The following is a 72,089-nucleotide window of genomic DNA, read 5'->3' as shown; positions in this document are numbered from 1 at the left end:
AAAAAAGAATTCTTCAGCGTTTCATGGAATACATGTAACACAATTACAGCTTTTTCCGACTATGTATATATCGATGGTTAAATCAATAATTGATTGGTTAGGACTATCCCACCTGTCATTACACAGAGCTTCAAATTCCCCTCCAAAATGTCGGGACTACATCGTGCAACGTTACGCGCAATAAATGTACACATGGTTTTGAACTCGTTTGTTTTAAATAGCGATAGCTATTATCAATGTGTATGTCGTGTTTAGTAATAAAAACAAGCGGATAAGTAATAGTTATCCCACAAGGACGCGGCGTGTCAGTGTACGATCACCTCGATTGCCGGAGGCCAGACGGTGATCTAACACTGACACACGAAGTCCGAATGGGATAACTATTTTACATCCACGCTGTTTTAGATTAGACGAAAAACCATTTACAATTCATTATAATATACTTTATACATTACTATATGATGTATACCCTTTATGACCCCCGAACACAATGAGTAGATATAAACAATGTCAACTCCCCCCCCCCACTTGCAAATCGCCCACTTGCAAATCGGCCTACAATATATCGCCATTTAATAAAATAATCGCCCCACTCTTGTTTACCAACTCGCCCCACTTTTGAAAAAGAGTAAAATCAAATTGAACAATAAGTCTGACAACTCACTTATTAACGAAAATGGTTTAAACCCCACTGAATAAACGTCTGCCAACTCGCCCCACTTATGAAAAGATCTTGCTTCCTTTAAGTATGTTAAATTACTGTTAGTTCGTATCCAGTCGTCCTGGTGTATTGGTATCTGTCATGGCTTGATATGCTAAAGGTCTTGAGTTCGAATCCCAGCATATACACTGGATTTATTCTACGTGAATTTTGATAGATAGTCTTTTCAGTATAATTAATTATAAGTTTTATAGTGGATTTGACTTTCCCGCCAAAATGTTACAGAACAAAGGAAAGCATGCATAACAAAGAAACTGAAACGGGCGATCTGGTAGGGGTCATCCGACTCAGATCACCCTGTTAGAACAAAGGAGCTGGGATGTTAGAAAAGAAAAGGGTAGTAAACAAAGCATATATTTCAACTTTCATTTCCTATGGCTTCGAGAGATATGAAGATGTGCTCACCCTCGATGAATCATATTTCCCTCGGACAAAACCCTCGTGAAATATGAATATTCTTGGGTGAACAAATCTTCATATCTTCCTCATGCACGGAAAACAAGTATACACTATCCTATCGGATTTTTCCTTAACAAAATATTCGAAAATAACTATCAGAGTTTATTTACATCTGTAAAATGAAGAAATAATTCATAGGGGCTTGAATATATCGTGATTTTACCATGGGTTGTCCCTTTATGCCAAATATTTTACCCTGAGCGACAGCGATTTTACCACTAGTGGTCCGTTTATGCCAAATATTTTATCCTGAGCGATAGATAAAATCACGATATATTCAAGCCCCAATGAATTATTTCGATTCTAATAGGAAATATACGGCAATTATTTTGGATTGAAGCGCTCTAGGTGCAGGCAAATATTTGCCGTTCCCATAAATAAACGCACTATTAAATTGACGTAAAAGAACGGAGAAAACTGAATTAGTGACATGATTGAACTATTAACAATAACGTATTTAGATAGTTTTTATGAATTTAAATGATAATTTACTTATGTCTTATATGTATAACATAAGGCTCCGTATTGAAGACCGTACCTTGACCTATAATGGTTTACTTTTATAAACTGTTATTTGGATGGAGAGTTGTCTCATTGGCACTTCCTATATCTAATTATAACACATTTAAGCATCGTTTATTGACGTTTCCTTGTTGTGGTGATAATCGTTTGCATAAGCGTGCATTTTCCCGAAAAATGCTTATATTCTCAAGACTATGACGTTGGGAAGCCCATTCATAAAAAACAACATATGACGGGGGAGTACGACCGGAACAGCCGAGGCAATATATTCATATTTTACCACGGTTGTGTACTTAAATCGTTTGACGGACGTCATGTTAGAATAATAAATATTTAAGCCCTACTCCTTTACGAAATATTTTATATATATAGTTACGATTTACTAGGTTTTCTATTGCAGTGAAATAAATATCGATAGATTGAAAATTTTATTTATTGAAACTGAACATTTTTGTAAAACAGTTGTCTTTTTGGGAGCTGACCTACTCTATACCTCGTTATTAAAGGTTTCCCATGTATATCATTATATTCAGCTATATCCAAAAGTCCAAATGTCACACAATAACCTTGTTAACTTATTTATCATATAGATGAGAATGGCGCAATTTATGAACAAATCAATTGTGTCGTAGACCCTAGCATATACGCATTGTCTCTCAACTAAGACATTTAAATGTCAAGAAAATTAAGTCATATTTGTTCTGGAAAAAGTTCTAACGATGAAGCTGTCAAAACAAATAAATATTTGAAAGTTCAACATTAAAAATTTGAAAGTTAGTAATTTGTTATTTTAAAGAATTCTGTATTAATATTCTGTGATTTCGTTTGAATATGTAACATTATTTTAATACAGAACTTCTGTGTAATATTTTTTTCGTACAGAACTCATAAAGACACGATTGGTATGGTTGAAGTTGGTGGTGGATCAATGCAAATAGCTTTCATTCCCGAAAGACCAATTTACGCAGGAAAACAAGCTGTGATCATAGGTGGACGGGAATACGATGTATATGCACACAGCTTCCTCTCATATGGCGCCAAATCTATTGGCATGAGGATTGAGGAGTATCTAGTAAGACAGAACATGCAAGCTGTCGTGCTGACGAATCCATGTATGCTCAAAGGTATACAAAACAAAACTATATACATTTCACAATTCTTTACGCAATTTCTTGATGTATAAAATAAAGTTGTATTTCTAGTATTAATAATCTGTTTGGTTATTGAATACAGAATAAAAAACATTAATGCAGTCAAAAACAATATATATTTTTTTAAAGTTAACTCTTGAAGATTTTGTTACAAATAATACTTGTGGATAAAAAATAAACAAAAAGAGATTTTTTTTTTAATTTCGTATTTATTAATAAAAATATGATAAAGAATTCAATAACCACTAAAAGAATAAATCTTTTCGTCTAATGATGTAATAACGTTTCTGTCATAAGAATGAAATCAATGCTTCCTACTCGGAAACTTAAAAACAGGCGTGTTGATCGGTCTACTTCTTTCCGAGGGAATGTTAGATTAACTTGGAAGAAAGTTGGTTCACTCCCTATACATATTACTAATTTGCACTATTCAGATATAATGAATCTCTGACTAATTGTCTTTTTGAATATTTTTGAAACGCTGGACAAATATACCCAAAGAACCTGTTCTGCTGTTGTAAAAGTAAGAGTTGATTCAAACATTATACTTTGAATGAGCAGAATGATTGATATGTAAACTTGGTATTTATTTGAAAGTCATTCAAAAAGGTTGCCAGTGAATGAATGCTTAAGAAAACTGATTAAACATATATTTATCAAACGATTATTCACATTAAGATTAACAGAAGGTCCGGACTATGCAATTTATTTATTTATAGGCGATTCACACAACGTTACTTCGGAAGGCAAGACTGTCACCATACACGGGGCCAGTAATGCAACCGAATGTGTTCGTATCATAGACACATATTTACCAAAGATCCCAGAATTTCTTTGTTCTCCCAAACCATGTACAATTGGATCTGTCTATGGACCACCAGTTCACAGGGAAAACTTCTTAGCACTTGGCTCAATATACCTCACAGCAGACGAACTTGGACTTCTCAATGATAACGACTTGATGAGACCAGTAGATATGTACCTGATGGCAACAAATTACTGTAGATTGGTAAATAGTTTCGTACAGATTAGGATTAGTGTATTTTTATTCACAAATTTCAGTATTTGCTATTATATTTTTATTTCGGTTCTATTCAGCTTTAATGATGAGTGTAAAGAGGAAACTCATTCTTATTTTCTACCAAAATTTTCCAGTGTTAACATTCAGATCCTTGAATTTCTGTACATAATAGTTCGACTGTTCAATGCATGCTTATTCTAACAGTGCTCTTCTTCTTTGATTCTGACTTTGTTAAAAAAAAAAATCCTTTCCGAATTGCCCGTTTGTACATTTTGAAATTCTTAAGAAACTTAGGTTTCGTTCCTCTCAGGCAAATTTTACGTTGGATTTATTTTGCCAATCTTTTTTTTGGTTGTTTTATAGTTTTTATTATGTTCTATATGGCAAGTGCTCTCTACGTTCTATGTAATATGGTCTTCGTACATATAGGTTTTGAAGGTTTATGTCTTTTGCACGTTCCTTTCCATTATAAATTTAGGAATGTCCCTTTGGTACCTTTCGCCCTTCTTTTTAGTTGTATACCGCCTTTCGTATTTCATTTTTTTCTAACGTTTGTGTTCTTTCATTTCGTATTTCAACATTAGACACTTGTATCAATTTTTCTAGCCAAGTTTAATGGTGTGTCTGTCAAATTTATGTTTTCGGTGACCTAAATTTAAAACAAAATAAGTTTTGTTTACTTTAAGGAGTTCCGCTGAAATCTGTTTCAATATCTGTATTTTTTGAAATTATAAAAATAATTAAAAACAGTTATTATTATCACCATGTTCAAAGTGAATTGAATACTTTTCATGATATTGTTGATTTGGTTTCTAAACTCATTTAATTTTCTACACCAAAAGGCCACAAGATAAAATAGAATTGGAGAATGAATGGTAATCGAGATTGTTTGTACAACTGAATTTTAAAACATGTCTAAGCATAAGTAAGGACAACGTCTGTACCTGATACATATTTTAGTCTTTTTTGTCTTTGGAAGTAGGTTTTTGAGGCAATATTCAATTGCCTCTAATTTATATTCATGTGGTATGGTGGTTAACATCAATAGATACCTTAATAGTATGACTTCAGTTTTACATCGAGTATTGTGCATTTTTACCTCTTAGACTTGAAAACCACAATAAAACTATTTTATTAAATATCATCTATATTATCTAATGTTTTTATATGTCGTAGAGGAATAATTTTGCTGGAATAATATATTCTTCTAGTGTGTAATTGCATTATCTTTATAAAGCATACGTTTTTGTATATTTAAATCACGTTATTTACTTGATAGATCTGAAAACACGTTATATCGGTTGAACAGAATCAAGATGTGATTGACGTGTTAAAGTTTATACGTTATAAAACAATTTTTTGAATGTCATAGTATTTGCAATGATCATTTGTATTCGTTTTCTTGCAAATGTCGTCAAACTTAATTATGACATTTTCCTTCGTAACACAATTGAATCATGAATCTAAAACATGAAGGGGCAAATATTAGAATCATCTCTTTCAATATTTGTATGCCTTGCAAATGTTTGCAATAAGTGATTCAAATTAACCTTAATTCATTTCACTTAATTAGTTCTGAAAGTGCTTTTTGAAAATTCATTGATTTGAAATTGCACTGAATGAGGATACTGGATGTTTACTTTAACCTTGTTTTGTTCTCTAATGATTAAACTCTAAAAGTCAATTTCAGATATTCAAAAGGTACCAGCATGGTATATTAAGACTCCAACTATATAATTCCGCATTATCTCTGTTGAGTATTTGATTGAAATTGTGTTATTTTTGTGCCGAGCAGCAAGATATTTATTGATGATGTGTTTGTTTTGCCATCTGATTTTATAACCGATTACAGAAAAATCTTGTTAACATAATTCAATTTTATTTATTTTTTTGAGAGAGAGGATTTGTGCTCACATTTATTGTCATGACTAAAAAAAAGGTAAACAACCTTTCATAATGCGAGAACTAAAAATAAATAAAAGAGCAGTTCGTCGGTTAATACACACACCTCCTACACAAAATGGCATTTGATAATAAATTGATCATGCAGCAGGGAGTTAGCATGGTATCTTGGGAAATGCACATATATAACGAATATGTATTTATCATTGGAAGGCGAAGGCAAAATATAGAACAGATATAGCATGACGGATATTTACGAACAATACTAGTCCAGAGATTATAACGTTATCTTAGCAGCTAATCGAAAGAAATTCCTTCTCAATACAGGTCCTTTTGGCTAAATATGAACGAAACACATTAGAAAAAAGAAAATATATGAAACTACGCTAGCTATGAATAAAGTCAACAGTAGTATACCGCTGTTCGAAATTCATAAATCGATTGAGAAAAAAAATCCAGATAACAAACTAAAACTGAGGGAAACGCATCAAATATAAGAGGAGAACTACGACACAACAGAAACACAACTTGAAAATGAAGCACACACAGAAACGAACTACATGTATAATATAACAATGGCCATTTTCCTGAATTGGTACAGGACATTTTAAGAAAAAAAATGAACCCATTAAAGTCAAGCATACTGTACTTATATGATTTGCAATTAAAACGGAAACTATGAATGACGCAACTTTAATCAACTTCTGAATAAGACAATAACCAAGGAGTAAACAAAGACTCAAAAAACCAAACATTTACATCAACAGTTATAAATAATAAATAAGAAACAACACGAACTCCACTAAAACCGGGAGTGAAATCAGGTGCTCTGGAAGGGTAAGCATTTCCTGCACCGTATACGGCACCCGGATATTGTGAATAAAATGTTCATACTTCGTGAAAATATTACGTTACAAGTAATAATGCTATCGAGCATCGATCAAATCAAAAGGAAACAGCAACACCGCGATACAATTAACACAATTCCATCTAGATGTATTTGCATTCTATTTTATTTCTTTTCCCTTGCATTTATGCAATATAAGATATCCATAGGTTCTTTTCTTGAACAATTTATTTATGAAGCCAAGACCACTACTTTTAAAAACTATTACATTAATAACGAAGAAAGATGTACCGATTATCAGGTTATCTGCATGTTGATATCGTAAAATATCAGCTGCGAGACATAATATGAAGCTTTTTGTCGAGTGAGCGTAGCGAACGAGATCAAAAAGCCTTCATATAATGTCAAGCAGCTGATATTTTACAATATCAATATGCAGATAATCTGATTATCGATTTATCGGGCTATATTTGCGTGTTTCAGAAGTGTTTTCTTTGTTTCACCAACACACAAAAGATGACTTGATAAGTTCGGGTCAAAGTTATTAACGTCGATTCAAACATTATGACGTCGCTGATATGTCCGGGTCAAAGTTATTAAGGCAGGGTCAACGTATTTGACGTCACAAAGACATGATACGGAATAATATTAAAAGCTGAACAGAGTGATATAGACAGTGGGACGTCTTTTAATAAGTATTGACTTATAACATCAACAGTTGTATGTGTTGCTTTAGTGATAAGTTCTATCGATGTTAAAAGTTTAACAGTGCATTTATCATTATTTTTATATTTACAATATTGGTTCTCTTTACAGACTCTAGATGAAGCTGCAGCCAAATTTAACATTCCTTCAAGATGGGCTTCGTTTGATTGTCAGAATGGCCTATACATTCCTAAACTACTGAAAGCTTTGGGCTTTAACATGGAAACAGAAAACATATTTGCGAAGAGGAAGCTGGACGGTGTTAAAATAGGTATGTAAATAACCATGTTGAAAAAAACAATAATAACACATGTTTATTTCAGTTGAGCTTTAACTAGAACAACATTGAGTGTTTTGTATGTAAAACTAACAAAATCAGACTGTCAACTCCAAACAAAACATGTGCATGGTTAGTGGCCCCGTGAAATTTGGTAACAAATATTGACCAATTTAGTTTAGGGGAAATTATAGTTGAGGCTTAATGCAAGAGTCCTCAGAGTTATAATTCAATTCTGATGGAATGTCGTAACGTATTTAAAATATCATCAGTACTACTATACAATTAATCTCACTCACGGACCTTACTCCAGAACAGAAATGGTCCAGTGTATATAATAATTTACATGCAAATCAATTTTAATATTATCAACAATTGTTTTAACGTCAGTCTGCTTGATCTTACATCGGACGAGGCAATATAATTCCTTTATAAATATGACAGTTATGAACCACTCGTTTGATGTGTTTTAGCTTTTGATTTTGCCATTTGATTAGGGACTTTAAGCCTCGGTCACACCTTACCGGATAGCACGAACGGGCGACTAACGGATGAAAATAAAAGTTGTCCGTTGACAAAATTGTTATCCGTTGGGAGTCCGTTGATGTACTGACCGAATAAAACGGACGTGTAACGAATGCATAACGGACACACACCGGATATGCAACGTACGAGAAACGGAAACGTACCGGACAAAACGGATGTCGAACGTACATCCAACGGACGAGTACCGCATAAAACGGACACCTAACGGAAGCGTACCGGATAAAACGGACGAACAAGATATACGGACAAATTAAAGGTTTCAATAATAATGCATGTAAATCGCATAAATATTCAAATGTTTCTGTGTAACTGGTTTTGGTTTGTTCTTCAAAATGCCACCAAAGGGCAGTGTCTGGCCTGAATAAGAGCTGCTTGATTGTGAAGAAGTGCCCTTACTCTATAAGATTGATTATGAATAATAAGAATTCATGAATCTTAAGAAATCTGACATACCAATAATTGGCATTTCTGACGCAAAATTTTCAATTACCATTTATTCGTTTCAAATCCGTTCATCATCCGTTTTATCCGTTATACGTCCGGTAGAAGTCCGTTTCACATTCGTTCAACATCCGTTTTATGCGTTAAACGTCCGGTAGAAGTCCGTTGGTGAATTTATCCTCCAGACCTTCAACGGATGTATAACGGATACAAAATGGAAACGAAACGGACGAGTACCGTACAAAACGGACGCCGAACGGACGTTCAACGGACATTTTATCCGTTGGACGTCCGTTCAAAGTTTTGAACATGTTCAAAAGTTTCCACCGGACAGAACGCACGTCGACGGATAAAACGTACGCTTAACGGACATGCAATGGATATGGACGGACGTCTAACGGATAAGAACGGACGTCTAACGGACATGAACGGATTGAAAAAAAGTTATCCGTTAGGCTATCCGGTAAGGTGTGACCGAGGCTTTAGGTTTTGAATTTTGCTCTGAGTTCAGTATGTTTGTGATTTGACTTTTTTCATAACAAGCATTTCTAAACCCTTTATATAATAGTCAGTGTTTGACTATAAAATCATATCAATACTGTCTGATAAAGACATTTGTAACTAAAATGAGTTTCTCTGTTAATGAATATTGTATAAGTTTGGATATACACTTGCACGCTAGTAATTAGTATTAACCCCATGCTCAATTAGTTCCTTTCTATAGATAAGTCAGTTATCAATATTTATTTTGATGTAATGATCCTTAAACTATTGAAGTATACTTGATGAGTAAACTTTTGTGTCAAAATAAATCGTAAATAGACCGACGTTTTGTTCAACATACACGAAAGGAAGGCGGCTTAATTAGGGATAATTAATCAGTCTTTGTTGTACGTTAATCACGTTATGTTTGAGTTTCAGAAATGTATTAAAACTGAAAACTTTTCTAATTTATATTGATGAGTACCTACATTGTGTCCAAAGCAACCACTAATGAGTATCATAGATGTAGTAAAACAAAGGACATCAATTAAAATTGAATTATCTAGCGTAAACCGCAGCTAGAATTTCTGTGTACTCGCTAATGAACATTAAATATACAACTTGTCATACATCAGTGCTATATCTGATCTTTTAGAGTTACAGCTGCGGATATAGTACGACTCTATTTTTGGCTTCGGTTATAAGTATTTTAATTCACTTAACGAAACATTAAACATAGATTAGGCAGTTAAAGGTGAATCTAGCAAATTAAAAAAAAAAGATCGTTAGCAAATTATTTAGGATCCCAACAGAAGGAATACTTTCATTATAATGATAAAAAGGACGCAAGAATGGTATTTAAAACAATTATAAGTTATGTTGTTTAAGAATTTGTATGTATGTCACTTCAATATAGTAGTTGATTTCATACAAATTAGTGTTAGTTTGTTTGATTTTAACTCTTTAAAGATTGAAACTTTGACATTCGTATGTTGACACATTTAAAAGCCAAAACACACAGCCATTGCACCTTGATTAAATTATATTTACATTTGCTTTATTTTAAAATTCTAAAATGAAAATTGTCAAATCATGTCTGATTTTAAAACATCATGATTTATATTAATATACGGATATTTTAAGGTCTACTTCAATTTGGCAGCAACCCTCGTTTTCAATACCACGAATAATATTAAGTCGATATGATATAATGCAACTAATGAAAGGCATGTGGTGCGGTTCAACAAGCTTTTGTTTTAATTTCAAACAGCTGCTGTATTTTCTCGATAAAGGGAAGTACAACCTAATCAGTACAGAAACAGATTCACTTCAATATGGATACCAAGATTTAATATATAACGAAGTAGACTTATTATAATGAACAATATTGTATCATACCCTATAAGAGTAGACATACTATTAAAGTCAAAATGCATCAAAGACCAGACCTAATCTTATCAATTTGTCAATCAAAATTATGTAACATTTAAAGTATTGAAAAACATGAAACAATTTGTCGATCTTAACAGCAAAAAATATGTCTCATACCAACATTGTAAGAAATTAAATACAAATATGTACTTCCCTATCAAGCAAATATCCCGATTTGTGTTTTGGTTCTTACGTTGAATTGGGTATTTTTAGATACCATACTACATTTGAAGCTGTTCCTCTTAATCTTCATTCTATTGTTTTTTATTGTATTTTTACAGGCTGGAGTATCGGTGCAATTCTCTACGAGGAGGAGAAGAGTTACTACACCTTCAATGTTGATGCCAAACTATTATTCAATTAAATTGCATTGTATTGTACCATACACTGCAATGGAAGGAAATTGTTGAATATTTTCTGTTTTATAAATCGCAGTTATGTACAGTTCTAATATTCAAAATCAACGAACTAATGCTCTGAACAGATATATATATATTGACAGATCTTGGTAATTGAAGAACGATATAAGACAAATATAACGTCACTAATGTACAGTCAACCAGAACATAATTGAGTAAAAGGACCACGAAATTTATGACGCAATGTATATTTTGTAAATAAAGCAATGTTTCTTTTGCTATTATATCACTATAACAACATTAATATAAAAACATCGAAAAATTATGGTATAATAGTTTTGTAAATGTTGTAGCAACGCTTCAGTTGACCTTCATTATCTTAAAGTGAACACAACTAACATTATGATGGTCTGGTACACAGGAAAAATTGACAATAAAGAAATGCCTTTTCATTGCAAGGACCTTTCTTGTGTTCAGAATGATCTTATCTGTAGAAAATTGTTCACATACTTCTTGTTTGATTTGCTTTATTGTCAATGGTAAATCTATATCAGGCAACCTTAAAATATACTATGAAAATCTAAAAACGTCAAGAGTTAGTTTACATGACTGTTAGAAAGTAATTGACGAAAAACCAACCAAACGGTAGTGCACTTCTTTTTTTTTTTTGCTACGGTTATTTGAAAAAAAAATGTAAAGTAAAATCACAAAAATACTAAACTTATTCCTTTTTCATGAGTTTCACATTTTACCTCAATTTTCCCATTTATGTGCTTTTCTCATGAAAAAAAGTCATAGTTACACAAGAAAAAACTTTTTTGATACTTTCACTTAAGATGAGATGTACAATCTTAACAAATTTAACTTAAAAAAAACCTAGTTAAACAGATAATACGTTTACGTGTGAAGTTGATCATGAAGTCAATGAATAAAGGATTTTATTATATTCAAAATCAAAAGCATATTATTTCAACTAAAAATGGAAATTACACGATACAGTCTGAAAGCATTTTGAAAAGACAAAAATTGATATGGGATTTACACGGGTTTTTCGTTAATCATTTCTTTGAATCCATCATCTATTTTCACAACCATTTGGCCCATGTAACTGACCGGATCGGTTATGAAATTTTCCTCAAAAACTACTTTATATTGTAAGTACACAATTTTTAAACATTTATTTGTACTGTATTCCTGTCATGTATTGTTGTCACTTTAGTGTTATATTTAACATTGCCCTAAAAGCGGGAGGTCTGGCTAGCCAGCTGACTAGGTTCAACCCACCATTTTTTTCTTAAAATGTTCTGTGCCAAATCAGGAATATAGCAATTGTAATCTTATAGTTCGTTTCTGTGTGTGTTGCATTATCGTTTTTTTTTTGTTGCTGCTGCATTTCAGTGTCTTGTTTTGTTGTTTTTCCTCTTATGGTTGATGTGTTTTCCTCGGTTTTAGATTTGTAACCCGCACTTGTTTTCTGTCAATTGATTTTTCGAAGAGCGGTATATTACTGTTGCCTTTATTTAGTTTCATTAGAATATTTTCGATTTCATTGATTTTTCCACTCACATCACATGTTTTGGAAAAGAGAGGCGAAAGATTTCAGAGGGACATCCAAACTCATAGATTACAATAAACTGACAACGCAATCGCTAAAAAAGAAAAAAACAAACACAAAAACAAAACCAATAGTACACAAGACACAACATGTGACATCCGTCGTGTTGCTCATGTTATTACAAACCCGGATAATAGTTGAAAATAAAGAGATTTCAATGAGACTAAAACATCAGAAGAATAAATCCTTCAAAAATTTTACCTGATACGATGAAATACTGTTTTTATATTATATTTGTCTACCTTTTTTAAACGCCCGTCAAAATTTTGACGGGACGTATTATGGTATACAAATGTCTGGCGTTCGTCTGTCTGTCCGTACGTCTGTCCATCTGTCCGGCGGAAACATGTCGCACCGTAACTTGAGAACGACTTGTGCAAATTTCATGAAACTTAATATAGTTGTTTTTATGATGGTAAAACGATCTGTATACTTTTTGGTGAAAATAAGATAAAAAAATTTTGAGTTACGGGACTTTGTAACTAAAACAGGGGTGTGTTTTTTCACATGTCGCGCCGTATCTCTAAAACAATGTATGATTATTGCTTAAAACTTTACACACTTCTTAGTTATATTAATCTTAAGATCTGTATACTTATTGGTAAGGCCACACCAATTTAATTTCTTGTTCTACGGATTGTTGGACTCCAAAAATTGGCGCGCGATTTGAAAATTTTAATAAAAAAATATTTAATTTGCAAATTTTTGACTTGTACTTTGACATTTCTTTAATTTATGAAGTATTTTTTCCCTGTTCTCCAAGAAAAAAATTGAATAATTAAATCTGGTCTATGTATGTGTGATGACATTGAGACAAATTGAATTCTCCATCCAAGTCATTATCAGGTTGGGGGCAACCCCTTAATGTTATAAATATCCCTTTTATGAGGGGTCAAAATAAGTTATAATATATTTTTTTTTGTAAAAAACACTTTTTAGTACAAAAGGGCTCATATTTTCCCAAAGAACTATATATTTATCTTGTTTTTAATGGTCAACACATGTCCAAGGATTTTGTAATATTCCTGGAATTTAACCATGTTAACACATTTACTTTAACAGTATAATATTATTCAAAATAAGTGGACCCTTCTTTCAGAACAGTTGTTTAAAATATGATGTCTTTCTCCTCTTTTTGAGTAAAAAAATCTTAGTTTTGAAAAGGTTTTGTATAGTAGCATTATACAAATCCTTGGTATTTTTATTTTATTTTCTACAACATTAAAATGACCCCTTGTCTGAAAAGGGGGGGAGGGTGTTTCCATCCTAATAATAACACAGGTAAAGTACGGCCTTTTACACAATTCGAACAGGAAAACCAACTGTCTAATTTATGTATTCAGACGCCTGAAACGGGAAAATACCAATGAACCACATCAACAAACGATAACTGCTGAACGACAGGCCCCTGATTCAATCAGGACAGTGCATAAACATTTAGCGGCTATGGATAGTTGTGTTTCGCTAGAATACAATATAATTACAGTTGAAGGCAAATCCTTCAGAAGTTTTTTGTACTTAATTCTAACAACGAACATTTTTTTTTGATAGGGAATATAAGTAAGGGGGATAGAAACCAATGTTTTGTTCTGTACAGAGAACTCCCACTTGGGATAAATTGGTTTCATGCTGAAACAAATATTCTCACATATATTTATACAGTGCGGTGAGGTGCTTATAGGTTACAATCGTTATATACAGGTTAGTCCGAGATTACTCTGACGTCCAACGGCTGTTTTGCCAGACGAAGTCCGAGATTACTCTGACGTCCAACGGCTGTTTTGCCAGACAAAGTCCGAGATTACTCTGACGTCCAACGGCTGTTTTGCCAGACAAAGTTCGAGATTAATCTGACGTCCAACGGCCCCAGTTTGTCTGGCAAAACAGCCGTTGGACGTCAGAGTAATCTCGGACTATATACAGGTAAGACTGTGATTTTAAAAACAAATTTTGATATCTTTTTTTATAATATTTACACAAAAAACGGTGCTAGAAATGGACATGATTACATTTCCGGATGCGGCAAGTGGGAAAATAAAAAAAAAATCTGTTTTGAAAAGAATAGGTGCGGGCGGGTCCGTCGAACAAAGAATTAATTGGCCTAATGATTAAAACATTTTTGAGTTATTGAATATTTTGTAAAAAAGGGGGAGGGTATTTTTACATGTCGCGCTGTATCTCAAAAACGATTTTTGATTATTGATTGTTAAATATTTTACACACTTCTTTGTTATATTAATCTTAAGATCTGTATACTTTTTGGTTTTGTAATTTTGTTTTGTTTACAATAGACTTCGATAAACGAAATGTCATTGTCGTATAAATCACTACGAAACCTGACAATTTTAACAGATTAATCTATACGATGGACATCACGCTCCGGAATAATTGCACCAATACTCTATATTACACATTGTATTTCATTCCTATAAATAAAGTGGAAATAGCTATCAAAGGTACCAGGATTATAATTTAGTATGCCAGACGCGCGTTTCGTCTACTTAGACTCATCAATGACGATCATATCAAAATATTTACAAAGCCAAACAAGTACAAAACTGAAGAGCAATGAGGATCCAAAATTCCAAAACGTTGTGCCAAATACGGCTAGGGTAATCTATGCCTGGGATAATAACATCAGTAGTTTTTCGAAAAATTCAAAGTTTTGTAAACATGACCACATGATTCATATTCATGTCAACACCGAAGTGCAGTGTTGACTACTGGGCTGATGATACCCTCGGGGAAGAAACGTCCACCAGCAGCGGCATCGACCCAGTGGTGTTAGTCTTTCTCATGATGCAGTATTGTCTTTATTACACATGGTATTTCTTTCCAATAAATACAGTGGTAAAGTCATTTTCATGATGCAGTGTTATCTTTATTACACACGGTATTTCATTCCAATAAATAAAGTGGTAAATTTCTTTCTGATGATGCAGTATTATATGTAAAAGCTACTTACTTATTCCTCAGAAGTATTACTTAGGAGACATAAGTTTGTCGGAATAATACTAAAAGGGAATCAATATTTACAGTAATTGCACTATCGTAAATTTATTCACACGTTACATTTCATTTACTAAGACACCACCTACAACCTTATTATTTATTCATAGAAATTTCAACTATATGTCGAGATAAGCAAATAACTAGAAGATAAGAATTTCACCAAAGTATTGGCAAGCATGTGTCAATCCTTAGAGAGACTTTAAGAGTCTAATAAAGCAGAAAGTCATGACAAAAAAGTGAATAATTTAATCACGCATGAAGGAACGTATTTTCATGTTGAACTGTTATTGCATAGAGAACAACAGTATTTTTAACCCATAATTTTATGAATAAGTTGTTAAATAACTAACCTAAAACTAGATTTTAGAATTTTCATTTGCACTTTTTAAATTCACATTTTTGGCGAAAAAAAAGACTTATGAACGAACGAAATATAAGGACAAAGTTCTTAATAACAGTAAGATGATCAATATACGAGTGAATCCAAATTATTTCAATTCAATATTTCTGACATTTACCTTTGCTTACAAATACATTCCGCTTGATCATACTTTCCCAACAACTTAAGCTGGTTGAGTTCACAATCAGCAATCATTATCTAGTTTTCTGTGAGGTTGGTTGCTTTTGTTGTTCATTTTGTCTGTGTTTGATGATTTGTTTTTAGGTTATCTTGCTATAATTTCTCTTCGAAATCACATTTTGCAAATGTGAACCTTTTGTTATGGAATTGTAAATCATGATCAGCATTTTCCAACAAAGACCATTTAATTATTTTTATTATTCAAATTTTATAATGCCAAATACTATTTATCCACAACATAAACTTGACTGTCGAGGACTGGGTCTGTTATACATGTATCATACGGATATCAATTATTATCGTCTAGAGCATTTAAATACCCAAAAGTATACATACGAACGTACAATAAAATAAATCACTTAGGGAAAAATCTTTAATAATGCCCGTATAAAGGATAAAACACAAACCTAACGACAAAGAAGATTACTTCAGCTTCCCAATTATATCACATTGTTATTTTGCTTGGTTTCGTCGGTTATATGCACCTGCTCCAATATTGAATTTGGACTTCTTTTAAACCGAGTTACTGTTCGTTTTGCAGGGATTGTGTTTGACATTGGCTAATAAAAGTAATGGGGAAGGGTTGATATTTCAAAAAATAAAAAAAACATGTATGACCCTCTGAATTTTTTGCCTATCCTACGTCATGAACCTCTGGCATTTATTAGTCTTGTTTAATTATGTCCATTTTCGTATGAACTAGTATTCATTTTTGTTTAGAGGCCAGCTGAAGCACGCCTTTGGTAGCGAAATAACATAGATGTGTTGAAGACGTATTTGTGAAGGCCGTGTGCTGTGTTCTGTTCTTTGACTGGGTTGTTCATCGTTGTTGTCTCTTTGACATCCTCTGTTTCCATTCTTAATTGTATTTCCATTTATGTAGCTACAGTTACATTCCAACACCTTCTGCGTGTGGATTATATATCTACTACCTAATACAATAATACAGAGCCTGTATTTTCATATCATGATTTAAAGCAATGGTTCCAAGCGGTGAATTCGAAGTCATCAACATTTGACGGACACTTTCAGGAGTTTTAAAACCGTTATTGAATATATTCTTCTCAGATGACAATGGATATTTTCCAATTTCCGACCTCTTTACCTCGTATGTGAAATCACAGAGTATGTACTTAATACACGATAGAGCAACACCACGGGTTCCGGTGCCACAAGTGTAGTAGGATCTGCTTACCATTATATGGAAAACATTAGAAAACCACCGTTTTTTTTTGTGGTGAGATTTGTGTTGCTCAGTCTTCAGTTTTCAATGTTGTATTTTGTATTTTTTTTGTTTTTTTTTGGTCATTGCACTGTCAGTTTATAAAGGAGTGTGTTAAATATTCGGCATATATCCGTTCAACAAGCATAATTTTTTATGACCTGTATGATGAAGGCATAATCTTTCAATAAGTTTAATTAAGGTCTGGAGCTGGTATGTCAGTAACTGCTAGTAGTCCTTTGTGAACTTATGCATCATTGTAATATGGTTTAGTTTGTTGTATTACCTATTCTGACATCGGACTCGGACTTCTTTTAAATTGAATTTTACTTTGCGTATTGCTGTGTCTTTGTTTTCTACATTGGCTAGAGTTATAGGGGAAGGGTTGGCATATCAAAAAACATGTTTAACCCCGCCATATTTTTGCGGCTGTCCAAACTCAGGAGCTTCTGGCCCTTTTTAGTCCTGTATGATTTTTAATTTTTGTTCATTTATATATTTCGGAGTTTAGTATAACGTCAATTATCAATGAACTATTACACTTTTTGTTAAGGGGCCAGCTGAAGCAAGCCTCTGCGTGTTGGATTTCCTCGCTATATTGAAGGCCCATTCGTTCTGCTGTTTTCTGCTCTTTTGTCGGGTTGTTGTCTCTTTGGTACATTCCCCATTTCCATTCTTTATTTTATAACAAGACTTGGAATTGTTTGAAGAGATTGTTTTTATTCGATAATCTGACTCAAATTTGCTTTATATCAATAGTAGTTTCATATCTCTGAGATGCTTATTCTGTCGATAAACCCGATCTTCATTTTTCTTTAGCAGATCATAAAGAATTAAAAATAAAATACAGAACTCCGAGAGGAAAATTTCAAACAGAAAGTCCTTTATAAAACGACAAAATAAATCACATAAATCGAATGAAGAATAGCTTTCATTTTCCAGAATTGACACATGTATTTTCTTATGTAGAAATGGTGGAATACGCCTGGTTTTATAACTAGCTTAACTTCTCACTTGTTTGACTGTCCCTCTGGTATCTTCCGCCCCTCTTTTGTACATTGTATGACAGTCGCATAGAATTTCGTTATATTGACAACAACATGTGAGCAAACTAAACAGACATAACAGGTAAAAATATATAAAAATCTGTGGTCTACCAGTTAACACCGTGTTTCAATCTTAACCACTACATAAACAAATAACTATTTTAACAAAGAAAACACAAAATGTCATATAGAAAATTATACACTCTATAGACAAAGCTATAGACAAAGCACATAAGCAAAACGTTAGACAAGAATACGATTCCGTATGTTTGCATTTAACCTTGATATTATTTCTCTTAATTGATTTATTAGATTTGAATATCGGTCACCTACTGATGTTTGTGTTTAACACCACTTTTAAAACTCTTGATTTTTTCTTGGCGGAGGAAACCAAAGTATTCAGAGGCAAACGCCAATGTTTGGCACAGGCATAATATATCTTAACAAATTTAAAATTAGTACATGATTTGTACGTGGCTTACCTCTAAGTGAAGTATTTATTTTGCATACCATCGCCATTTCGTATAATTAATTTAGAATGTTGTACCACCAAGGAACTCTTCAACAAAGACCATTTCTTATCATAATAAACAATTTCGTACAACAAGGACGATCAGCATACAAACGTATAGACTACATGCATAACATTATATACTGTTTCGTAAGATAATTCATTCAAACTTTGTACACATGTACCAGCACTATATTTTATGTTCTTTGTATCCGCTTCTAACTTTATAAGTAGAAAAAAACATATAGCTACCCAAGATATAATAAAATGTCTCAAGTTATATTTTCAAATGTATCACCGATCCATTTCATGATGTAAAGAACTTCATTAAACATTTCAACGTAGGTTTTTCAAAACTTTAAATTATATTTTATAGCAAAAGGTCTTGCAGTTCTCGTAGTTACCTAGTTAGCAGTATTACGAAATGACTGCATTTAGTTACTTATTAAGTAATTATTTTTTATGTTGACCTTAATTTATTTTCAGCTCTAAAAATACGAAGTTGATTAAACAAAAATAAAGCAATAATCGTCATTGGATTTTATAACCGTTAAATGTTGTTTTGCCTGGACAAACTTCGAAAAGTGACACTAGCTTTTATATGTAATTAAGAAGAAGCCATGGCATGCCATGTTTGCATAAATACATTGCACCTTACGTGACTAATCAAGGACCTTAATACGCATGGAAGTATTGACGTCAATATATTGCATTACATTTTAATCTAACTTAAAGCTTGAAGTCACGTGTCGATATTCCAGATGGCACGTGTATTAATAAATATTCAATCAAATAGTGTTCAACTGATTTTTATAGATTGTTCTTATGTTGTACTGTTACACCACTATCCTAGAATACATTATTTCTGAACACACTAACATGTTAACCCCGCCACATTCTCTACGGGTCTGTTAGCTTCATACTCGGGAGCCTGTGATTTAGTTGTTGCGGTGTCATGTATTTGTTTTTCGTTCGTTATTTTGTACATAAATTATTACTTTAGTTTTTCTCGTTTGAATTGTATTGCATTTGTCATTTCGGGGCATTTTATCGCTGACTGAATGTATGTGGATTAACCTTTGTTCAGTGTTGAAGGATGTACGATAAACCAAAGTTGTTGATTCATGTGTTATTTGGTCTCGTTGTGAAGAGTTGTCTTATTGGCAATCGTACCGCATCTTCTTTTTATATTTGAATGTTTATTTTCTATTAACTATCATATACATGTATACTCTTCTCTTGATTCTATAGTGACAATGTATTAGATTCCTGCCTTTAAAATGTTTGGCTTAAGGCATTTCTGAATAAGGTCAATCCAGAAAAGCTCTTTGAATAAAAAAGGTTATTTCCATTTTCGACATTATTGTTTGCTGTTAAACATTTCTAGATATAAGAAACCCTCGAACCACATTATTTCACGTAGTGAAAAACACGATGGTATCAGTACATTGTGGCTTAATGTGGTGATTTCTTTACAAAAAAAAAACCCCAACTTTAACCATACCATGAAAGGTTTATTGCGTGAGAAGGTAAATCATTAACCTCGTAGTAAATCTAATACGTCACTCGTCAGTTCGTTCATCACAATAATCTACAGTAACTCTGGAAAACATTCACAAATACTGACAAACTAACCCAATAGTCAGTTTGATAGAATTTCATTGTTTTTTCACTTCTAAGAAGTATATATCCTCCGCTTCCAGATGTAAGCAGTAGATTTAATTAATAATGTAGCATTCTACCATTCGTATGCTAAACCTTCAAAATAAGAGTAAATCAGATTTACTCCTACTTAAATGGAAACATACGTCGAGCTTCAAAATAGATTGATCTCATTAAATGAATTACAAGCATCTATTCAAATTGTTTGACACGAAAATGTCATAAGTTTAACTTAATTTACACTAGGATGTTTTTTGTTGTTTTCGAAGTATTCAATAATAGAGATCGATTAAAGTTTTAACTGTGTTTGATACAGATCATGTCGCTGGTTGAAATTAAACAGAGACCATTAAAACATCTACAACAAATATCAAATACCTAGCATTGCATAGACACATTTGTATGTCTTAATTATAACGAATGCGCAAACAACGTCTATTGGTGACATATATTGGAAAGGCACACAAAACATAAAATGTGTTTAACTAGACCTTTTAGCACTCGGTATCTACACTTTTTACTCTTATTCAGTTATCTGTAGATTAACATAAAATGTATGATTGAAACCCATTATCGCATAAGAAATAAAAGTCATGCAAAGTACGCAGTGTAGTAACATCGAAGTTATAGACCCCCTCCCCCCCAGAAAAAAAAACCAAAACAAAAAAACACAGCTTATTGCAAACCAATTTAAGAATAAGTCATATTAAGAATGCTCGTAGTAAATGAATTGTTCATGAATGAAAACAGGACAATTTCCCTCCACATTACAAACTTCACCACATTTGATCATAAGATGTGACAAGTATATGCCATGACAAACTGATATATAACTATTACAGCAGGATTACATATGTGCTAACCTATATTTTACATGGTAAACAAAAAACCTTGACTTTATTATACAAAATGTACATGTACATTTGTACATAGACATTTTAGTATGTATCCTTGAATTTAACTTTAAAGAGAGGCCTCGGTGGCCGAGTGAGTTTAAATCCCGCATGTAGCAGGTGCGCTGAACCCCAATCGTGATGGTCACTTTTCATGCAGAAGATGGACGGTCACTCCACTCCTGCTTTCTCTGCCAATAAAAACTAACAGCCACGAAGAAGTGCAGAAAGTGACATTAAACACTTATTAACGCATATCGATCAATCAATCCAAATTAAAGGAATAAACGAAATACACAATTATACACATATCTTTATATTTAACTGACTCTAAATAATCACTTAAAACAACAGAAAGAGGATTACTTTGAATCATTCTCTTTAGCTTAAAAGAAAGCATAAAAAGGAAAAAAGATGGATCAGTTAAAATGAAATGATAAAAATCTAACATCTCTATTTGATTGGCGTTTCATTAAGTATGATTGCTGTCTGTGCAAGGCAGGGACGGTCTCGTTAGTTGTTGTATATTGTACTTATAGTTACTGTGTGTATTGTTGTAGTGTGCTTATTGTTTGTATTTCTACATTGGGTAGAGGTATAGGGGGAGGGTTGAGATCTCAAAAAACATGTTTAACCTAGCCGCAATTTTGCGCCTGTCCCAAGTCAGGAGCATCTGGTCTTTGCTAGTCTGGTATGATTTTTTATTTTAGTTTCTTGTGTATAATTCGGAGTGTAGTATGACGTCCATCACTGAACTAATATGCATATTTGTTTAGACGCCTCCGGGTGCGGGAGTTTCTCGCAGCATTGAAGACCCATTGGTGGTTTTCGGCTGTTGTCTGCTCTATGGTCGGGTTGCCGTCGCTTTGACACATTCCCCATTTCCGTTCTTAATTTTATGTTATAATTTTTTTCTGTGTTCATTGAAAAATTTGGTGTTGTTTGCAGGCTGTTCGTAAATTTTGTTTACTCTAATGTCAACTTGTAAAGACTCGGGAGTTTAATTGATGACAGTTCTTGTCCATTCGTTTTTGATACGTTTTGTTATTTGATTTTGCCATGTGATTATGGACTTTCCGAATTGATTTTCTTCTAAGTTCGGTATTTTTGTGATTTTACTTTTTAGTATGTGCACCTGTTTAATGTTTAAGACTATGTTTTTATTATTTAAGACTCATGTTAACATCTCGGTGTTTATTGTTTAATGACTCTTGTTTGCAACTAGTTGCCTTTTTAATATTCTTGTTGTTATGTTGCTGTCTCACTGACATACACCCCATATATTCTGTATAATACTATATGCTAATGTTGTTACAACATTTATTGTTGACAATGAAGAGTACATACAATTGTGAAGTGGGTAAACCATGTTAATTAAATCCATGTGGTAGCTAGGATAATTATCATACATTTGTATAACGAGTCTGTCAATTCTCTTTATGTCAGAATTAGTAGTCAGGAGCAGAATACAAGTACATTACTAGATAACAAAAATCGTACATCAGTTAGTCGTCGAAGACTAAGTAAGCATTTCATATTGATTAGTGAGATCCGATCGATGGTATTGAAAAATCACAATAAATTACGATTAAACTCTGTTTGAAATTTTCGTTGTTCTGATAAATTAGTACCTATATCATATATATTCGCTTTAATATTTTGTTATTGACGCAAATGACGGTATAAAATTTGATTTAATACAACAAGTTATTAAAATGTTTAAATTTCTAACGGAATTCTGACTGATAAGAAACGTTTGTCTACGTTTCAAACAGTTGAAATTAAAGGATCATGATCATAGATTTAAGATATAGGGGGATTTTAATATAGTACAAAGGTAATATATCGGAGAAAGTTATTATCAAAAAGTTATTAGTTTCTTGTTAAAAGAATGTAAGGTGACACTTATGTATTATAGGGAGAACTAAAATATAAACCATGAATTTTCGGAATAGAAAATTCAGTGAATTTTCGGAATCTTTGAATAAAAGGTCGAACGAGAAGGGACGAAGCAAGTCAGATGCACTTCCGCATAAAAGAAAAGTTTCATTTAAAGAAGATTTGTTTATTAGAAATAGTTATGATGGACATTTGTTTGAGAAGCACCGAGAATGTATCTCTAGACGACTGAGCCTAAATATACAGAAACAGTCAGACGTAAGACTTCCGTCAATCGTCAATAACGTAGTCAATCGTCGACTGAGTTTGAATGTTCAACAGCCTATACCGGAGGTGATTTTTCCAGCTATAAATGCGTACAATTTCGACCAAAGAACGCTATTCAAAACAAAATCAACGCAGAATTTTTCGTCTATGACCGGGAAGAAAGCACAGGGACAATTAAATAGAAAAGGCGGGAAACGGATGCGACGCATTCTTTCTCTTGATAATTTCTTTCCACCACAATTCAAGAATAGGATACTGGTATGTGTACAATTATTTTTTAAACAAAGAAAGACTCAAATATTTGTTGATGATTCTTATTTTAAACAACTGTGTATTACAAGTCGTAAATGGGTTTTACTATTCTATAAAAAAAAAAATGATGTTTTTTTTTTTGTATTTGTAATTTTTCTCAAGATTCCAGGTTTCTCATATACGGTTTTTGATTAAAAATGAATACTGATCCATGCACATGTATCATATAGAAACACTTCTACTGTATTATACAGAAACGCATATCTTATGCTGTCCGAGCAGTTGTTTATATTCGTACAGCTGATTGACATTTTATGTTGACGTTGCACAATTTAGAAGAGATTTCTCACATTTGGGCGAGTTTTCAATTACAAAAGAAAGAAATCATAATGAACCATACACACACACTCTTTAACACTCAGATTTTGAGATAAATGTAGAAACCCAAATCCCGCGTTTTCTGTTTAAAAGAAAATATGCCCTAATGCATACCCAAACTTGCATGATGCAATATGACTGTTGACAACAATTTCTTCTAGCGTTGTCAAAATTCTTATTTCACTAGGTCAATTGGGATTTCAATGACATGAGTGCATATGCATTCGTATCCATCATACATGTATAAGTGAAAAGCATAAACAAGAATTTGTTTTTGATAATATTAGGCTATCTTACTACATGTTAAAAATACTTTGCTATTTTCGCTATTTCCTCAGTGTAATTCACTGCATCAGAGACAGATTTAAGGGGGGGGGGGGGGGGGGGGGGCTTGATTTGGTGCACAGCCCCAATCATTTTTAGATACTTGATCCGCGTCCGTATATGTGTTCATTGTTAATGTATGGTGCACTTTTATCTATTTCAATCAACATTGTATCTTTTTTCTGACAATTGTCAAAATATAACTAAGCTGTCTGTCAGACAAACCATCATATTACAATGTTGTAGGTTAATTTAGATATTCAGAAACGTCAACAAGATTAAAACTTGTGTTTCAACGGAACATGGAATTAAGAATGGCAATCTTAGGATCACTGTGTATCTGAAATCAATAAGAAGGATTTACGTATTGTCACATTAATGTTTCGCCTATTTATTATAGCTTAAAGATCACATTTTGTTTGACTTATCATGTATGTCACAAGTAACTGATCTTTAAACCTTTGATTCAAAATTGCAAAACACGATTATTTTTCGACTTATTTGATGTCGCCTATTATTAATTAATAATTAATAATTAATAATTGATTTAAACATTTTTATTGGAAATATAACGCTGCATGATATCGTAGAGAAAAACAACATATGCAAATATATTGTATCATAAGCAAAGGACATTGATCTTATATCAATCAATCAACAAATCACAAACAACAAATCAATTAATCAATTAATCAAACTGATAGAAGATGATGTATGTACGTGATCAATTCTTTATAGGAATGAAGCTACATGTATACCATGTCATGATCAAAATTATTATAGTAGTTTACCAGAAACTTTATGCACGAAATAGTTGCCGCTGTACATTAAACTAACAACATTCAATACTTCTTGTTTTTTTTTTAAATTTAAATCAATTGACAATATCTCCTTACAGTTACTTCCTTTTTTCAACGATACATGTTTGATTTTGAATAAGTTATACAAACTGGCAGGACTGATACTATTCAGACAAGAAAGATACAAAACAAATAGACGTGGTACACTGTATGATTGATATATACAAGTGCAACCATTCACTATTTCTAAAAAGACCACGCTGTGAACAATAACCGGTCACAGTACGGCTTTCGGGAATGAACATAAATCATATCGGAAAAAAGCTATACAAGTCCCTGCTTTGACATGTAAGCTCTTAGAAAAAGAAAAACCAACATACTGATTAATTTTGTATGGTATTTAGAAGCTTTAATATAATGATAGAAATTAAAATATGACAGACAGCAGCGAACGATAACCACTAGTGTACACGTTCCTGGCTTGACTCAGTAACATTGGGAATGTTACAGTGTTGATACGTTCAAAAAAGTGGAACAAAAGAACAAACTTAAACAAAATGGTGGAAAGGATTCATCTGGTTTGATTAGCACTTAACACACAAAGATAACACATACACAACAGATACACAGTACTCCTCTTAACGTACAGGAAGTCACTGAAGGCTAGTCCAAGGTCACATTTCAACTAAAAAATCCCACAAGCGTCAATCAGTTACGTTTCCGACAGATTTGAGGACGTCATAAGCAGTCTGAGAACAGCATGACTCTTGATTTATTAGATTAATCCTAAATCTTATATTTTAATAATTTAAAAGCTAATGCTCATATGTTTATACATACTTATTGTGACGTAAAAGTGGTTTGGTATGGTTCGTTTGCCGTAATGCCACTTGACGTAAAGTATGTATACGTATGTTTTGTGCTGTGTTGTTGGGTGTCACTCGTACACAGACGACAAATGCCAAGTATACTTTTTAACAGGGTAACCCTTAAAATCTCTGGTAGTGTGATTAAGGGAATCCTGGTCACATACATAAATAAATAGATCCTGGTGTAGTCTGAACGAAGTCTTGCAAGTTAACATAAACACAAAGTCGATTAAAAGTTCAATACTGTATTATTCAAAATCCAAAGTACATGTTACAGTAAAACAAGTTTACAACATCTAAACTGCAGGCTCAACAATACGGTGGCATAATCTTAAATCTCCTACGTATGCACCTTTGTACACAAAATCGTATCTCCTCTTGTATATCGTATATATATATATATATATATTGTATATCGTCTCATTTCCTATTTCTCTCTGATATTCTACTCTAGTAACCTGATTATAATATGGTTAAATGACTCTGAACATAGAAATATTCTACAGGAGCTATATTACAGGAGCCCGGATCTAAGGTCAACCGAAGCTGAGGTCAACCGAGGCACTTGAACGGGGCACCAGCTTATTAACACGATTGATTTGACATTTAACACTCTGATTAAAGGCGATAATTTAAAAAATAGATCGTAATGATGACTTGATATAAGCGGTTTATGAGAATAAGTAATCTGATTATACAATGATAATAAAACCCGCTGATGCATGAATAAACGAAAAACGTTACATTATATATAAAGAGCTAAAGTGAACAATGCAGTTCCCAAAAGACAAACATATGAAGCCCATATTTCATCAAGGTCAATCAAACTGATTAAAAAAATAGAAAAGGTAAATTCAAATGTCCATTGTTTTGTCTATATGGTACACTAACCTTTGTTACATAATATATTTAAAACAGTCAAGATACCGATTCAGACGTGCTGTTAAGACGGTTCTGATACTCCTAAGAGTAATACGGACAAATGAAAACACGTCAAGAAATGAAGTTTTGTCTTGGGCTCATCATGATGAACTAACAACAAAAAGAATATATGGCCTCCATGGTCTCAGCTTTGATCCTGGCGACTATGCATGCAGGAAGGAGGTAAGATTGGCAACAAAATAAGTATGAGAACCATTTGATTCATTCAAATAGAATGCCCTTTTTGGACAAACATAGTTTATTTTATTTAAAATTTGTGCAAAAAATGATGTTTATTTATATTAATTTTTGATGTCACTAAAATGTCGAGGAGCAATCTGCCTTTTGTTGTTTTGTAAAAACTGTACTTTTTAACTGGATTTTCTCACATACTGATCATAATGTTGAACCATTTTGACAGACAGTTAGTTTTATTTGATTGTAAATTTGTCCGTGCAATTGATTAAATAAGATTATTTATTGACTTTTCATATGTCTCTTCTCGATAAAAATTTTTCACTATCACTTCACCAATTATTTACTATTTTGTGTTATAATAAGCTTATAAAATCATATTGCCCAGTATAACCCATTTCTGGGAGTATTGTCCAGCCCGGAAAAACCCGGGATTTCTTTGCCAACCCTGATGCTTTATGTTTATGACTTTTTAGAGGCTTAATGAGTCGTTGTGATAGTTTTTTTTTCTTTTCATTATTTGTGTTTGTTTCTTATATGTTCTTCGATACAGAGATGAGATGACACCACGGATCTCATTGTTATTATATCAAATTTGTTTTGCCTTCAACAACTCGATGCATGAAGAGTAGATTACTGGAAGCCCATGCATTTACCAGTAGCATCAGGTTTTTTTAATGAGTTCTTTTTGCGCATATATGTATTAATTTATAGCTTCTTTTGTTAGATTAAAAATTTTGTCCTTTTCCACTGCCATTTAAGGATTATTGATATTTATATCGTCTTTCGTTGTTAATATTTATCAATGTTTACTATACGATTAGAATAGAGCGTACATGTCGAAGTACGAGCATGCAAAATAAAATATTAATATCACTCTCTGAATCGCCCACTAAGAGTGCTCCTAACCAATTAATCGGCATTATCTAGGACTAAAAAGGAATGTAATTTTTCTAGTTTATTGCCGGCATGTAGCCATAATTTACAAAGCAAAAGGACGAAGTCATTTAATTCTAATAAAACTAAAATGTGAATTGGATTTTGTAATTAATAATTCTATTCTTTTTTCACGTAATGAAATATTATATCTTAATAAAACAGGAACGGCTTAGTAATGAAGCAATAACTATACTCAGTATGAACCCCGAGGAAAGGACAGATGAACAATGCAAGCTCGCTTTATTGGCTTTAAACCATACAGTTAAAGCCTTTGGAGAGTTCCCGAAAGCAATGCAGAAATCCCTGGTACGAGTTGGCTGGTACGAGAAGTAGGTTTAGTTCAAAGGAAATTAACAACAATGTCTACATTTAGGTTGGCAATTGAAGTATTAATTTCAATTATCTCTTGTTGAGAACTTTTTATTTACCAACATAATCGGTTTGATGTAATTTAGGGAAGATAAGGAGGTTACTAAATTATTTGACATCGACAAGTATCATTCATTTGATGAAATTTTTCAAAATAACTGTTGCAAAGCAAAGGTTCCAATCAAAATCAAAGTATATTACCAAAAAAAGAAAAAAAAAAGAAAAAATCATACTCTTTCAAACCAAAAACGACAAAATTGTGGAAAGTGAATATGGCTTAAAGGGTACAAAAATAGACACTATCTTTAAGGTATGTTGAATTTGCAAACATAAATACATATACAACCAATACAAATCAACAAATGACAGTATACATGTATCCAATGGACAGTGAGTTTACAACAAATGACCGTATACATGTATCCAATGGACAGTGAGTTTACAACAAATGACCGTATACATGTATCCAATGGACAGTGAGTTTACAACAAATGACCGTATACATGTATCTAATGGACAGTGAGTTTACAACAAATGACCGTATACATGTATCTAATGGACAGTGAGTTTACAACAAATGACCGTATACATGTATCCAATGGACAGTGAGTTTACAACAAATGACCGTATACATGTATCTAATGGACAGTGAGTTTACAACAAATGACCGTATACATGTATCTAATGGACAGTGAGTTTACAACAAATGACCGTATACATGTATCTAATGGACAGTGAGTTTACAACAAATGACCGTATACATGTATCCAATGGACAGTGAGTTTACAACAAATGACCAGTGAGTTTACAACAAATGACCGTATACATGTATCTAATGGACAGTGAGTTTACAACAAATGACCGTATACATGTATCCAATGGACAGTGAGTTTACAACAAATGACCGTATACATCTATCCAATGGACAGTGAGTTTACAACAAATGAATGTATACATGTATCTAATGGACAGTGATCATGAGTTTACAACAAATGACCGTATACATGTATCCAATGGACAGTGAGTTTACAACAAATGACCGTATACATGTATCTAATGGACAGTGAGTTTACAACAAATGACCGTATACATGTATCCAATGGACAGTGAGTTTACAACAAATGACCGTAAACATGTATCTAATGGACAGTGAGTTTACAACAAATGACCGTATACATGTATCTAATGGACAGTGAGTTTACAACAAATGACCGTATACATGTATCCAATGGACAGTGAGTTTACAACAAATGACCGTATACATGTATCCATTGGACAGTGAGTTTACAACAAATGACCGTATACATCTATCCAATGGACAGTGAGTTTACAACAAATGACCGTATACATGTATCTAATGGACAGTGATCATGAGTTTACAACAAATGACCGTATACATGTATCTAATGGACAGTGACTTTACAACAAATGACCGTATACATGTATCTAATGGACAGTGAGTTTACAACAAATGACCGTATACATGTATCCAATGGACAGTGAGTTTACAACAAATGACCGTATACATGTATCCAATGGACAGTGAGTTTACAACAAATGACCGTATACATGTATCTAATGGACAGTGAGTTTACAACAAATGACCGTATACATGTATCTAATGGACAGTGAGTTTACAACAAATGACCGTATACATGTATCCAATGGACAGTGAGTTTACAACAAATGACCGTATACATCTATCCAATGGACAGTGAGTTTACAACAAATGACCGTATACATGTATCTAATGGACAGTGAGTTTACAACAAATGACCGTATACATGTATCTAATGGACAGTGATCATGAGTTTACAACAAATGACCGTATACATGTATCTAATGGACAGTGAGTTTACAACAAATGACCGTATACATGTATCTAATGGACAGTGAGTTTACAACAAATGACCGTATACATGTATCCAATGGACAGTGAGTTTACAACAAATGACCGTATACATGTATCTAATGGACAGTGAGTTTACAACAAATGACCGTATACATGTATCCAATGGACAGTGAGTTAACAACAAATGACCGTATACATGTATCCAATGGACAGTGAGTTTACAACAAATGACCGTATACATGTATCTAATGGACAGTGAGTTTACAACAAATGACCGTATACATGTATCCAATGGACAGTGAGTTTACAACAAATGACCGTATACATGTATCTAATGGACAGTGAGTTTACAACAAATGACCGTATACATGTATCTAATGGACAGTGAGTTTACAACAAATGACCGTATACATGTATCCAATGGACAGTGAGTTTACAACAAATGACCGTATACATGTATCCAATGGACAGTGAGTTTACAACAAATGACCGTATACATCTATCCAATGGACAGTGAGTTTACAACAAATGACGTATACATGTATCTAATGGACAGTGATCATGAGTTTACAACAAATGACCGTATACATGTATCTAATGGACAGTGAGTTTACAACAAATGACCGTATACATGTATCTAATGAACAGTGAGTTTACAACAAATGACCGTATACATGTATCTAATGGACAGTGAGTTTACAACAAATGACCGTATACATGTATCCAATGGACAGATTTTACAACATTGTCAACAATGTGACGTAGACGATATCGTGTACGCATCGATTCTATATCCAGTTCATATGTCTTGCAAAACGCGTTAGTCAACCACAAATTGACAATATCGTGTCAACACCAAGTTCATATGGTTACCGATTCAATGTATATGTGAAAACATCGTGCACATTATCAACATCGTGTTTAAATTTTTTGTGATTATATCGTTTAAATCACAATGTTGACGTTAATCTCGTATTAAATCGTGTTTATATTTATTTTATATACCGATTAAATGTCAAAGTATTTACACAAACATATTCAATATCGTGGGATTTTAAAAGGAATGATAGAATTGGTTGTTTGTAAATCGTCAACTCAAGTGTATTTGCTGAATTGTCCAGACTATTAAAAACAAGAACATATAAGTTTACTTATTGCTCATATATAGTTGACTATACCACACAAAACATTTCATACAATGTTGACGTATAAATTAGATATGTGATTAGATTGTTAAAACCCCGATGTCGAGAATGTTAAAAATATGTGCGAGATAAATTGTAACCAATGGTGACTACATCTTTACTTAAAATTTATAGTACCAATGCAGGGATATGGCAGTTATTATCAAATATTTCTTTTCTATTGGTGTTTGCGGTTTGTTTTAACTTCGGTGTTCCAGTTGTTCCAGTTGTTCCTGTTGTTTCTGTTTTTTTCCTCTAATAGTTGATGTGTATACTCGGTTTAAGTTTGTAACCCGGATTTGTTTTCTCTCAAATGACTTTAAAATGACTTTTGAACAACGGCATACTACTTTTTTGGGGTAAAACTATGTGATTTGAGCACCCTCTCACCTTTTTGACAGCCATATAAAAAAGAAGATTTGGTATGATTGCCAATGAGACAACTCTTCACAAGAGACCAAAAAATGACTGTTCGGTCTTCACCAATGAACAAATTCCGTACCGTATAGTCAGCTATAAAAGGCAATGTCCAGTTTTAATAAGTGCATATATTTTGAAGATAATGACCACAATCGGACAAATAACGACTTTGCATTTGTACATTCCGAAATGACACGCATTGATAATTTCAGTTAAGCTTGTCTTTACAGATACGAAGACAAGAGAGTCATTATTCGACAGGGCCATGTTGCAGATAATTTTTACTTCATTTTATCAGGAAACGGTAAGAGAGAAGTATATATATAATGACTTTTTAACGTGATTATTTCCGAAATCCACAAAAACAAATAAATAACAAATTATTGAAGATCGCAATATGTAGCCCAGGTTCGTTGCAATTGAGAGCATAATGCAAAATAGCAGAACTGTTTTGGAATTTGGATTGAAAAATAAGTTGAGTAAATAATCTTATGTTGGAGAATTTTGATGATGTTTCAACACACATTATAAAAGTAACAGGATTTATAATAATTTCTTACATTTTTAAACAGCTATTGTGACTTTAATGGAAACAGATGAGGAAACAGAAGATGAAGTAATAAGAACCAAGGCTGTACTTAAGAAAGGAAACAGTTTTGGGGTAAAGATTACAATTTAGTGTCACACAGTGATACATTCAGTGTTGTACACTATTCTAATGATAAGTCATTCATTTTTAAACTGTCTACCATGTACATGGATATATTTGTTTAGATTCTTAAATGCTATTTGATCCGTTTTCGTAATCGTTTTTCTATAGGACAACCGTATATCTCAGTTAGTGTATTCCATTCTATGGTAATTAGTGAATGGTATTATAGCATTGTAAATGAGTTTCTTCCTGTAATAAAACCTAAATTAAGACTATTTCTATAGAATGAGAAGGTTATTCTCCCCTTTAATTAGATCACTAACAGTTGTTGAAATGATTAGACATTTACGTATTCCTTTACAGATTGAATCAGATCAATGCATGACCTTTACAAACTAACGTTCATGTCTATAGAATCTAAAAAGGTGGCATTGCTCTTAAACAAATTGAAACAAATAACCTATATGTTTCTTCTCGGATAGTGTTTTTTTTGGTCACATGAGAGCATACAGTAATTAAAGTATTCCAACTGCGAATGGGACAGTTATATACTTTTGATTCACTCTTCCTGTGCCATTTATATACCTTAAGTGTAAGATAAATCTTTCTGAAAGACAGGTTGATTTGTCAAACAAACTGTTACATGTATTTTGCCAGCCATTGATTTAAAATCTAAAACTTTTAAAATCGACTTGCAATGTAAAAATCAGGGTTTTTAATTCACAAAGTGTAACGCATACAGTTTAAACATTGTATGAAATTAAACATCAATTTTCCAGCGTTTTAACTCATTTACTTCAATAAAATACCGACAAATTAGTTAAATTTAAAATTGATATGCATGCATAAACGTTTTCATTATTTTATCAAAAAGGAATTAGCATTAATGCATGGTTCAAGAAGAACTGCGACTGTGACCTGTAAGAGTGAAGTGGAACTTTTGGCAGTATGGCGGGAAGATTTCGTTGATATATTTATGCCCCATACATATGAAAAGGAACCAGAGCATATCAAGTTTTTGAGGACTGTGACCTCGCTGAGTGGTTGGCCTATTCACAAGTTACCATACCACGATCCGAAAATCTGCTGCTTTACCTACTTTAGGTTAGATTATATCAAATGTTCTTCTGTTTCTTTTCTATGTTTTTCCTTTTGTATTTTGTAATGCCCTACAAAAGGAAAAAAGACGTCACACAAAACTTGTATATTTATGCAATATTTATCCCTTTTACTATGAAGTTCGAATCAAATATATATCCTAGAATAGAAAGCTCATATACTCCACTATTTTTTCAAAGGACAAACCAAAGGTCTGTGGCGCATATTTTCAACTTGTTCTTAAATTCTGTACTACACCAACCTGCACTATTGGTCTCCCTCAAAATTCAAGGCTCCAGCTATATTTGGTCATTTATACTGGTAACATTTCCAAGTGATGTTTTTATGAGATAAAACATAGAGATATATGGGAACCAGTACTTAAGCAAAACAATTTATCTATGAATATTTTACAATTCCAATACGTTGTTTTTGAAAAAGCTGTATTTACAAAGTGCATCATTGAAAAGCCGACTATATGGAATGCATTTGTGCATTGTTGTAGGCCGAGTTCTGACCTATTGGCCCTTAAATCCATGTCATTTTGACTGATAGTTGTCTTATTGTCAACCATAAATGTACTATATCCTTTTGAACGTGTAATACTTTTTATTTGAAAAATAAACTATTAAAAAGTAAAATAAAAAAAATACTGAACTCAGAGGAAGTTTCAAAACGAAATTTCCCTAATCAGATGGCAAAATCAAAAGCCAAAACACATCAAACATATCAAAAGAATGGATAACAACTGTCATATCCTTTTTTTTAAGGAGAAAACTAAGACACAGTCACTTCAACGTCGCGGATTTCTATAACAGTCAGTGCTAGTTGTATTTCAGTACGAAACTTAACAATACAAGACTTAACATATCTTACCCCCTACAAAGTAACACCAGATGAAAACACTCCTATCTACTTGATTTGTGAGTTGCGACTAAGTATTTAGGTCGTTTTGAAGTTAAATATTGAAAGCAAAGCAGTTCTGACAATTCAAAAATTAGTTTCTACATAACATAATTTGGCATGTTCACATTGGTACGGTAAGGTTGGTGATCATATTCTCAATGTTGTCATATATCACAAATATATGTTATTGTGGATTAACCTTCAAGATGAAGATTGTTTCGTTATATTCTCTATTGATAAGCTTAACTGTGTTATTGTCTACTCATTTATGCTTTGTTAGGTATTTTTATTCCATATCAATCAAAAGCAAGAGCGGGGGTAAAGATAAGCGAGCAATTTCATTTTTATATTTTTGCAAAAGTCAAAGTTGAGACGTTCGATGGCTGTAGCTTTATTTTGTTTTTCATTTTTGAAATTGTTTTTATAAATTAGTGGTTAAGATTATGACACAATTTTGACTGCTGTATCCCCATTTTTGACAATTTTTATCTAGTATGTCTTTTTATTTTGCTACACATTGTTGTCAATAATGGTATTATATGCGACTGCCAACCACCATGTTCTACACAATATATGTACTGAAATGCCTGTTCCAAATCAGGAATTTGACGTTTTGTCTCCATTCGTTCAATGTGTTTTGAGCTTTTGATTTTGCAATTTGATTGTGGACTTTTTGCTTTGAATTTTCCTCAGTCGAAGTTCGGTTTTTCTTTTATTTTACTTTTTAGAAAAAAAAAATAGTTTTATTTGTATAGTTCCTCAGTAGCATTAAAATACTGAAATGCGTGGGCTGCAAATGTAGTGCCGAAAAGAATATTAGTATTATTGTTGTGTTTTTTTTGTTTTAAAATTTTCATTCAAAATCATGTTTGCTTTAAGTCATCATGTCTATTTAATTCCAGACGAGGCGTATTACTTTGTCGGAACAGTAACACATCAGAATGGATTTACATTATCAAGTCAGGGAGTTGTCGAGTCCTTACAGAGCTACATGATACAAAGCCATTACCTAAGCTACACTTGGAAAAGGTCAAAGGTAACTGTTATATAATTCTACGACTGGTTATCCCACGAAGCAATATTGCTGCCTTAGCATTAGTACGTTACTGTTTCTAGATGAAATGTACGAATTTTCTACGTAGTACATTCAACAACAGGCACACATTGAATTCTAGCACACAAGTGACCGTTCTTATATGATATACGTAATATATGTCAAACTAGTGTATCATTCTTAAATTTCTATTTTATATCCTATCAAAATGTTTTCATCATATTGTATGAATTAGACACTGCAGGTCAGCGATATCCGAATCTTAATAAATATATGTAAAATATACAAGTGAAGTAAAAGTAAAACCTTTCTCATAACATATGAAACAAGTCTTAAATAATGACTCAAAATAAATGCAAGGTACGTACGTTTTGTAAATTTCGGATCTAAAAAAACAGTTTAAACTCGCCTGTCCAAATTGTTGTTTTATCTATTACGTGTGCACAATCCACTCATTTCATGAGAATAAAGTAATGTGTTATAATACCGTTACGCATAAAGAATACAATATCCCAAGACTATGGACAAGTCATGTTTAGAGTATTGGCGGGAAAATGAAATTTACAATTGGTGCGCATGCTCGATTTCATCTTGTATCATGGTTTGATTGTAATGTACCTTCATGTATACCAATTCACTAAACTTAACATTCACATATTTAATCATATGATTGGAACCAAAATTTCTAAAAATAATAAAATAATCACATGTCTGGAGCATCTGCGACCAACATCAGTTTTTGATAAATTTTGTTAATCAGTCTTCGATTTATAACTTTATGTTTTGTATACTGTTTTTTTTTGTGTGATTGGGATTGTTTTTTTTATATATTTTTGCCAATGTTTTTTTTACTTTTTGTCGAATTTGAATATACCTTCAGCATCTGTCGCCTCTTGGTCTCTTATACTGTTGGTTGCATGCAACCAGTTTTATCCCTTCAAAACCTGTATTCTAAAAAGAAAAATTTCGCTACGATAACGGACTTTAGATTAATATAACTAAAATGTCTATCAAACCATTCCATAATGCATTGATGTAAAGATATCATAAGTAATGACTATGTAACTAAATCCTAATTGAAAAACATTTAAAGATCATAATGCGTTTATTTATTACTCAACATCGTATAAATTAGGTATATTTGTCTTTAATGCATTGCCATTATTTGTTTCTAATGAACAGTCTTTGAATAGCGGTCTCTATATGCGTTTAATATGTTTAAACGTCAATTAGCGACCAATATATCGATCCGTTTACCCTTTAACTTATTCATTGATCATCTTTTTAATAGAAAATATATGATGAAATATATGCCTGTCCAAAGTCAGAAGACTTGTTTATTGATGTGTTACATATATGTTTTTCGTTCATTTTTGGTATAGGAATTAAGCCGTTAGCTTTCTCGTTTGAATTGTTTCACACTTGTCATTTCGGGGCCTTTTATAGCGCTGACTATGTAGTATTGGTTTTGCTCATTGTTGAAGGCTGTACGGTGTCCTATAGTTGCTAATTTCTATGTTATTTTGACTCTTTGTGGAGACTTATCTCATTAGCAATCATTCCACCTGCTTTTTTTATATTGACATCTCAAAAGTGATATTCTTATAGTCATCATTTGCATTTGTGAATACAATTTACCTTTATTTAGAAATTAAATTAACTTTTTTCTTTTAATATTCTGGTGTGAAATAATGATTTTTTCATTAGTTATTTTTTTTTACATTTTAGTTCCACGTTTAGATAGTGTAAAAACTCTTTCAAAACAAGTCAAACCAATATATTACAAAAAGAAGTCAAACAGATGCTCATCGGAGAATATAGTCAAGATATTACGAGGGCCTTTATGCGTGGGTATGTACTTTCTGTAAAATTAAATTATAGGCTTATTTATTTTCGAACTTACCATGCGCATAGTGTTTAGTCAACACTTTGCATGTTAAAAATGTCTTTACTCTATCAAATTAACTTACTTCCTTGTTTCTGTTGTAAAATAAATATTCATTTGTAATATGCATTGCACAACAAACTGGTATGTATCAAGCGAATTAGTCTCTCTAGGGTGTCATACAAACTACAAAATTAGACAGAGACGGGTTATTTTACGTCTGTTAAAAAGAAGAGTTACTATTAATAAAATGCAATTTGTAATTTGAATCTTCGTTATCTATAATTGTTTTAGGCATTTGTGTTCACGTATCAGAAAGTATGACTTATTTTGCCAAACAGACAACAGCAAATGTCATCTGACATATAACCGCATAATAAAGATAAACATTGCGGTCGTAAAGACTATTTTTTTTTTTTACAGTTGTATGATATTTCAATTAAATTAAACATGAAATGTGCCAAATCCGACATACCTCTCTGCTTTTACCATTTGAACAAGACATTGAGATGTCATTTTGTCGCTAACTAAATAAGACTGATAAGCGTATAGTTATCATATTGACCACCCTTTATTATACAAAATTCCCTTCAAATCATTTACGCTTCACGTAAAACATGTTCTTTTTCAAATATTTGATTTTGAGCGTTTCTGATGTAGGTAAATCCAGAAAAACGCTTCGGATGCATAACATTTAACAAGTGTAATTTTAATTTTTCATATGCAATAATAAGTTTACAATTTTTCTGAAGCTTGAATGGTTTTAACCTTGTCATTTTTTAGGGCCCTTTATAGCTTGCTGTTCGATGTGAGCCAAGGCTCCGTGTTGCAGACCATACTCTGACCTATAATGGTTTACTTTTACAAATTATGACTAGCATGGAGAGTTGTCTCATTGACACTCATACCATGTCCTCCTATATCTATAGACTGCTTTGTATTGAATATGCATTTTACATGAGATTAAAATAGTATTTAAAAACATGCAAATTTAAAGAAGACGACATTTACCAAATGTACTTGTATTCACTAACTTTTTCTTATCGAAGATATTATGATATAGGAAATCTCTTAACATTCACAAGAGATCCGTACAAAACAAATTGTGTTTGGTATTTGTATTATATAAATTGTTTTGTCATGATAATAGAAAAAAATTACAAATCTCTTTGCAATTTTTTTTTCGGTAATGTTGTGATAAGTATAAGTGATGTTTTAACACATTCATAGCAATTTAAGAACATTTCATCTTTGGCTATAAGTAACATATATATTGTTTATGAATTGAAGATAAGGCAAATATAGATGAACACAAAAGATATCTTGATGTGATTTATGAACTGCATAAACATAAGCTTAATAATGGAAGTAGACATAGAAAGGTGAGTGGAACTTCATAATTTACAAATGTTTGCATGTACTTTTTTCTTATTGATTTGTTTGGTGTTCAAACTACAGTGCATACATACATTTTTACAAGCCATAAGTGAATGACATGACATGTATGGCATTGTTATACTATTGATATTATGCAAAAAAGGACATAGTAAAAATTTACAAGTTAGTGATGTGAATACTCAGTATATGATACGCATTAAGAATGCCTTTGAATACATCATAACATAATCATATTAAAAATCAAATTAATTAAATAGCTTCCATAAATCCTCCCATCTGTTGACAAATGACTCGTGTTTGTCTTCAGAAAGATGTAAATATTCTAATATCTCCATACGTCTTTTCAAAAACTTAAGACAAGCTTGCACATATATTAACAGTCTGTCTAATTGTGTGTTCTTTACATAATTAATGTAATACGTTGCCTGTAGAATACAATAATTTAAAACTAAGTTATCAGAATTCGATGTAACCAAAAATCACACTGTCTTTATTCAAAAATATTTTTACTCCAAAAACTAAATACCACAATTTAGAAAATTCTCTCCAAATTGTTTTATTTCTGTACATTCAAAATTTTTATGCTCTATAGTTTCTATTTCTTTACAACTTGCCCATTCATTAGTTAAGGAAAGTTTATATTTTTCAAGAAGATAATTATGTGAGACTTTTCTGTGCAACATTTTATATTGGAAAGCTAAATTGAGTTTGCTTTCTATAGTACAAGCTAGAAAATAAATATTTTTCCATTTTTCGTCACTAATTTCTATACTAAAAATTTCTTTCCAACTTTGTTGTGAAATAGGAGAAACACTTCCCCGATCGATAAAAAGTGAATATGCATTTTTAGCAAATTATGTACTGATAGACATTTTTTTATTCTCATGCTGAAAAACAAATCCAAATGAGTTGCTGTAAGGTGATATGTGTTGTTGTAATAACAAATCTTTCCAGTCACGTGGTATAGCAAGCTTAATTGATAGAATGTCTACAAAAGTAACATTCAGGTTATATTTTTTGTAAATAGCGTCATGAGACAAACATTCTCATTTATCACCTACAATATTATTGATGAACCTTATGCCTTTCATGTACCAAGATATGTACTTACTCCTTCTATCAATTTTGAAAAACGGATTGAATCAAATAAATTCTTATCTAACATGAAATGCATTTAAAGGGATGAAACTACACTTGAATCGTTTCCAAGCAGATACAACTTCTGTATAAAAAAGAGGCGCTATTAAATCTAAAAACTTAAATTCACATCTGCTCATAAATAAATCCTCTAAATCAAAAAGGGAGAAAAATGCTTCCGAAACATGTACTTTTTACAATACTTAACGGAAATATATTTCGTAAACAACGGTACAAAATGTATGCGATCATGATAATAAACATGTATTGCTGTATTTGATATCAAAATTAATTGAATATAAATAAACCCATCATAGATACCAGGACTAAAATTTGTATATACGTCAGACGCGCGTTTCGTCTACAAAAGACTCACCAGTGACGCTCGAATCCAAAAAAGTTAAAAAGGCCAAATATAGTACGAAGTTGAAGAGCATTGAGGACCAAAATTCCTAAAAGTTTTGCCAAATCCAGCTAAGTTAATCTATGCCTGAGGTAGAAAAGCCTTAGTTTGAGTAGATAAGAACCCGTGATTTATACAAATATCAGCTATTTAAAATGAAACAAAAAATTTGCAACAATTACGCCTTTCACGAAAGATTTCCTTGAACTGATTTGTGGATAATTTTTTGTTATTTTTCTTGTTTTTCCTTATAAATCTATAAAGAGAAACTTGTATATTAATCACTTTTACAAATAAAACCTATCAGTTGAAAGCCTTCTTTAAAGGAAAGAAAAGGCTTTTGGCATTTAAAAAATAATCAGACTTTTCAGATATGTGAAAACTGGAAACTCATTAATGATGCTTCTTTGTCTACATGCTAGAAAGAGACTGATTAGTTAGGAAACTGTATGTCTTCAAGGCGCTAAACTGGTTAAACTTTTATTATACAATACCTTATTTTTATATATTTGTTTTTCGTTTTTTAGGAATGGAATCTGTTATTTATGTTTAGGATAAAATCGCATTCAAAGAATAAAGAATATATATAAGAAAAGATTTAACTAGTCGAAACCATCCCACGTGAAAAAGAACCTAAATGTATCCTGCTCATAATGGTGTAAACGTTATATTTTTGCGAAAGTTTTAAAGTTCAATTCAGCAAACTCTATTTTATTTTCAGTTTTTAAATTTAAGAGAAAACGGAACTTTGGAGTACATATTTCTGTATTTTGCCTTTTATATTTATAGAAAGTTGTAGCCAAGGATAGCTTATTCCTTATTGGTTTGATCAGTTCAGCAACTGTTTTGTTTATGCTAATGATTTTATTTTGGCATCGAGCATCACTGAAGGGAAATTATACATGTAGAATTGATTATATATATATAGTAGTCACATTGGTACTGTTTATGAAATTCTTAATATTAGCATAACGATTTTGTAAAAATATCCAAAATACTTCCGTTACTGATTCCCGTTCTGTTTTGTATAGATTAGTTGCAATTATCATGGACATTGCCAATCATAGACTATTCAAACCAGTGTCAACTACATCCACGTAATTTTTCTAAGGTAGAATTCGCCAATAAAGGTTAAGATGCTGTAAATATTAGCAATATTTTCCATCAAAAATCTGTACAAAAAGCTACACCTGTTTTGTCTCATACTTACACCAAGTCTATTGCATCAAAGATTTTCAACAACAAGAGAGTTTTAGTGGTCAAAGATGTGAAATCTAAGTCTCCTGATTGTGCATCGTCACAAAACAATTATAGTCCAGCTGGTCATGTTATTACTGGTGACCTTATTATCGCTACCAATGAACAACTAAGAGAGTTGTTACCCAAGGGAAAAAAATATAGAATTTCCAATCCCATGAATGGAAAACAGATCTTCAAGTTACACATGGATGCAGTTGAGGACTATGCAAGAAAATAGGTAAAGCGCGAACCAGACGAACCAGAACTGGACACTTTGTCTGAATGGATCAAAGCTATTCAATCATGCATTCAGAAGCCCATTCAAAAATTACGATGCAATATGAGCACAAGAGTTACTAACACTTAAAAAAAAATCCGGATGTTGTGGATGCTTTATTCTCTTTACATAACAACAATAATTTTGTCTTCATATGTAAAAATCATTATTTGCAATGTTTCACAACAGAGCTCAGAATGAATAGAACTACTGGTATCCCTACATATATATTTGTTGAGTTTGGAGGATTTATATTTCAACAGACAGTCGGTATTCCAATGGGTAGTAATTGTGCACCCCTTAATAAAAATAAAAGGATCCTTACGAAATTCTTCAATTTTACTTTCCGATATATTGATGATGTTCTATCATTGAATAACCCATATTTTAGCCAATACTTACATCTCATATATCCCAGTGAACTTGAAATTAAGGATACCACTGATACTAGAAGGACTGCTTCATACCTTGATCTTTTCCTCAATATTGACACAGATGGACGACTTCACACGAAAATCTATGATAAACGGGACGATTTCAACTTCACAATTATCAATTTCCTATTTCTTAGCAGTAGCATACCCTCTACCCTTCGTACGGTGTTTACATATCTCAATTGATACGTTATTCTCATGTTTGTTCACACGATACGAACTTCATATACAGGTGTGTGCTCCTTACGCAGAAACTGCTCCAACAAAGTTATGAGGAGGACAGATTAGAAATGACACTCCGTTAATTTTACGGACACCATCACGAATTGGTTGATTCATACGATGTGTCTTAGTCCAAACTAACCAAGGACATTTTTACCACGTGTTAGATTGTGGTTTGTCATTATGTCGTCTGATATTTTAATTACAGAACGTGACTTACTTCCGATTGTGACTGTTTTGTTGAGTGTGAATTCGCATTGCTTTAAGACGTGTCACTGTACTTTTCTATCCCAAATTCATGTATTTAGGTTGCAGTTATATTTGTTATTCTCACCGGATTTTGTCAAATGTCTAAACGTGTTTTCTGTCATATTCATGTGTTATGGTAAATATAATTAATCATTCCCTTCATTTATTAGATTTTAGTTTGATTCATTGCAATATATACGATATATTTGGTTTACAGTTTGATTCAGAAGAAACAGCGACATAGCTAGATAATACATTTAATTATCTAATTACTACCACAATTTGATATTAATAAGTATTGTAATTTTTATTGTTATTAATAAATGTAATATCAGTATTACAAATCTTATCTTAAATCAATCCTAATTCTATCTTAATTTTGGGATATATTTTTAGAAAATTCAAATGTAACGTCACTTCGTGTTTTTTTATAGAATTTCAAATGTGACGTCACTTTGTGCGTTGAGGCTTTTGCTAACTCGGCTGTGTATTTTTATTCGCTGGATTAAGTTGTTTTTTGTAATGTATCCGTTTTTATTCTGTAGTTAGTCACCACTTCGATTTCATCATGTATATGTATTATATAGTCATTTTATAAAATTTACTGTTTGCAAAAGTATAATTATTCTAAATAATAAGGATGTTCGTAACCCAGGCAGAAAAATCTAGCCGTTTCGGGCACAACTTTTGAGAACCTTTGGTCCTCAGTGATCTTCAATTTTGTACTTGTTTTGGCTTTCGAACTGTTTTCATCTGAGCGTAACTGGTTAGTCTTGTGTTGACGAAACGCAGGTCTGGCGTATTAAATTTTAAACCTGGTACCTTTTGTTAGCTATTATTCGTGTGTTTCTCTGTCTTATATGTTCTCCAATTTATTTGTATTGTAGTCCTGTCATGTAATGTTGACATTTTAATGTTATATTTAACATTGCTATTAAAACTGGAGGTTTGGCATGCCACAAAACCAGGTTCAATCCACCATTTTTCCTTAAAATGTCCTGTACCAAGTCAGGAAAATGGCCATTTTTATTTTATAGTTTGTTTCTGTGTGTGTTACATTTTGTTGTGTTTCTGTTGTGTCGCTGTTCTCCTCTTATGTGTGATGCATTTCCCTCAGTTTTAGTTTGTAACCCGGATTTGTTTTTTTCTCAATCGATTTATGAGTTTCGAAGAGCGGTATACTACTGTTGCCTTTATTTGTAAGCATGGCTATGATATGCACAACTTTCATCGAAAAATCTAACTTGAACATACTGTAAACCAACTTAATTACGAGATAAGAACATTTACGCGAACTCAAATCGTTTAAATTATGCGAACTTTGGTGTTTCTTTTTATAAATTTATCCACAAAATACAACTTGTATTAGTTATATATTTCAGTGATCGAAGTTCAAATTATGTCTATGATTAAACATTTTATTGAACATGAGAACCAATTATCTGATCTTGTCGACTAGTTTCTTTATTCAGATGAGGTTGACTCATTACATGGATTTCATAGGAAGTATGAAACGAAATAGCAGTATCCTTTAACTCTACTTTTCGCTATATTGACCTCAACAAATTGGTGACTTTGTTACACTCATCTATCGCATCAAACTTGAGATAAATGATAAAACAGATACAGTTAAGTCTGCTTCATCTCTTGGCTTACATCTATACATTTGCAATAAAAGTTGGTTGTAAACAAAGTTCATTCACAAAAAAGATAATTTCGGTGGTTTTCAAATTCTATGTAGCAACATTCCACCAACGACTGCTTTCGAATTATGTATCTCCCAGTCGATATGATTTTCCCCGGCTTATTACCTTTCACGCTTACCTTTTGTCTCACGATGAAGCAATCAAACTAAGAATTTCATGTGATGAAGTAAAAATCATCTTTGTAAAATTTACAGTCGCCGTCATGAGTTAGTTGACGGTTATGGAATATTTGGTTCTCACATGCCGACCAAAATGTTCTAATTGTCTTCATAACAATTCCGTCTGCGATTGTGACCTACCAAATTTAACCTCTCACTTGAGATTACCCCAATATTTTGGTGGGACCCATGTTGCTCAGACTTCAATTTTCTATGGTTTTGTATTGTGTTTGTCTTTATCTTTTCAGTTATGGCGTTGTCAGTTTTTTGTCTGAATGTGCCTTTGGCATCTGTGAGCCCTCTTTAATACATAAACAATCCTATCTTATCTGCTGTTGGTTTTCATGGATAAGAATAGATTCATTCTTTCAATTTTACTAACTGTTATGTAAATATGATGCTTTGTAATAATTAGGAAAACGTTCCTGGCTAATACAATATATCAATCGATGATTATTTCAGAATCTGAATCATCACAAAAATGAGAGCGCTTGCAGTTCTGCTTCTGCTCGATACACAAGTGTTTTTGTTCATATACAGACTTTAGGACCAAGGGATGTATATGTAAGTACTCCTAGGAAAGTATCGCAAAGCTCTTCTCATGTTCATGTCACTATGGGTAGTATTTAGATATAAACCATTCAAGTGAAACAGATTTATTTGAAACTTGATTGGATATTCCTTGACCAAAGCACATTTATTATGAAACCTTAACAACCATAGAATTAGAAGTCAAATAAAGAAGCTTTTATATTTTATGACTTTTTTTTAACGTGTTTCGAAAATCAAATATAACATCTTATTTATATGTGTACATGTTATCATTTCACGAATTGAATGTATATCACTTGAAACAGAAATTCAGTATTGACTTGATCTTTGACGCTTGTACGATTAAATCTAGTCGAATTGGTTATACTATGCAAAGGATGACCAAAAATGATAGAACAGTGTTATTTGAATCTTTTGAAACAATTAATAACAAACTTGATTTTATCTTAGGGTTTAGAACATATAGCTTTTGGAAAGTTTGCAAAAACCACAAGCACAACATTGGTATCTGATGGAGCAGAGTGTATACTTATTAGCAAGAAATTTTTAATGCAACATCTCACTGACGATGAAGTGAAGAAACTTCGAAACAACGTAAGTCAAATGATATTTCTAAAATATATATATTTAAAATTGCTTACTTTTTAATGACATATATAGAAAGAACGACAACTTGATATATTTATATATACAACGAGTTTCTGTTCCTTTGCCATGATTTGATCGAATATGTGTTGTAACTGTGTAACGCATTACTTCCGTAGATACTTTTCATATATCAAAATATAAATGATTCATTTATCAGATAAAAATTTCTAAATTTTTATTTTTTAAAAACGTGTTTATTTCAACATAATATACATCTACGCTGTAAGTATGCATGTATTTAATTAAAACTATAAATATGTTGGTGGGTTTTGATCCTTGCAAACAGTACATTGTTTTTATCCTTACTGATAACTAAGTACATATAATTTTACAATGTGTTATATATTGACACATAAGACAGTTAAATATAAATAGCAAGGCGACGATCAAAATCATTAGTTAAAAAGAATGCCAAATTATACTACTCACACAACTGAGATTAAAGAAATATGAACCTCTCCAAAAAAACCGTGATTAATTCTGGTACGACGATAAACTGTTTTATTGGTAACATATTTAAAAGTGTTACTCATAGCCAAGGTCCCTCTTGCCAAAACAACAGAACAAATGAGTTAATTAGTAGATGTTTACTTGAAGAGATTATCGAGTCAATAAAGCATCTTATATCAGGTTCGGTGTGATCAAATAGTTTGGCACTGAGCACCACTTTCGAAATAGTTATCAAAAGTACCAGGATTATAGTTTTATACGCCAGACGCGCGTTTCGTCTACATATGACTCATCAGTGACGCTCAGATCAAAATAGTTAAAAAAAAAAACCAAACAAATACAAAGTTGAAGAGCATTGAGGACCCAAAATTCCAAAAAGTTGTGACAAATACAGCTAAGGTAATCTTCTCCTGGGGTAAGAAAATCCTTAGTTTTTCGAAAAATTCAAAGTTTTGTAAACAGAAAATTTATAAAATGACCATATAATTGAAATTCATGTCAACACCGAAGTGCTGACTACTGGGCTGGTGATACCCTCGGAGACGAAACGTCCACCAGCAGTGGCATCGACCCAGTGGGGTAAATAGTTATCAAAAGTACCAGGATTATAATTTTATACGCCAGACGCGCGTTTCGTCTACATAAGACTCACCAGTGACGCTCAGATCAAAATAGTTAAAAAGCCAAACAAATACAAAGTTGAAGAGCATTGAGGACCCAAAATTCCAAAAAGTTGTGCGAAATACAGCTAAGGTAATCTACTCCTGGGGTAAGAAAATCCTTAGTTTTTCGAAAAATTCAAATTTTTATAAACAGAAAATTTATAAAATGACCATATAATTGATATTCATGTCAACACCGAAGTGCTGACTACTGGGCTGGTGATACCCTCGGGGACGAAACGTCCACCAGCAGTGGCATTGACCCAGTGGGGTAAATAGTTATCAAAAGTACCAGGATTATAATTTTATACGCCAGACGCGCGTTTCGTCTACATAAGACTCATCAGTGACGCTCAGATCAAAATAGTTAAAAAGCCAAACAAATACAAAGTTGAAGAGCATTGAGGACTCAAAATTCCAAAAAAGTTGTGCCAAATACAGCTAAGGTAATCCACTCCTGGGGTAAGAAAATCCTTAGTTTTTCGAAAAATTCAAAGTTTTGTAAACAGAAAATTTATAAAATGACCATATAATTGATATTCGTGTCAACACCGAAGTGCTGACTACGGAAACATCTTAATTGTCAAAATATGCGTCCTGAGTTAGAAATCAGATTACCGTATATGTTTGTCAAACAATACATGTGTGATTAAAATTATCCGAGAACAAATGAAACACTTCATTTTGTGTAACTTCACTATAAACCTTGCAGATAACTCTGATGCCCTCAAATATAGCATTGGAATTGGGCGCTCTTATTAATAAGTTAATGTCAATGTGAAAGTAGAATTAACAATCAGAATTGTGTTTTAAACAAAACTAAAAATAGAAAAACAAAATAAAAAAATTAAACAATGGTAATGTACATTTACATGTTTAAAACGGTGTATATATGCTTTAAACTCAAAAATGTTTTTTTCATTTAATTATCTAGTCTTTTAACATGGTAGGCATATTATTTTCATCATATCAAACTATCGAATAATATATGAAATGCTTACTCCGGGTTTGTTTTCCTGTTTTAATTATTGATTGTTTGAATAATGTATTTCTTACACTATAGTTTTATTTTATTTTAGATACAACCCCTACCTTCGGAAGAGCATCTTCAACAGAAACTACAGGACACTACAAACTGGTTGGCATATAAAACACTGACAATAAATAATCAAGTGTTTAACAACAAAATACGAAATGACTGTTTGGTTTGATCATTGTTTAACATTTCTGACCATAATAATCAATTTAGCTAAAAAGACATGAGCACATTAATTCAAATGCATTAACGGATAAAACTGACCTGAATAACCTGTCCACTTCTTATTTATTCTTAATAAACTTAAAGCAACCAACAATCAATCTTACATTTGTATTTACTAATTTACAAATGTTTCAAAGGTCATGGTAACCATGTCACAAGTGACCTTGGTAGTGTCCACACTATATCGGAAATTGATTTGAAGATAAATTTACAATTTTCTTTCGCAATAATTCAAACTTACAATGAGGTTAATACACGTAGCTATCAATTGAAAAGGTATTCTAGAGCATGAGTACTTTATTATACTTTTCTTATAAACGGTTGCTACCAACGACGGCGTCCTTAAAACATGTACAAGATACGAAATCATCAGGGAAAGTCATCCCTTTGACATGTGTATTGACGCCTTCATGATTTTGATTGACCAGCATGGAAATGTTCTCTTATATATATATATCAATATTTTAGCAATTATTTTGTCGTCCTTTTGCTGTCTTTTTGCTGTATATGTTGTTTCTAATATTTTTTAGTCTTGCGGTATCGGGGGTGTTTCAAATACAAAAAAATGTACCTATTTTCATTACAAATGTCAAAATTCAGTAGACATAAGTTATGTATAAGTGAGAGGTTTAGTGTTGAAAAAGATATCATAGAGTGCAACTTTGTAAAGGTACACCTACCATTCTGATATAATAAGTTACCTTAATATTGATGAATTTAAAAACAAATTACGATGGTGTCACTAGGCAAGTAGTTAAACTTCCATAATAGATGGATTCATTCCCGGTTATGAAAAGGTCCTGTGTTTTGTTTATCTTAAGTTTTCTGTGTAGCGTTTGGTGGACTTGCTTACTTTACGTCTTTTTGTGAGTGTCAATTTATTCTTTTATTCTTTTATTCTTTGTAATTGGCTTGTTGTATATGATTTTGACAAAATTGTAAATGTCATGGATTATAAGACGAATAGCAAACGATGAACAAGACAAATATTCGAACGATTTATTGTTTAGAAGAGATGCCAAGTATGATAGAATTTTTTTTACTTATTTCTATACACCATTAAATCCTCCATGACATAAATGTGGTTGCAACAGTTGACTTACATACACTATTGTTGTACATGCATATCATGTAATGGACGTGGTTAGATGAGTTCTATTTTTACCATGCACTTAGTACCCACCGACACTTACAGGAAATCCTAAATAATAATATGTCATGCTCGAATTTCGAACAAAGATAAAGAACTTGAATACGACCTTTTTATAAGGTACAAATATTACATGATTTATTAAGATTTTTTTTACAACCATTCTACGACATCTCTTTCAAAAATGACTAACAACTTATCATAATGTTAATTTCACAATCTATTTAAAAATACCTACCCTAGGTAAGGTTGGTCAAAGGAACGTCCTAAGATATCGGTTAATCTTAACAGTTCATTAAGTTCCTAGGCTTGTGCATTTCTGATAAGAAATTATCGAAAATAGGATTAACAAGATGTATGTTTAATGGCCATGGCGTTGTCAGTTTGTTTTAGATTTATGAGTTTGACTGTCCCTTTGGTATCTTTCGTCCCTCTTTTATTACCACTGGGTCGATGTCTCTGCTGGTGGACATTTTGTCCCCGAGGACATCATCCGCCCAGTAGCAAAACTACAATTGCATGAACTTACGAAGAACTAACAGGAAACTGGCTCGGACGTCGCCCAGTATAAAAAGGTCCGAAACAGACGTCACCATGGACACGGTGTCGTCTGATACGGCAGGTGTCCCCTCATCACCAGACATGACAAATATCCCAAACACGACTCATTCAGATCATCGTCCTAGTGACAGCAGCAACATTACACATATACAGCCATGTTCAGTTCTCCTTAAAGACATTTTGGTTTTTGATGACACAGTACAACACTGTCGCATTTCAAAATGTGAGACCAAAGGCTGCAAAACTTGTGCTATTTTAATTACAGATGCTGAATTCACTAGCAATTTGACCAAGAAGTCATATTTTACCAGAAGTTACGATGATCTGAATTGTAAATCGATTAATGTCGTTTACGGATTAGAGTGCAACCTTTGCGGATTGGTATACGTCGGTGAAACGAAAGGAAGGCTAAACAAACGGATGTGCGGTCATAGATCAGACATTAACCTCAATGCTAACGACATTCTATACCAGCATTTCAATCAGCCCGATCATTCCATCGTTTCTATGACAGTTCGCATTATCGAAAAGATATACCATAGCTCTAACAATCCTAATCTTTCAACGACTCTCCGTAGACAAAAAGAAGACTACTGGATTAGACAATTGGGAACTGCAACACCGTATGGCTGCAATGACAAAATTGATGGTATAGGTATTCTATCTAGTCCTTCGTGTAACTCGGTGAATGTGATGAATATTTTCAACTCGACTCCTCGACGTAGACGCAGTCATGGTCATCGTCATTATACATCACCCTCTCTGCATGATGTCTCTATTAATGACTTGCTGCCATTCATACAAAAACCGTTAGGTATTCATCACATTCGCACGAAACTTTATTCATTACCCCTTTCAAAACTTCATTCTCTGTTCAATTTATGTTTGGAATCCACTGTTACAAACCCTCATTCAAACCAATACAAACTTCAAGCTATAATTTCGGATATTGCAAGTCACAGACTTTTCAAGCCAGTTCGCATTGGAAAAGATGAAAAAGAGAAAAGATATTTTCTAAATCTTTCCTTTGCCAACAAAGGTCTCGATGGCGTCAACCTTGGCAATATCCTTCATCATAAATTAGTTCAATCGAAAATACCTCCTTATTTTAAAGACCAGTCTGTACCAATAATTTCTTATACCTATACCAAACCTATTGCAACTAAAATTTTCAATTACAAACGCGTTTTGCAGGATCTCGATATTGACGACTTCAAGTCTAAACCTCCTGATTGCACTTGTGCTAGTTCCCAATTCACATATAATCCCGCTGGCCACGTTATTACCGGTGACCTTAACATTGTTAATAACACTTCTCTACGAAACGTGTTATCGAAAGGTCCGAAATATCGTGAGCCTAAATCCATCAATTGGAAATACAACTTTAAAATTTTAATGGATTCAGTCGAGGATTATGCCAGGCAATGGGCTAAGCGCGAGAAGGAAGACGTAGACACTCTATCCGAATGGATAAAGGCAGTGAGGTCCTTAATACAAATCAGAATTAAGAAACTGAATGGGTCCATCAATGCCCATGCTACGTCAATTTTTAAAGACCCAAATGTTGCTAAACACCTATCCGACCTCCATGATAAATATGTTGTTGTCCCCGCAGACAAAGCCCCAAATAACATCGTTTTTGTCTGTAAAAGTCATTACATTAATTGCTTGATAAACGAATTAGGTATAGACAATTCACTTGGAAACTCAACATATACCCTCACGACACTTACCAAAGAGGAAATCCTGGATAATCATAGGTCTGTTCTTTGTTCCTTTGGTATTTCAACCAAAGATGAAGAACTTGATCTTCCATCACTGTATTGGATACCTAAACTACATAAGTGTCCTTACAAACAGCGGTATATTGCTGGGTCTTCCAAGTGCTCCACAAAACCTCTTTCTAAATTATTAACATCCATTTTATCAGCAATCAAAGACGGGCTTCAAAGTTATTGTGAAACTGCCTATTCTAGAGGTGGCGTGAATCAGATGTGGATACTTAAAAATTCCAAAGATCTTTTAGAGTACATACAATCTAACTCTCTTTCATCTTGTAACAGTATTAAAACATTTGACTTCTCTACTCTTTACACAAGTATTCCACATTCCAAACTTAAAGACAAATTAAAAGAGTTGGTATTACTTTGCTTCATAAAAAAGAATGGCCAACGTAGATACAAGTATCTTGTCTTAGGGAGGGATAAATCCTACTTTGTAAAGAATCACTCTGATTCAAACAAAAAATTCTCTGAAACCGATATTATCAAGATGCTTGATTTCTTGATTGACAACATATTTGTTACGTTCGGAGGACGTGTTTTTCAACAGACTGTCGGCATACCAATGGGAACAAACTGTGCCCCTCTACTTGCTGACTTGTTTCTATATTATTATGAGGCTGACTTCATGCAGGAACTTCTTAGGAAGAAAGATAAGAAGTTAGCAATATCCTTTAACTCTACTTTCCGCTATATAGATGACGTTCTTTCACTAAACAATTCAAAATTTGGTGACTATGTGGAACGCATCTATCCCATCGAATTGGAGATAAAGGATACTACAGATACAGTTAAGTCAGCTTCATATCTTGACTTACATCTAGAAATTGACAATGAGGGTCGGTTGAAGACAAAACTTTACGACAAAAGAGATGATTTCAGCTTTCCAATTGTGAACTTTCCATTTCTAAGTAGCAACATTCCAGCAGCACCTGCATACGGGGTATATATCTCTCAATTGATACGATATTCCCGTGCTTGCATTTCCTATCATGATTTTTTTGATAGAGGGTTACTGCTCACAAGGAAGCTATTAAATCAAGAGTTCCAAATGGTGAAGTTGAAATCATCCCTTCGTAAATTTTACGGACGCCATCACGAGTTGGTTGACCGTTATGGAATAACCATTTCACAAATGATATCGGATATGTTCCTCACGTCGTAACTACAATCCCCTTCCCTTTCATGAATTTGACCTACCGAATTAGACTATTTACCGGATTTGTAATCACATAAGCAACACGACGGGTGCCGCATGTGGAGCAGGATCTGCTTACCCTTCCGGAGCACCTGAGATCACCCCTAGTTTTTGGTGGGGTTCGTGTTGTTTATTCTTTAGTTTTCTATGTTGTGTCATGTGTACTATTGTTTTTCTGTTTGTCTTTTTCATTTTTGGCCATGGCGTTGTCAGTTTGTTTTAGATTTATGAGTTTGACTGTCCCTTTGGTATCTTTCGTCCCTCTTTTAATTGTTTATACTGAAAACATATGTGTACGTTTGCACTCATGTAAGGATTCAATGTGTGAATAGCGATCTGAGTAAAAACTATTCACAAATTCCGATAGCAGGTGTCAAACGTCACTTCAACAAAACGGCAGTTATATTTTATAAAAATCATTTAATATAACAATAAGGATATGTATAATTATCAATGAGACAACTACCACCAAAGTTCAAATTAAGTGGATACAAGCAATAACTGCAGGCAACCATGCGACCTTCAACAGTGAGAAAAACCTATACCGTATAGTCGGCTATAAAAGGGCCCGTCATAATAAATATGGAACAATTCATTTGAGAAACTGTCAGTCTTATTTATAACAAAATCTTTGAGGAAAAAATAAATACGACCGACAAGAATCAACAACAAACACTGAACCACATGTTCTCAAGTTGGGAAAGGTGGGTTTGGACATATTTGTGATAGCTCAAACTCTCCATATCTTGGACATTTTTGTTGCAATACCAATATAACTGAATAAACGTCCTTGGACAGTGTACTTGTAGTAAATGAGTAATCATAGATGTGGTTAAACATTATCTTCTTATGTTTTGCATATATGTTCCAATTTTGATTATATGCATTCAAGTTGCATGGGGTTATCTTGAATAAACACTTCGACTTCAAAGTTTTATTCGATTGACAAAGTTTCCGTATGGAACTTGAAATACATGATTAGTTGTGATTTCTAGCCATCAATCACACAATATTTGAACGATTTCCGCATACTTTCCACTCCAGTTTTCCCTCTATAACTTCAAGAACATAAATTCTTCACGAAATTATAGTAAGTTTGATGTAAAGTAGCATTGTCATGGTCAACATTTGAAAACGTTTGCATGTAGCACTCGGGCCCTTTGACAATGACTCTAATAGCGAAAGAAAACAACAAAGATATTTTAATAAGTTTAATCAATTTATTGAAAAGGTTCGACACAAGAAGTATTTTCCGTTCAGCACAGAGTTTTTGTTTGATTTCGTTAAGCTTTGGTTAAGAGTACAAACATGAACACTATCAGAACAATAAAGCAAAATATAAAAACCTCGCCGTATCTCTTAAATATTTAGGCTTAGTTCACTAGTTATCGGATAACAAAATAAAACAACAAAAAAAAAAAAACAGCAAAAAACCCGCTAGATTGCAGAACAATTCTGAATCAGGCAGCAAATAATACTTATGCAATTTGAAGTTTTCGTTACGATAAAAAAAGTTCTACAAAAGATCCGAAAGATACCAGAGGGAGATTCTTACTCATAAGTTCTGAAAATCTCACGGCTAGAAAAGACCAACAGATAAACTTTAGTACTCAACACACCAATTTATGATTATTTTTCGATATTTTACACCTTTATTTCCTTAATGTTACCGCTTTCTGGTCGGTTACTAAATGTTTATATTTTCCCATCTATTTCTGTTTAACCATTATGTGCTTGTTTACTCAAATGTCTAAAAATATACCGTTTAAGTCGCACACGAGCACTTAGATGCTGTATGTATCGGAAATAATATTTGAAAATAACTATGTATTCCTGACGATTACTGGTATTTCATCAATAATGTGTCTGAGTGTCTAATTAAGCAATCGCTTTGAAAGATGGCAATACGTAACTGTTTCAAACGATTTAAATGTCAAATAAACTTTAAAAGAACACTCGAGTATTAACATTTTGTTTGTAAAATAAAAATGAAGGACGATTAATAGAAATTACACATAATTACCAATGAAAGTAAAAATAAAATTATTTGAATACTATTTACCACATTTAATTAAACGCAATTATAAAATAGAAATATATGTTTTAATTTATAGCAGTTACAGTGAAAAAAATAATGAAAAAGGTTTTAATGAATTAATGAATAAAGGCAACCGAAGTATACCGCTGTTCGACAGTCATAAATCGATTGATAGAAAACCAATCCGGGTTACAAACTAAAACTGAGGGAAACACATGAAATATGAGAGGAAAACAACAAAACAACAGAAACACTGAAGTGCAACAGAAAACCAAACGTCAAAACAACACTCAAAGAAACGAACTATAATATAACAACTGCCGTTTTCCTGACATGGTACAAGACATTTTAAGAAAACATACTGGTTTGAACCTGGTTTTGTGACTAGCTGAACATCGCGCCTTTATGGCAATGTTAAATATAACACTGAAATGACAACATTACATGACAGGACAAAAAAAAAAAACAATTCAGGACAGAAAAATAAACAATACAATACAATAGTGAAATATTTTACCTGAATACTTTTTTAGGTCAAAAAAGCAATTAAAAATTCCTTTTAGAAACAGTTGTCGTTCTGTGCTTATTTACAATTCACAAATGCCATTTTGTTTAAAGACATTATACATAGGTCAAATGTATGTTTTCATTAGTGCTTATGTCATTCCTTCAGTAGTCCATGATTTCTTTACATATTCATAGATTCATCTACATTTGTATTTATGTCACTTATTAGAGATGCAATTATTTGTTCTATTTATTCGTCATTTTGTGGTTTACTTAATCTCATTTATAGACAATAATCGTATAATTCCTATTATGATTATTTCATAGTTTATAGACTGGGTTATAGAAACATGGTTCCTATGGCATATATATGCAGCCACGTCAGGCTGAAATTGGAACTGCTGACCAAAAAATTGGTCAAATGATAATCTAGTCTAATGATTGGTATTTGATATTATTTTGTTAAAAGAAAGTCTTGATCAAAGTTTGAACAGATAACATATATTAGCAATTGGATTTTCAACTGCGTTTCACAGTCCTCAAGCTGTATTTACTTTGCATGACTTACTTATAAAATCTAGTTACAACGCTTTTTTCAAATTAAAGTGAGTGACACTTTAGTTTTATTGACTTACTTTTCCCTGTAAAGTACGGACAAGTACTTGTTCACATCACATTTATGTAAAAAGGACTAATATTATTGCATGCAATAAAGTAATTACAAACCAGCTATAATAATAAATATATTATCACAATTGGTACGAAACTATTCCCAAGATATATGTACTCAATATATTTCGTCGCGTTGACTTTTATTTTTATTGTTATGTCGAGACATACAAATTGCCAATCAAAGTCACTTTTTAATGTGATTAATCATTATCTTAAAGATGTAACGGTTTTTTTTAAAGTGGTACGTGTTATTTGAAGTACTAATTTATAATTAAAAACCAGCATTTTGAAATTGCATAAAGAATAAACACGATAGTAGTTTGGATAGTAAACCTCTATTAAATTATTTTAGCCGCTGGACAGCAATCTTTGTTATGTTTTTTTTCATGCTTGATAAATCATTAAAAATATCAAAACATTTCTTTGATTTAAAACTAGACCGACGAACGAATGCTAAAGTTGGAAAAGAAGCTATTTACATTTCTTTTTTCAGATTTAAAATCGTATTCATTTCTTTTTCTCTTATTGATTATATATATATATACATGTATATGCAATGTACCAAAACAAAATAGGGTTGAACCTTTGTAATAGGCAAACAATAAATACCCGTACAATTAACAAATGTCTTTGAACAACTTGAAAATTTATATTAGGCAGATTTTTCACTCCTTATTAATGTACACAATGTGTTAATTCTGACACCCATTATAAAACAAATTTAGATTTTTGTGGCGTCGGAATTGCATTTACAACATTAATGTTAGAGTATTTAATGTCATAACTTAATTTTGAACAATGATTAGCTACAAAAACATAACGGTTACTACATGTAAATAGCTCACATATAAAATGATCACAAAAATTTAGAAAGAAATTAGCTTTGAATGAGAAACAGGATAATAACATCAACATGTTAACAATGCTTTGGGTATTGTAGCCCAGATTAATGAAGTCGTAAATCGTTATAAAGGACACTCCTTGCTGTACTTATGTGTCAATATTTATGAACTGAAAACTCACATAATTTATTTTAAGAAAAGACACGTCAACGGGCTGACTGATTACGTGTAGATAATTTTCCAAAGGGAATTTTAAAATGTAAATGAATCTCAGAAACAGCCGTGTTCATATAAAATTATGGCTTGGTTAACCATTGTGACTTATCATGCCGTTCATTCTTTTGAACTTTAGAACTACTATAAATGAATCTTAATCTGAAGTTTACAATTAAATTTTACTTTTGAATAGCTCAATAATATTAATCTTGTCTATGTCTGAACAATACTATTGTTTCTGTATACCTATATATTGTGATGACCTAAACATAAAGTTGGATGACGGATACCAAATCACAATAGACATTTTACTTGTATGTCTTGTATGTACGTTGATTAGATAAGACATATGACAAAAAGATCTATGCGTTCTTTATCCAAAACGTACATAATAACGGTTCTTATTTTTTTTTCTGGAAAAAGGACACTATATAGTCGATTAGTCAAGTTGTTTGACTAAACCCCTGTTCTCATTTTATAGAGCATTCGCCCAAAAAGAAGCGAGTAATTGCGATCCCTCATTCCTTAATCGTCAAAATTCAGATTTAGTTTGTGGTTAATGTATTTAGACATCAATAACTTTTTGAAACTTTCCTGGGAATTATGAAACAAGAACGGAAGTTTTTAATAATGAAAATACAAAATTCTTATTCTAATCCGAATTTTGTAAATATATTTTGCATCAAGTTTTCGTTTTTAGTATATCTTTATTTAAATTGTGTACACCAGATGCGCGACTCGTCTGCAAAAGATGCATGACTGGCGCTTTAATCGACAAATTTTAAGACCCAAAATTTTACGACATGGACTTATCGTAGTCAAATTACCTTAAGATAAAGTTAGTGTTTCGACATCAATATCATTGTCGAATCTTCAAAGAATTTTAAGAAAGTTAGCAAAAAGCATTTTTATTTACAATAACGAGACTCATATTCATTGTCTGAATTAAATTTGAAATATGCAAGAACTCATCTGCGACATCTAGGGTCCATGACTGAACTAAAGTGTCTAATCAGGTAGAAAGCCTTATTTTTTTACCCTTATTTTTTTTAGCCTGGATTTTTAGTATAGGTAATGTCATTAAATAAATTCGTGCTGGTTAAAAGATGCACTGTTTTCTATGCTGTCAAAATCTTTTTGCTAGAATCCGTCGACCTTGTGCTTTCGGTATTATCAATTTCTTGACCAATAAAAAAAGCTGTACTGGTGTTATTTTGATCACCATGTTTCTACATTAGTTACATAAAAAGTTGAATTCTTTTATTCGCCGTTTTTTTATGTTGGCTTAAAACTTGGAAACTATACTTTAGTTTAGGTCTAGACATTTAGTATTCGTATTGTCATCTTACAAAAGGAAACTGAATGTAGTAGTTTCAAGTTTAGGTGTGATTACAGTTCTTGATGCTTAAGCTGTGTTAGGTTATACAAGTACAAGTTATAAATCTATAACAGGCCTATACCGATCTTTTTAAAGAGGGAAATTATATAATCTTGAAACAACAAATCAAATTTAGAAGCAGTGTTTGCCTAATAACACTTCCTGATTGGTTTATTTCAAACTTGATTAAACGATTGTCAACGATTAGATACAAGTCGCCTCTTGGTCTCTTATACTGTTGGTTGCATGCAACCAGTTTTATCCCTTCAAAACCTGTATTCTAAAAAGAAATATTTCGCTACGATAACGTACTCTAGATTTATATAAGTAAAATGTCTATCAAACCATTCCATAATGCATTAATGTAAAGATATCATAAGTAATGACTATGTAACTAAATCCTAATTGAAAAACATTTAAAGATCATAATGCGTTTATTTATTACTCAACATCGTATAAATAAGGTATATTTGTCTTTAATGCATTGTCATTATTTGTTTCTAATGAATAGTCTTTGAATAGCAGTCTCTATATGCGTTTAATATTTTGAAACTTCAATTAGCGACCAATATATTGATCCGTAAACCCTTTAACTAATTCATTGATCATCTTTTAAATAGAAAATATATGGTGAAATATGTGCCAGTCCAAAGTCAGAAGACTTGTTTATTGATGTGTTACATATATGTTTTTCGTTCATTTTTGGTATATGAATTAAGCCGTTAGCTTTCTCGTTTGAATTGTTTCACACTTGTCATTTCGGGGCCTTTTATAGCGCTGACTATGTAGTATTGGTTTTGCTCATTGTTGAAGGCTGTACGGTGTATTTACTTACTTTTTCTTATTGAAGATATTATGATATTGGAAATCTTTTAACATTCACAAGAGATCCCTACATAACTAATTGAGTTTGGTATTTGTATTATGTAAATTGTTTTATCATGATAATAGAAAAACAATTACAAATCTCTTTGCAATTTTTTTTCGGTGATGTTGTCATAAGTTTAAGTGATGTTTTAACACCTTCATAGCAATTTAAGAACATTTCATCCTTGGTTAAATGTAAAATATATATTGTTTATGAATTGAAGATAAGGCAAATATAGATGAACACAAAAGATATCTTGATGCGATTTATGAACTGCACAAACATAAGCTTAATAATGGAAGTAGACATAGAAAGGTGAGTGGATCTTCATAATTTACAAATGTTTGCATGTACTTTTTTATTGATCTTTTTGGTGTTCAAACTACAGTGCATACATACATTTTTACAAGCCATTAGTGAATGACATGACATGTATGGCATTGTTATACTACATGTATTGATATTATGCAAATAAGACATAGTAAAAATTTACAAGTTAGTGATGTGAATACTCAGTATATGATACGCCTTAAGAATACATTGGAATACATTATAACATAATCATATTCAAAATAACATTAATTAAATAGCTTCCATAAATCCTCCTATCTGTTGACAAATGACTTGTGTTTGTCTTTAGAAAGGTGTAAATATTCTAATATCTCCATACGTCTTTTAAAAAATTTAAGACAAGCTTGCACATATATTAACAGTATGTCTAATTGTGTGTTCTTTAAATAATTAATGTAATACGTTGCCTGTAGAATACAATAATTTAAAACTAAGTTATCAGAATTCAATACACCAAAAATCACACTGTCTTTATTCAAAAATATTTTTACTCCAAAAACTAAATACCACAATTTAGAAAATTCTCTCCAAATTGTTTTATTTCTGTACATTCAAAAATGATATGCTCTATAGTTTCTATTTCTTTACAACTTGCCCATTCATTAGTTAAGGGAAGTTTATATTTTTCAAGAAGATAATTATGTGATACTTTTCTGTGCAACATTTTATATTGGAAAGCTAAATGTTGTTTCCTTTCTATAGTACAAGCTAGAGAATAAATATTTTTTCCATTTTTCGTCACTAATTTCTATACTAAAAATTTCTTTCCACCTTTGTTGTGAAATAGGAGAAACACTTCCCCTATCGATAAAAAGTGAATATACATCTTTAGCAAATTATGTACTGATAGGCATTTTTTTATTCTCATGCTGAAAGACAAATCCAAATGAGTTGCTGTAAGGTGATATGTGTTGTTGTAATAACAAATCTTTCCAGTCACGTGGTATAGCAAGCTTAATTGATAGAATGTCTACAAAAGTAACATTCAAGTTATATTTTTTGTAAATAGCGTCATGAGACAAAAATTCTCATTTATCACCTACAATATTATTGATGAACCTTTCATGTACCAAGATATGTACTTACTCCTTCTATTAATTTTGAAAAACGGATTGAATCAAATAAATTCTTATCTAACATGAAATGCATTTAAAGGGATGAAACTACACTTGAAACGTTTCCAAGCAGATACAACTTCTGTATAAAAAAGAGGCGCTTTTAAATTTAAAAACTTAAATTCACATCTGCTAATACATAAATCCTCTAAATCAAAAAGGGAGAAAAATGCTTCCGAAACATGTATTTTTAACAATACTTAACGGAAATATATTTCGTAAACAACGCTACAAAATGTATGCGATCATGATAATAAAACATGTATTGCTGTATTTGATATCAAAATCAATTGAATATAAATAAACCCATCATAAATACCAGGACTAAATTTTGTATATAAGCCAGACGGGCGTTTCGTCTACAAAAGACTCATCAGTGACGCTCGAATCCAAAAAAGTTAAAAAGGCCAAATAAAGTACGAAGTTGAAGAGCATTGAGGACCAAAATTCCTAAAAGTTTTACCAAATCCAGCTAAGTTAATCTATGCCTGAGGTAGAAAAGCCTTAGTTTGAGTAGATAAGAACCCGTGATTTGTACAAATATCAGCTATTTAAAATGAAACAAATTTGCAACAATTACGCCTTTCTCGAAAGATTTCCTTGAACTGATTTCTGGATAATTTGTTGTTATTTTTCTTGTTTTTCCTTATAAATTTATAAAGAGGAATTTGTATATTAATCACTTTTACAAATATAACCTATCAGTTGAAAGCCTTCTTTAAAGGAAAGAAAAGGCTTCTGGCATTTAAAAAATAATCAGACTTTTCAGATATGTGAAAACTGGAAACTCATTAATGATGCTTCTTTGTCTGCATGATAGAAAGAGACTGATTAGTTAAAAAAAACTGTATGTCTTCAAGGCGCTAAACCGGTTAAACTTTTATTATACAATACCTTATTTTTATATATATTTTTTTCATTTTTCAGTAATGGAATTTGTTATTTATTTTTAGGATAAAATCGCATTCAAAGAATAAAGAATATATATAAGAAAAGATTTAACTAGTCGAAACCATCCCACGTGAAAAAGAACCTAAATGCATCCCGCTCATAATGGTGTAAACATTATATTTTTTCGAAAGTTTTAAAGTTCAATTCAGCAAACTCTATTTTATTTTCAGTTTTTAAGAAAAACTAAACTTTGGAGTACATATTTCTGTATTTTGCCTTTTATACTTATAGAAAGTTGTAGCCAAGGATAGCTTATTCCTTATTGGTTTGATCAGTTCAGCAACTGTTTTGTTTATGCTAATGATTTTATTTTGGCATCGAGCATCACTGAAGGGAAATTATACATGTAGAATTGATTATATATATATAGTAGTCACATTGGTACTGTTTATGAAATTCTTAATATTAGCAATTTACGATTTTGTAAAAATATCCAAAATACTTCCGTTACTGATTCCCGTTCTGTTTTGTATAGATTAGTTGCAATTATCATGGACATTGCTAATCATAGACTATTCAAACCCGTATCAACTATACCCAAAAATGATGAAGAACGTAATTTTTCTAAAGTAGAATTCGCCAATAAAGGTTAAGATGCTGTAAATATTAGCAATATTTTCCATAAAAAATCTGTACAAAACGCTACACCTGTTTTGTCTCATACTTACACCAAGTCTATTGCATCAAAGATTTTCAACAACAAGAGAGTTTTAGTGGTCAAAGATGTGAAATCTAAATCTCCTGATTGCTCATGTGCATCGTCACAAAACAATTATAGTCCTGCTGGTCATGTTATTACTGGTGACCTTATCATCGCTACCAATGAACAAAGAGAGTTGTTAGCCAAGGGACAAAAATATAGAATTCCCCATCCCATGAACTGGAAACATATCTTCAAGTTACACATAGATGCAGTTGTGGACTATGCAAGAAAATAGATAAAGCGCGAACCAGACGAACCAGAACTGGACACTTTGTCTGAGTGGATCAAAGCTATTCAATCATGCATTCAGAAGCCCATTCAAACATTACGATGCAATATGAGCACAAGAGTTACTAACACTTAAAAAAAATCCGGATGTTGTGGATGCTTTATCCTCTTTACATGACAAATATGTCGTTGTTCCAGCAGATAAAAACCTCCAATAATTTTGTCTTCATATGTAAAAATCATTATTTGCAATGTCTCACAACAGAGCGTAGAATGAATAGAACTACTGGTAACCATACATATTCTTTAACATCATTTACCAAGGAAGAAATTTTACAAAATCACAAATCTGTCCCTCTTTTTTTATCAACATCAAAGAAAACGAAGAGAATTTACCATCATTATACTGGATACAAAAACTAAACAAACCTCAATATAAAGAACGATACATACATGTAACTGGGCCATCAAAATGTTTGACTAAACAGCTTTCTAACGTACTGACAACTATTCTTTCTCAGTTAAAGATGGGCTTCAAAAATATTGTGATGAGATATATTTTACCAGTGGTGTTATCCAGATGTTGATTCTCAAAAATTCGAAAGATCTACTGCTTAATCTTCCGTTACAATCTTTGCAATTTTGCAGCAACATAAAGACTTTATTTTTCTACGCTTTACGCTCTATTCCCCATGCTCAGATGAAAGGATGACTTCACCATCTCATTAAGCAGAGCTTTTTCTATAAAAATGGGAATCGTAGATACATATTTCTTGTTTTGGGCTACGCTGAATCTACCGGAAAATATACTGAAGATGATATTATCAAAATGCTTGACTTTTTGATCGACAATATATTTGTTGAGTTTGGAGGATTTATATTTCAACAGACAGTCGGTATTCCAATGGGTAGTAATTGTGCACCCCTTAACAAAAATAAAAAGATCCTTACGAAATTCTTCAATTTTACTTTCCGATATATTGATCATGTTCTATCATTGAATAACCCATATTTTAGCCAATACTTACATCTCATATATCCCAGTGAACTTCAAATTAAGAATACCACTGATACTAGAAGGACTGCTTCATACCTTGATCTTTTCCTCAATATTGACACATATGGACGACTTCACACGAAAATCTATGATAAACGGGACGATTTCAACTTCACAATTATAAATTTCCTATTTCTCAGCAGTAGCATACCCTCTACCCCTTCGTACGGTGTTTACATATCTCAATTGATACGTTATTCTCATGTTTGTTCACACCATACCAACTTCATATACAGGTGTGTGCTCCTAAAGTTATGAGGAGGACAGATTAGAAATGACACTCCGTTAATTTTACGGACACCTTCACGAATTGGTTGATCCATATGATGTGTCTTAGTCCAAACTAACTAAGGACATTTTTACCACGTGTTAGATTGTGGTTTGTCATTATGTCGTCTGATCGTTTAATTACAGAACGTGACTTATTCCCGATTGTGACTGTTTTGTTGAGTGTGAATTCGCATTGCTTGACGTGTCACTGTACATTTCTATCCCAAATTCATGTATTTAGATTGAAGTTATATTTGTTATTCTCATCGGATTTTGTCAAATGTCTAAACGTGTTTTCTGTCATATTCATGTGTTATGGTAAAGATAATTAATCACCCCCTTCATTTATTAGATTTTAGTTTGATTCATTGCAATATAAACGATATATTTGGTTTACAGTTTGATTCAGAAGAAACACCGACATAGCTAGATAATACATTTAATTATCTAATTACTACCACAATTTGATATTAAGTATTGTAATTTTTATTGTTATTAATAAATGTAATATCAGTATTACAAATCAATCCTAATTCTATCTTAATTTTGGGATATATTTTTAGAAAATTCAAATGTAACGTCACTTCGTGTTTTTTTTTAGAATTTCAAATGTGACGTCACTTTGTGCGTTGAGGCTTTTGCTAACTCGGCTGTGTATTTTTATTCGCTGGATTAAGTTGTTTTATGTAATGTATCCGTTTTTATTCTGTAGTTAGTCACCACTTCGATTTCATCATGTATATGTATTATATAGTCATTTTATAAAATTTACTGTTTGCAAAAGTATAATTATTCTAAATAATAAGGATGTTCGTAACCCAGGCAGAAAAATCTAGCCGTTTCGGGCACAACTTTTGAGAACCTTTGGTCCTCAGTGCTCTTCAATTTTGTACTTGTTTTGGCTTTCGGACTGTTTTCATCTGAGCGTAACTGGTTAGTCTTGTGTTGACGAAACGCAGGTCTGGCGTATTAAATTTTAAACCTGGTACCTTTTGTTAGCTATTATTCGTGTGTTTCTCTGTCTTATATGTTCTCAAATTTATTTGTATTGTAGTCCTGTCATGTAATGTTGACATTTTAATGTTATATTTAACATTGCTATTAAAACTGGAGGTTTGGCATGCCACAAAACCAGGTTCAATCCACCATTTTTCCTTAAAATGTCCTGTACCAAGTCAGGAAAATGGCCATTTTTATTTTATAGTTTGTTTCTGTGTGTGTTACATTTTGTTGTGTTTCTGTTGTGTCGTTGTTCTCCTCTTATGTGTGATGCATTTCCCTCAGTTTTAGTTTGTAACCCGGATTTGTTTTTTTCTCAATCGATTTATGAGTTTCGAAGAGCGGTATACTACTGTTGTCTTTATTTGTAAGCATGGCTATGATATGCACAACTTTCATCGAAAAATCTAACTTGAACATACTGTAAACCAACTTAATTACGAGATAAGAACATTTACGCGAACTCAAATCGTTAAAATTATGCGAACTTTGGTGTTTCTTTTTATAAATTTATCCACAAAATACAACTTGTATGAGTTATATATTTCAGTGATCGAAGTTCAAATTATGTCTATGATTAAACATTTTATTGAACATGAGAACCAATTCTCTGATCTTGTCGACTAGTTTCTTTATTCAGATGAGGTTGACTCATTACATGGATTTCATAGGAAGTATGAAACGAAATAGCAGTATCCTTTAACTCTATTTTTCGCTATATTGACCTCAACAAATTGGTGACTTTGTTACACTCATCTATCGCATCAAACTTGAGATAAATGATAAAACAGATACAGTTAAGTCTGCTTCATCTCTTGGCTTACATCTATACATTTGCAATAAAAGTTGGTTGTAAACAAAGTTCATTCACAAAAAAAGATAATTTCGGTGGTTTTCAAATTCTATGTAGCAACATTCCATCAACGACTGCTTTCGAATTATGTATCTCCCAGTCGATATGATTTTCCCCGGCTTATTACCTTTCACGCTTACCTTTTGTCTCACGATGAAGCAATCAAACTAAGAATTTCATGTGATGAAGTAAAAATCATCTTTGTAAAATTTACAGTCACCATCATGAGTTAGTTGACGGTTATGGAATATTTGGTTCTCACATGCCGACCAAAATGTTCTAATTTTCTTCATAACAATCCCGTCTGCGATTGTGACCTACCAAATTTAACCTCTCACTTGAGATCACCCCAATATTTTGGTGGGACCCATGTTGCTCAGACCTCAATTTTCTATGGTTTTGTATTGTGTTTGTCTTTATCTTTTCAGCTATGGCGTTGTCAGTTTTTTGTCTGAATGTGCCTTTGGCATCTGTGAGCACTCTTTAATACATAAACAATCCTATCTTATCTGCTGTTGGTTTTCATGGATAAGAATAGATTCATTCTTTCAATTTTACTAATTGTTACGTAAATATGATGCTTTGTAATAATTAGGAAAACGTTCCTGGCTAATACAATATATTAATCGATAATTATTTCAGAATCAGAATCATCACAAAAATGATAGCGCTTGCAGTTCTGCTTCTGCTCGATACACAAGTGTTTTTGTTCATATACAGACTTTAGGACCAAGGGATGTATATGTAAGTACTCCCAGGAAAGTATCGCAAAGCTCTTGTTCATGTCACTATGGGTAGTATTTAGATATAAACCATTCAAGTGAAACAGATTTATTTGAAACTTGATTGGAAATTCCTTGACCAAAGCACATTTATTATGAAATCTAAACAGCCATAGAATTAGAAGTCAAATAAAGAAGCTTTTATATTTTCTGACCTTTTTTTTAACATTTTCACGAAAATCAAGAGCATTAATTCAATAGATGGTGCATTTTACTCGGATAATAAAAATGAATACGGAATTCTATGAAACCTCCATGTTATGTATCCTTACTTTTTGGCTGAATGAACTTTAACAGATCAATGAATTAAATTGTTTTGCAGGTTCAATTTTTCTTATCATACTTTTTTAAAATGAAATGTAAAAAAAACATATATAAACTGTGTTTCGAAAATCAAATATAACATCTTATTTATATGTGTACATGTTATCATTTCACGAATTGAATGTATATCACTTGAAACAGAAATTCAGTATTGACTTGATCTTTGACGCTTGTACGATTAAATCTAGCCGAATTGGTTATACTATGCAAAGGCGGACCCAAAATGATAGAACAGTGTTATTTGAATCTTTTGAAATAATTAATAACAAACTTGATTTTATCTTAGGGTTTAGAACATATAGCTTTTGGAAAGTTTGCAAAAACCACAAGCACAACATTGGTATCTGATGGAGCAGAGTGTATACTTATTAGCAAGAAATTTTTAATGCAACATCTCACTGACGATGAAGTGAAGAAACTTCAAAACAACGTGAGTCAAATTATACTTCTAAAATATATGTATTTAAAATTGCTTACTTTTTCAATGACATATGTAGAAAGAACGACAACTTGATATATTTATATATACAACGAGGTTCTGTTCCTTTGCCATGATTTGATCGAATATGTGTTGTAACTGTGTAACGCATTACTTCCGTAGATACTTTTCATATATCAAAATATAAATGATTCATGTATCAGATAATAGTTTCTAAAAAAGTTTTATTTTTAAAACGTGTTTATTTCAACATAATATACATCTACGCTGTAAGTATGCGTGTATTTAGTTAAAACTACGAATATGTTGGTGGGTTTTGATCCTTACAAACAGCACATTGTTTTTTTTATCTTTATTGATAACTAAGTACATGTAATTTTACAAGGTGTTATATATTGACACATAAGACAGTTAAATATAAAAAGCAAGGCGACGATCAAAACCATTAGTTAAAAAAATGCCAAATTATACTACTCACACAACTGAGATTAAAGAAATATGAACCTCTCCAAAAAACCGTGATTAATTCTGGTACGAAAATAAACTGTTTTATTGGTGACATATTTAAAAGTGTAACTCATAGCCAAGGTCCGTCCCTCTTGCCAAAACAACAGATCAAATGAGTTAATTAGTAGATGTTTACTTGAAGAGAGTATCGAGTCAATAAAGCATCTTATATTAGGTTCGGTGTGATCAAATAGTTTGGCATTGAGCACCACTTTCGAAACATCTTAATTGTCAAAATATGCGTCCTGCGTTGGAAATCAGATTACCGTAAATGTTTGTCATTCAATACATGTGGGATTAAAATTATCAGAGACCAAATGAAACACTTCATTTTGTGTAACTTCACTATAAACATTGCAGATAACTCTGATGCCCTCAAATATAGCATTGAAATTTGGCGCTCTTATAAATAAGTAAATGTCAATGTGAAAGTAGAATTAACAATCAAAATTTTGTTTTAAACGAAACTAAAAATAGAAACGGATAATGCTGGTGTAGTTTCTCTCTGAGATAAAAAACAAAACAAAACAAAACAAAACAATGGTTATGAACATTTACATGTTTAAAACGGTTTATATATGCTTTAAACTCAAAAATATTTCTTTCATATAATTATCTAGTCTATTACCATGGTAGGCATATTCATCATATCAAACTATCGGATAAAATATGAAATGCTTACTCTGGATTTGTTTTCCTGTTTTAATTATTTATTGTTTGAATAATGTATGTCTTACACTATATTTTATTTTATTTTAGATACAACCCCTACCTTCGGAAGAGCATCTTCAACAGAAACTACAGGACACTACAAACTGGTTGGCATATAAAACACTGACTATAAATAATCAAGTGTTTAACAACAAAATACGAAATGACTGTTTGGTTTGATCATTGTTTAACATTCAGACCATAACAATCAATTTAGCTAAAAAGACATGAGCACATTGATTCAAATGCGTTAATGAATAAAACTGTCCACTTCTTATTTATTCTTAATAAACTTAAAGCAACCGGCGGTTATATTTTATAAAAATCATTTAATATAACAATAAGGATATATGGTATAATTATCAATGAGACAACTACCACCAAAGTTCAAATTAAGTGGATACAAACAATAACTGTCGGCAACCATGCGACCTTCAACAGTGAGAAAAACCTATACCGTATAGTCGGCTATAAAAGGGCCCGTCATAATAAATATGGAACAATTCATTTGAGAAACTGTCAGTCTTATTTATAAAAACATATTTGAGGGAAAAATAAATACGACCGACAAGAATCAACGACAAACACTGAACCACATGTTCTCAAGTTGGGAAAGGTGGATTTGGACATGTTTGTGATAGCTTAAACTCTCCATATCTTGGACAGTTTTGTTGCAATACCAATATAACTGAATAAACGTCCTTGGACAGTGCACTTGTAGTAAATGAGTAATCATAGATGTGGTTAAACATTATCTTCTTATGTTTTGCATGTATGTTCCAATTTTGATTATATGCATTCAGGTTGAATGGGGTTATCATGAATAAACACTTCGACTTCAAATTTTTATTCGTTTGACAAAGTTTCCGTATGGAACTTGAAATACATGATTAGTTGTGATTTCTAACCATAAATCACACAATATTTGAACGATTTCCGCGTACTTTCCACTCCAGTTTTCCCTCTATAACTTCAAGAAAATAAATTCTACACGACATAATAGTAAGTTTGATTTAAAGTAACATTGTCATGGTCAACATTTGAAAACATTTGCATGTAGCACTCGGGCCCTTTGACAATGACTCTAATATCGAAAGAAAACAACAAAGATATTTTGATAAGTTTAATCAATTTATTGAAAAGGTTCGACACAAGAAGTATTTCCCGTTCAGCACAGAGTTTTTGATTAGATTTCGTTAAGCTTTGGTTAAGAGTACAAACATGAACAATATCAGAACAATAAAGCAAAATATAAGAACCTCGCCGTATCTCTTAAATATTTAGGCTTTGTTCACTAGTTATCGGATAACAAAATAAACAACAACAAAAAAAAAAAACAACAAAAAACCCGCTAGATTGCAGAACAATTCTGAATCAGGCAGCACATAATACTTATGCAATTTGAAGTTTTCGTTACGATGAAAAAGTTCTACAAAAGATCCGAAGGATACCAGAGAGAGATTCTAACTCATAAGTTCTGAAAATCTCACGGCTAGAAAAGACCAACAGATAAACTTTATTACTCAACACACCAATTTATGATTTTTTTTCGATATTTTACACCTTTATTTCCTTAAAGGGAAAATTCGCGATTTTTTACTTATGGTTTAAATATGTTCATTATGACATAATATATATATTCACAAAGTTTTATCGCTATATGTACAGTAATAAAGGAGAAATTCAATAATTAATGGAAAAATATTAACAACTTCCTGTAGGTCGTGACGTTTTCTCCTGGTTTTTGCATGCCGGGATTTAGAATACAATCATTAAAAGTCTTGGTGTTTAATCATATTTTAACGTAATCGTAAGCGCGCAGATGACTTATGCTATATCTAATAACCATCCGATAATAAGAGAATAAAACGCACAGACGTGTAGTTGTACACATTCATGGGATAAATTTTCTATATTTACCGTATATATTTCGATTTATTTTTGTAGACAGCACAAGAAATTATTATTATTATTTTTGCTTTAATATATGCTTTTTCAGACCGATAAAGTGAATAAATTAAAGTATATAACTTAAACTGTTAAGACAATATATATAGGTTTACGCTTATTGGCGTTTTACTATCTACGGTGCTATGACTATGGATATGCGATGTGTGTATTATTCTCCGACAATACATGTGAACGGCCTGTATAAAGGTGAAATGTCAGATCGGTAATAAGCTTGGCCTCTAGGGCACTCCGTGCCAGGTGTGACTGTCTATTCGAACCAGTGAATTATACGACAGGAGGTCGTGTTTAATACACAAATTTAAAATACATTTTCAATGTGTTGACAAGTACAAGTGAATCGCTGTGGAATTATTTAAATATATTTGGTGCTACTATTTAATTTGAATTTAAATAAGTTTCAAAACTAAGAAATGAACCGGTTAAAGTCTGCAAATTAAATTTAGTTGTCTGAATGAAATGATATACACTTCTATCATTTATTTATGTTTTATAAAAATGGAAAATAAAACTAGTTTGACAAAAGCAATTTAATTGCCTAAATAGGCAAAATATATACGGGAACACTTAAATTTAGACATTTGAAAGCCATGACCAAATGAAAAAAAAATTACCTGTATATCCGTTTTACTTCTGGCGTTTGGCATTAGATTTTAGCTGATACATACGATAACACATTGTCTCCGATTTTAGGGGATTTTTGTGGTCGGAAGGGTTAATCTTATGAAATAATATAGATTATCTGATATAATTTGGATAATGGAAGGAGCTATACTATAAAAACACATAAATTTATTACCAATACACTCGATATCAAATGTTGTTAATTTTGCTGATTCAGTTAACTTTTACTTACTTATTTTTTTTTTCTCTTTTGATTTGAGCGTACTTGTTTTTATATGACAGTTTTTTTTCAGTTCTTTTATCTCGTTAGATGAAAGCAAACGTGCGCAGTATATTCTACTTTTGTATAGTCCGAAGTTTACTAATTGGTATTCTTATTCCACATGTAAAATAAATGAACTACATGTATTATAAAAAAAAAAAAAACGGCATTCATTTTGAAATAGCACTGTTTTCTGAAGTCACATACATGTATCTATGCGAGGGTATAAACGGGACGAACTGATTAAAAAATAACGGGACCGAAAATT

At 32.2% G+C, this 72,089-nt stretch overlaps 2 protein-coding genes across 3 annotated transcripts in view; both read left to right on the top strand.

Annotated features, from left to right (window-relative positions):
• The window catches only part of LOC139484934 (ectonucleoside triphosphate diphosphohydrolase 1-like), a 15,121-nt gene extending 3,979 nt beyond the window's left edge, over positions 1 to 11,142 (top strand). The window contains exons 4-7 of the mRNA XM_071268982.1: positions 2,585 to 2,826; positions 3,573 to 3,862; positions 7,440 to 7,599; positions 10,788 to 11,142. Coding sequence (XP_071125083.1) covers positions 2,585 to 2,826; positions 3,573 to 3,862; positions 7,440 to 7,599; positions 10,788 to 10,870 — 775 coding nt within the window. The 3' untranslated portion in view covers positions 10,871 to 11,142. The remainder of the gene's footprint in view (positions 1 to 2,584; positions 2,827 to 3,572; positions 3,863 to 7,439; positions 7,600 to 10,787) is intronic.
• Positions 11,143 to 23,297: 12,155 nt separating this feature from the next.
• LOC139484933 (cyclic nucleotide-binding domain-containing protein 2-like) lies at positions 23,298 to 60,010 on the top strand. 2 transcript variants are annotated; one of them, XM_071268979.1, is made up of 12 exons: positions 23,298 to 23,830; positions 27,114 to 27,299; positions 28,413 to 28,579; positions 32,306 to 32,379; positions 32,648 to 32,736; positions 33,602 to 33,831; positions 35,634 to 35,767; positions 37,514 to 37,636; positions 38,961 to 39,052; positions 45,356 to 45,457; positions 45,896 to 46,039; positions 48,285 to 48,468. In XM_071268979.1, exons 1-12 carry the CDS (start codon positions 23,345 to 23,347, stop codon positions 48,414 to 48,416), a joined length of 1,959 nt encoding a protein of 652 aa, XP_071125080.1. In that variant the 5' UTR covers positions 23,298 to 23,344; the 3' UTR covers positions 48,417 to 48,468. The 2 variants fall into 2 exon arrangements, with proteins under 2 accessions (XP_071125080.1, XP_071125082.1); XM_071268981.1 differs by lacking the exons at positions 38,961 to 39,052; positions 45,356 to 45,457; positions 45,896 to 46,039; positions 48,285 to 48,468 and adding an exon at positions 59,901 to 60,010.
• The last annotated feature ends 12,079 nt before the right edge of the window (positions 60,011 to 72,089 follow it).

The sequence above is a fragment of the Mytilus edulis genome, chromosome 8 (genome assembly GCF_963676685.1).
Source record: "Mytilus edulis chromosome 8, xbMytEdul2.2, whole genome shotgun sequence".
NCBI lineage: Eukaryota > Metazoa > Mollusca > Bivalvia > Mytilida > Mytilidae > Mytilus > Mytilus edulis.
Note: the sequence above shows the minus strand (reverse complement) of the source record. Positions and strands in the feature narration are given on the sequence as shown.

Coding starts and splice junctions, on each gene's coding strand:
- LOC139484933 (XM_071268979.1), top strand. CDS start 23,345: ATGAATTTTCGGAATAGAAAATTCAGTGAATTTTCGGAATCTTTGAAT. Junction 32,380..32,647: donor CTTCATTTTATCAGGAAACG/GTAAGAGAGAAG, acceptor ATTTTTAAACAG/CTATTGTGACTTTAATGGAA. Junction 32,737..33,601: donor AGAAAGGAAACAGTTTTGGG/GTAAAGATTACA, acceptor TTTATCAAAAAG/GAATTAGCATTAATGCATGG.